The sequence below is a fragment of the Capricornis sumatraensis genome, chromosome 4, assembly GCF_032405125.1.
Source record: "Capricornis sumatraensis isolate serow.1 chromosome 4, serow.2, whole genome shotgun sequence".
Lineage (NCBI taxonomy): Eukaryota > Metazoa > Chordata > Mammalia > Artiodactyla > Bovidae > Capricornis > Capricornis sumatraensis.
This window is the reverse complement of record NC_091072.1, coordinates 157,146,456-157,207,403: the sequence shown is the minus strand read 5'-3', so window position 1 is coordinate 157,207,403 and position 60,948 is coordinate 157,146,456. Positions and strand designations below refer to the sequence as shown.

At 54.5% G+C, this 60,948-nt stretch overlaps 5 protein-coding genes and 1 pseudogene across 10 annotated transcripts; 4 read left to right on the top strand and 2 right to left on the bottom strand.

The window, feature by feature from the left end:
- The first annotated feature begins 2,637 nt into the window (after window positions 1-2,637).
- Window positions 2,638-10,872, top strand: LOC138079055 (cytochrome P450 2D14). The gene is made up of 10 exons (XM_068971870.1): window positions 2,638-2,799; window positions 6,591-6,948; window positions 7,607-7,778; window positions 8,280-8,432; window positions 8,531-8,691; window positions 9,090-9,266; window positions 9,427-9,568; window positions 9,786-9,973; window positions 10,405-10,546; window positions 10,645-10,872. The coding sequence occupies exons 2-10, from the start codon at window positions 6,760-6,762 to the stop codon at window positions 10,821-10,823; spliced, it is 1,503 nt and encodes a 500-aa protein (XP_068827971.1). The 5' UTR covers window positions 2,638-2,799; window positions 6,591-6,759; the 3' UTR covers window positions 10,824-10,872.
- A 1,410-nt stretch (window positions 10,873-12,282) lies between these two features.
- LOC138078812 (uncharacterized) lies at window positions 12,283-20,171 on the bottom strand. Its single transcript, XM_068971551.1, has 8 exons — window positions 20,070-20,171; window positions 19,692-19,833; window positions 19,098-19,150; window positions 13,918-13,983; window positions 13,735-13,773; window positions 13,121-13,297; window positions 12,751-12,791; window positions 12,283-12,406 (listed from the first exon to the last, which is right to left on the bottom strand). The coding sequence occupies exons 1-8, from the start codon at window positions 20,169-20,171 to the stop codon at window positions 12,283-12,285; spliced, it is 744 nt and encodes a 247-aa protein (XP_068827652.1).
- Window positions 20,172-20,455: 284 nt separating this feature from the next.
- On the top strand, window positions 20,456-24,863 carry LOC138078811 (cytochrome P450 2D14-like). The gene is made up of 10 exons (XM_068971550.1): window positions 20,456-20,700; window positions 21,424-21,595; window positions 22,139-22,291; window positions 22,396-22,556; window positions 22,966-23,142; window positions 23,303-23,444; window positions 23,662-23,848; window positions 23,901-23,965; window positions 24,146-24,421; window positions 24,523-24,863. The coding sequence occupies exons 1-10, from the start codon at window positions 20,512-20,514 to the stop codon at window positions 24,699-24,701; spliced, it is 1,701 nt and encodes a 566-aa protein (XP_068827651.1). The 5' UTR covers window positions 20,456-20,511; the 3' UTR covers window positions 24,702-24,863.
- A 1,367-nt stretch (window positions 24,864-26,230) lies between these two features.
- On the bottom strand, window positions 26,231-33,381 carry LOC138078810 (uncharacterized; annotated as a pseudogene).
- Window positions 33,309-37,588, top strand: LOC138078404 (cytochrome P450 2D14-like). 3 transcript variants are annotated; one of them, XM_068971144.1, is made up of 9 exons: window positions 33,309-33,568; window positions 34,295-34,466; window positions 35,011-35,163; window positions 35,268-35,428; window positions 35,829-36,005; window positions 36,166-36,307; window positions 36,525-36,712; window positions 37,115-37,256; window positions 37,355-37,588. In XM_068971144.1, the coding sequence occupies exons 1-9, from the start codon at window positions 33,380-33,382 to the stop codon at window positions 37,531-37,533; spliced, it is 1,503 nt and encodes a 500-aa protein (XP_068827245.1). In that variant the 5' UTR covers window positions 33,309-33,379; the 3' UTR covers window positions 37,534-37,588. The 3 variants fall into 3 exon arrangements, with proteins under 3 accessions (XP_068827245.1, XP_068827244.1, XP_068827246.1); XM_068971143.1 differs by having other exon boundaries at window positions 36,471-36,712; XM_068971145.1 differs by lacking the exon at window positions 35,011-35,163.
- An 8,735-nt stretch (window positions 37,589-46,323) lies between these two features.
- On the top strand, window positions 46,324-50,674 carry LOC138079286 (cytochrome P450 2D14-like). 4 transcript variants are annotated; one of them, XR_011144837.1, is made up of 9 exons: window positions 46,324-46,605; window positions 47,335-47,506; window positions 48,052-48,204; window positions 48,309-48,469; window positions 48,868-49,044; window positions 49,205-49,346; window positions 49,564-49,751; window positions 50,180-50,335; window positions 50,433-50,559. XR_011144837.1 is itself a non-coding variant. In XM_068972164.1 (9 exons), the coding sequence occupies exons 1-9, from the start codon at window positions 46,417-46,419 to the stop codon at window positions 50,609-50,611; spliced, it is 1,503 nt and encodes a 500-aa protein (XP_068828265.1). In that variant the 5' UTR covers window positions 46,324-46,416; the 3' UTR covers window positions 50,612-50,674. The 4 variants fall into 4 exon arrangements, 3 of the variants coding, with proteins under 3 accessions (XP_068828265.1, XP_068828264.1, XP_068828266.1); XM_068972164.1 differs by having other exon boundaries at window positions 50,194-50,335; window positions 50,433-50,674; XM_068972163.1 differs by having other exon boundaries at window positions 49,510-49,751; window positions 50,194-50,335; window positions 50,433-50,674.
- The last annotated feature ends 10,274 nt before the right edge of the window (window positions 50,675-60,948 follow it).

The following is a 60,948-nucleotide window of genomic DNA, read 5'->3' as shown; positions in this document are numbered from 1 at the left end:
TGGTGTGCTTATCAGTTTGAGGCTGCAGAAATGGCAGATTAATTTTGTTATAATGCAGTGTGGTCCATTTCTCATTTTGCTCTACCAGGATGGAGGTGTGGGTGGGTGTGCTGTGTGAGCCACGGAACCTGCATAGGAATAATGTTTTTTTATTTCCTTGGCATCCTGTCTGGTCTTGGCATTAACACAGTTCAGATGAGATTGAGAGATTGCAGGTATTAGGCTTAAACCGCAAACGTTGAACGTATCTTCAGGAAAATACTTTCCTGACAGCAAATGGTTGGTTCTTCATTTTGCCTTTTTTAAATTCTTTTGACTGGGCTGATGATACTTTGAGTAAAACACTGGTGATGGTTCCTCAAACTGGCTCCTGAAGTGACCATTCACTGGGGAGTGGCCCTGTTCCACGCCTCACTCCCAACTCTAGCTTTCCGGCTTCTGCAAGAAGCTTCAGCTGTTTGTGGGCATTTCAGCTCCTGCCACACTTTTGAGTTCTCCATATTTTTTGGACAGACTTTATTTCTAGAGCAGTTTTAGGTTCATTGCAGTGTTGAGCAGAAGGTATGGAGATTTCCCATGCATCCTCTACCCCCACACACATGCACAGCCTCCCCCAGTATCAACATTCCCCACCAGAGAAGTGCCTTTTCTTTGGTGAACTTGCATCAACACATTATTGTCATCCACAGCCCATAGTTTATGTTGGGGTTCACTCTTGGTGGTGTGCACTCTTGAGTTTGGACAAACATACAGTGACATGGGTTTGCTGTTGTTTAATCATTAAGTCCTGTCCAACTCAGTGACAACATGGACTGTAGCCCACCAGGCTCCTCTGTCCATGGGATTTCCCAGGCATGAATACTGGAGTGGGCTGCCATCTCCTTCTCCAGGATATCTTTCGACCCCGGGGTTCAAACCCACATCTGCATTGGCAAGCAGCTTGTTTGCCTCTGAGCCACCAGGGAAACCCATGATGACATGTCCACACCAATAGTATCATACAGAGCAGCTTCACTGCTGTGAAGATTCTCTGTGCTCCCTCTCTCCTCTTACCCCTGGCAACCACGGATCTTTTACTGTGTCCATAGTTTTTGTCTTTTCCAGAATGTCATATAGTTGGAGTTACACAGTATGTAGCCTTTTTACATTGGTTTCTTATTTGGTAATCGGCATTTAAGGTTCCTCCATGTCTTTCCATGGCATGATAGCTCACTTCTTTTTGTTGTTCGGTTGCTCAGGGTCCGACTCTTTGTGATGCCATGGACTGTAGCACCCCAGGCGTCCCTGTCCTTCACAGTCTCCCGGAGTTTGCTTAAACTCATGTCCATTGAGTCAGTGATGCCATCATCTCATCCTCTCTCATCCCCTTCTGCTCTCATTCTTTCCCGGCATCAGAGTCTTTTCCAGTGAGTCAGCTCTTCACATCAAGTGGCCAAAGTATTGGAGCTTCAACTTCAGCATCAGTCCTTCCAGTGAATATTCAGGGTTGATTTCCTTTAGGACTGACTGGTCCCTTGCTGTCCAAGAGACACTGTTCTCCAGCAGCACAGTTTAAAAGCATCAGTTTTTCGGCACTCAGCCCTCCTTATGGTCCAACTCTCACATCCAAACATGACTACTTGGAAAACCATAGCTTTGATTATATGGACCTTTGTTGGCAAAGTGATGTCTCTGCTTGAATACACTGTCTAGGTTTGTCATAGCTTTTCTTCCAAGAAGCAAGCATCTTTTACTTTTGTGGCTGCGGTCACATCCACAGTGATTTTGGAGCCCCAAAAAATAAAGTGTCGCTGTGTCCATTTTTTTCCCCCATCTATTTACCATGAAGTGATGGGACCAAATGTCATGAGCTTAGTGTTCTGGATGTTGAGTTTTAAGCTTTTTCACTCTCTTTCACAATTAAGAGGCTCAGTTTCTCTTCTCTTGAATATTCTGTTGCCCGGATGCACCCCAGTTTATCCATTCACCTATTGGAAGACAGTTGTTCCACTCTTTAACAATTATGAATAAAATTGCTATAAACACAAGTGTGCAAGGTTTTCTTTTTTTTTTTTTTTAATAAGCAACTGCCAAACTGTCTTCCAAAGTGGCTGCCCCAGTGCATCCCATCCACCCGCAGGGAATGAGAGTTCACCCTTGTCGGAGTTGGGTGGTCAGCGTGCTGGATTTTGACCATTCTGTGATAGGTGTGCAGTGTTGGTGTATTTTTTAAGAGTTAAGTTTTTAAATCGCGGTTCAAAACACAAGGTTCAGGTGACCGCCTTAACCTATACGTAGCCTGAGGCAAGTTCACACTGTGCAGGCAAGCTCCAGAACTTTCCTGTCTTGCCCAGCCCAGTTCCCAGAAAACCACGCGAGGAATCGGCCTGCACCCCGCGACTCCCGGCCCCGCCCCACGTTGTCCTTGAAGGCGCGGTCACAGCCTGGATCCCAGCGGGCGGTACCGGCGTCAGGTGAGACCGCTGGGCCCGCGGGGCCCCCATACCGGCCAGAGCCGGCTCCCACTCCTCCCGCGCCCCAGGCAGCAGCGGGAACTGAGGGGGTGTCTGCCGCGGGGGCGGGGCAGGGAGCGAGCGAAATGCCACCAACTTTCCCCGCGCCCTCGCTGGGCACTGCAGCTGCCCACCTGCTTTCCAGGGAGCTTGCGCCGTGTCGCCCTGGGAGTCCAGGGCCGTGTCTCCGTGCCTGGGCGCTGCTCGCCCGCCATCTTGCTGACGTCTCCCCGGACACAGGACTCAGGCCCGGTCTCGGGGGTCCGGAGGCGCCGTCCCTGCCAGGGCCAACACCTGCGACCCTGAGGTGTGCGGGGGTGGGGGGGGAGGGGGGAAGGGGAGAGAAGGGGGAGGGGTGCCCATCCCTCCAACACCAGCCGCTTCACCAGAGCAGAAGCCAGCAAGGGCCGCCTGAGCGTGTTTCTAAAATAGTAAGGCTGCAGGAACTTAAATGCTGGCCCTCGGGCCTCATAGAAGTGTATTTCCGCTGTAGAGCAGTGGTCCAGAGCCTGAGTTTTGAGATCGACCCTAATGGTGCTCTGTGACTTTGACCCACTGCTGTGACCTCTGAGATTCCAGTGCCTTGGGAACCATAAAGCCTCCGGTCTTAAATGGGGTGGGGAGCATGGGGTGTGAACAGCAGCGCCTGGCGTGTGAGTGCAGGATAATCCAAGGCTATGATTGCACAAGGATTGAAACAGGGCGTTGGCCTCATGATTGAGGTGTTCCCCAAGGCCACCCTGTCCTGGACTAGAGCCCTCATCCCCGGTGTTTGGAGGGCACTGCCTGAATAACGAGTGTATCTGTCACTGCCTTTCATACGTCCATTAGAGTGACTGTTTGCAGAGGGCATGACACAAAACAAAGGGTAGATGGGGGCAGTTTAACGGGGCCACTGTGACAAAGCTGTGACGACCATCCTGCCAGCCCCACCAGTACCACCGGACTCTCTGGCCGTCCAGAGTGGAAGATTGCTGCCGACTGGGACAGAAACGTTCAACTGAGGCCGATGGAGACCACCGGCTTGCTCTGAGAAGTCCCCAGGGCTCCCCCCGGGGTCTTCCCCTCTTGGTCTTTTCAGTGGCCTCAAAGCTGGTCTTCCTGCCTCCTGGAGGCCCAAGAACCCGAGTTTCCCACGATCCAGTCCTCTGCCAGACTAAAAGCCCCACCTGGAGCTGCCACCGTCCTGCTGGTTTGCAGTGGTGCCTTAACCCTGCAATCAGGTTACCTCGGTTTGCAGTCCCAAGCCACCCGAAGTCCTCCAGGGGGTTTTCCCAGAAAGTCTACTCCAACTTGGGGAAACCCCACAGCCCTCAAAGCCATCCCTGCAACTGCTGGCCTGGGGTGTCACCTCCCGGCTCCCTCCTCCTCTTGAGCACTTTGAAGCAGGGGCCCACCCTTGCCATCCCTCCCCCAGCCCAGCAACCGGCACAGGGTGTGTCCCGATAGAGCCCAGCAGAATCCAAGCCTTGGCCAAGGCAAGACACAGGAAAGGCTGGATAAGTTGAGCAAGGCCAGTTGGGCCCCAGCCAGCCCCACCCGCTGGCCCCAGGCCTGGCAGGAGAGTGGGGATGTGGGAATTTGGAAGGGGAGGAGCCGCTTGCACAAGCCAAGCAGGGATTGCAAATGTTGACGACCCCCACCTGGAGACCACAAGCACTCTATCCCATCAAAGGCAACCTGGGAAGAACTGGTCCTCTCACTGTTGGGGGGTGGGGTGCAAGGGAGGGAACAGGGTAAGAGGGGGTACAGGAGGGCAGAGTGCCTCCTCCAGGCTCTCAGCCTCCAGGACCCTGAACTACTCCAGCTGTGTTCAGAAAGAAAGGTTGCCTCACATACTCCGGGGATGGCTGGGGATAGCTGGGGCGCAGGGGGCTTGACCAGGCCTGCCCTGGAAATGCCCCCTGCCCCACCCTCTGAGTTCCCATGCCTTTACATTTGAATGGGTTTGGGCCTCTGAGTTCCCATCAGCTTCACTGGTTCAAAAACTCAACCTCAAATCTTACCCCTTGAGTTGTTGGAGGGTTCTGAGGCTAGCAGAACCCTGGCATAAAGTGACCAACCCCTTGCCTGGAGGAGGCAAGAGGCTGACCAAGAGGGAGTGCCTGGTGGCCGTCATTCCAGTCTGGAGGTGACACACACTCGTGCAGGGTGGTACCAAGGTTTGCATTTGCACCTTTGCTGGAGGACTGGAATAAACCAGAGTCAGGATCAGAGGGTAAGGGCTGCAGCCAGACTGGACTGGACCCACAGAGATGGGGAGGCCCAGGAATCCATTCCTTGAGGTCCTTGGCAGGCCTGTGAGAGGGTCAAGAAACTACATCCCCATCTGGTTTCCATCCCCTCGTCTTCCGAAGTTTTAACACCTGATGTTCAAAGACAAAAGCAAAGAGGAACTGAAGAGCCTCTTGATGAAAGTGAAAGAGGAGGGTGAAAATGCTGGCTGAGAACTCAACATGCAAAAAGCTAAGATCATGGCATCCAGTCCCGTTACTTCATGGCAAATAGATGGGGAAACAATGGAAACATTGAGAGACTTTATTTTCTTGGGCTCTAAAATCACTGCAGATGATGATTTTGCAGCCATGAAATTAAAAGATGCTTGCTCCTTGGAAGAAAAGCTATGACCAAACTAGACAGCATATTAAAAAGCAGAGACGTTCCTTTGCTGACAAAGGTCCATAGTCAAAGCTGTGGTTTTTCCAGTGGTCATGTATGGATGGGAGAGCTGGACTGTGAAGAAGGCTGACAGCCAAAGAATCGATGCTTTTGAACTGTGCTGTTGGAGAAGACTCTTGAGAGTCCCTTGGACTGCCAGGAGATCCAACCAGTCCATTCTGAAGGAGATCAACCCTGACTGTTCATTGGAAGGACTGATGCTGAAGCTGAAGCTCCAAAACTTTGGCCACCTGATGGGAAGAACTGACTCACTTGAAAAGACCCTGATGCTGGGAAAGACTGAAGGCAAAGGGAGAATGGGACGACAGAGGATGAGATGGTTGGATGGCATCACTGACTCGATGGACATGAGTTTAGGCAAACTCCAGGAGTTGGTGATGGACAGGGAAGCCTGGTGCGTGGCAGTCCATGGGGTCGCAAGAGTCGGACACGACTGAGAGACTGAACTGAAGGACAAATTGATGAGGAGGAAGCAGTCCCACTTCTCTAAGGACAGTCGCAGCCTATGCTAAGCCACCCTAGTACCCTGAGCTTACTGGCAGCCCAGTCAACAAGGTAAAGTGCCCACCTTCCAATTTTCCAACTCAGGAAATGGACACCTACGTGAGGAGATTCAGGAATCACCTTCAGGCCACAGGAGCTGGAAAGTCCAAGGGCCAATTTGTAACAAACTTAGGAAAGGGCCTCTGGGCCAACAAACTGGCTGGTCACGGTGACTAAGGAACTCTGAAAACAACCCAGCTGCCTCCCTACCCCCAGACTCAACTTCCCTCAGCCACAACAGGTGGAAACTGAGGCAGCAGCCAGCCAGGTGAAGGCGCCGGCACCCCCGAGAGCAGCCTCCAGGTGCAGGGAGGTCGGCTGAGTCCAGGCAGCCGCTGAGAACTAGAGCCCTTGCTGCTGGGTCTCTGGGAGTGGAAGGTGGTAACACAGGCACTCGTGGATGTGGCTGTGTGGGTGTGTAGATATGCATGTGAGCATGGGCTAGTCAGGATGTGAATGTGTGTAATGTGGTTCATGAGTGTGTGATTCTGTGTGTGTGTGTTGCGTGTACCAGTGGGAAGTGAGGAGACACCAAGAACTTTATCGGTGGTCCCTCCGGTCATTAGGTCCTCCCGCCAGCACGGGGCAAGGACCAGAACATACTTGGGAGGCGAAGGCCACTAGGAGGAGGACAGGGACACGTTCTGGGAACGGGGCTGTGGCCGCATTAGAGGCTGACAGGCAACGGGTGGTGGCAGAACCCATTCCCAAGACCCTGGATTCTTCCTCGACTCTGCCGAGCTGGGGAGTCAGGCCGGGGGAGGGCGACTTCTTGTGCTCTCCAGCCACCTCCGGAAGCACGTGGAGAGCACGTGTGAGGGACAGTGGGCGCCCGTGCGCCTCACTCTCCTTGACCCCTCTCCTACCCTTTGGCAGCACAATCTCCCCTACAGCACACCACAGGGCAGAGGGCAAAGGCCGGTCCGCCGCTCCCTTTATAAAGAGGCCCCGGACTGGTGGAGCCCCGGAAGTGAAGTGAGAGTGCCGCGCTGGGCTGGTCCTGGGTGCCTGTGTGGTGAGGAACGCAGAGCCCACAGAGGCAGCCATGGGGCTGCTGTCTGGGGACACGCTGGGGCCCCTGGCCGTGGCCGTGCTCATCTTCTTGCTCTTGCTGGACCTGATGCACCGGCGCTCACGCTGGGCCCCACGCTACCCACCAGGCCCCACGCCGCTGCCGGTGCTGGGCAACCTGCTGCAGGTGGACTTCGAGGACCCGCGTCCCAGCTTCAACCAGGTGAGGACGGAGGGGTGGGGAGTGCGCAGCGGCGGTCCTAGGGCCCCCACCTAGCAGCGGACAGTGGGTGCTGGGTGAATCCACAGGCTGGAAGAGGACTGGGCCAAGAAGAGGAGGGGGATTCGAGAGGCCTCCTGAGGGAGGGCGTTTGTTCAAGGCCCGAGAACTGTTTGGATTTTCCAAACAGAGGTCAGAGAGGACAAAGGCCAGGGGGTGGGGGGTTTTACGGCATGGCAACAGGCTGGGGATTCAACCAGCCAGCTCTTCAATTATGTGAGCCTGAGTCCCTGAGGGTCACGTTGGGAGGAAAGGTCTTGAGAATGGGGGAGATGTCTGGTCATGAGCCCTCTTAAACAGGCGAGTTGAGGTTGAGAGAGGCGCAGTGATCTGGTTCAAATCTTTTGCCTCCATGAGACCTAGGGCTTTTGTGACACCTGCACAGTCACAGCTGGGTCTGTGAGTAGGATGGTCTGATCCAACTTGAGAGCCTCAAAACTACTGGATGTAACCCCCCGGGCTCACAAGACTAGATAAAGTCCTTGCAGTTGCTCGCTGCTGGAGGGGGGCCCAGAGGTGCCCAGAGGCTAACGCCAGGAGGCTGGGCCCACATTCTGGCGGGGCCTGGGCTTGCCAAACACCCTCGACCTTTGGCCTGCAGCTGCGGCGCCGCTTCGGGAACGTGTTCAGCCTGCAGCAGGTCTGGACGCCGGTAGTCGTGCTCAACGGGCTGGCCGCTGTGCGCGAGGCGCTGGTGCACCGCAACCAGGACACTTCCGACCGTCCACCTCCGGCTGTCTACGAGCACCTGGGTTACGGGCCGCGCGCCGAAGGCAAGTGGCGAGGGCAGGCCGCGTCCCTGTAGGTGGAGGCAGGGTCGCGGACCTTGGGTGCAGGAAAGAGCCAATTAATTTGAGGGGGCGGCAGGTTGAGAAAGGAGACTGTGCCAAGCGTTGGGGAAGGAGAAATTGGATGAGGCAGAGAGCAGGGGCCTTACTAAGACAGGGCGGCAGGAAGGGGACGTCGGGGTGGGCAGGAAAGAGGACAAACTCGGGGTGGGTATTGCAGGGGCAGGCCAGGACCTTCCCCACGTGGAAACGTGGTCTCGGTTGGTAAAATAAAAAGTGGAGCCAAGACGTGCCCCTAGAAGGGGAGACTCGGGGAGCAATGCGGGCCGACGGCAAATGGGAACCGTCCCCAGATGGAAGGGGGTGTCAAATTTGGTGGGACTGGGGAGGGCGAGGCCAGTGTGGCGGAGCAGGGCCAAGGCTTTCCACAAAGAGGCGGGGCGGGGCCCGACCCGAGCCACGCCCACATTCCCTCCCCGCCCCCAGGAGTGATCCTGGCCCGTTATGGGAACGCGTGGCGGGAGCAGCGGCGATTCTGCCTGTCCACCCTGCGCAACTTCGGCCTGGGGAAGAAGTCGCTGGAGCAGTGGGTGACCGAGGAGGCCTCGTGCCTCTGTGCCGCCTTCGCCGACCAGGCCGGTGAGTGAGTGCTGGGGCTGAGGGACTTGGAAAAAGTTTGGAGAGGTCTGGGAGAGAAGAGATGGAGGCGTGCCCTACCTTGCACCGTCCCCTTCCAGGACGCCCCTTTAGCCCCAAGGAGCTCCTGAATAAAGCAGTGAGCAACGTGATCGCCTCCCTGACCTTCGGGTTCCGCTTCGAGTACAACGATCCTCGCATCGTCAAGCTGTTGGACTTGATTGACGATGGGCTGAAAGAAGAGTTTAACTTAGTGCGCCAGGTGAGGGAAGAGAGCTCCATAGAGGCGGCCTCGGTCCTCCAACGGGTCCCCCCCAACCACCCGGAGGAGGACTTGTGTAGAGGGCCAGCGCAGGAAAGGGCTTTCCCGGAAAGGCACCCGCAAGGAAAAGGCCTGGAACTGGGGAGGGGCTGGGCAGGAATCAGCGGGGTAGGAGTTAGCGTGCTTAAAGGTGGGAATTCTTTCATTGGGAGGGACCGGTACCCATAGGATGTACATTTTAGGTTTATCTTTTGGGCTCAGGGCCAGGATAGAGGGGCAGGGACTGAACTTAGGGAGGAACAAGGTCGATGGTGGGGACACTGGACGAGGCTGGGACCTGACTGCTGAGCGCCTGAGCACAAGGAGGTCCCACGGCCCCACGGCTGTGACCCGCACAGGTGGTGGAAGCTGTGCCTGTGCTCATGCGCATCCCAGGGCTGGCCGCCAACGTCTTCCCAGGGCAGAAGGCCTTCATGGCCCTGATTGATGAGCTGATCGCCGAGCAGAAGATGACCTGGGACCCAACCCAGCCACCCCGACACCTGACCGACACCTTCGTGGATGAGGTGAAGGAGGTAAGGTGATCGGAACAGGGATGTGTGTTGAGGGCCCTGGAGGCAAACTCGGGCCTCTTTATCACCCAGGGATCAGACACCTGGGCTGACCTGAGCAGGGTGGGAGGCCATGTGGGGACTTCACCTCTGTCCCTGAGCTTACCTTCCCGGTGTGACCCAGGCCAAGGGGAACCCGGAGAGCAGCTTCAATGATGAGAACCTGCGCCTGGTGGTGGCCGACCTGTTCTCCGCTGGGATGGTCACCACCTCGACCACGCTGGCCTGGGCCCTCCTCCTCATGATCCTGCACCCAGACGTGCAGCGTGAGTCCAGCCCGGGGTGGGTGCTGGGAGGACGAGGACAGGACGAGGCCTCTGAGCTCAATTGGTTTGGCCACCAACACCAGCTCTGTGCAGAGCCTGAGCCCCAGCTCTGATGTCACAGTGCCTCCTCTGAGTGGACGCAGTGCTACCCGGGCGTCAGGAGGAGGCAGGAGCCCAGCCCTTGGGTCTGACAACCACGAGGACACTTGTTTTCCAGGACGGGTCCAGCAGGAAATCGATGAGGTGATAGGGAAGGTGAGGCGACCAGAGATGGGGGATCAGGCCCTCATGCCCTTCACCGTGGCCGTGGTCCATGAGGTGCAACGCTTTGCGGACATCGTCCCCCTGGGATTGCCCCACATGACATCCCGTGACATCGAGGTGCAGGGCTTCCACGTCCCAAAGGTAGGCCTGCGGCTCCCCCAACCCCGCCTCCGCACCACCTGCCACCTGGTAGCTGCAGTGAGTGTTGCCAAATGTGGCCAGGACTGGAATCCAAGACACCCTGTCCTCATGGCCAAGGTATTTAATGTCCCAGCCTGGGTGGCTGTGGACGAGAGCAGAGCAGGGCTGGCTCTGTCCACTCAAGAGCCCCAGATCGGGCAGGAAAGACAAATTGGAACGTGTCACAGCATTGGAGGAGGCCGGGCGCTAAGGGGAAGTAAGGGCACCTTGCCATGGGCAGAGGGATGGTGCTGAGAAGCGTCTTGGGCTGAGTTACTTGAAGAGTCCGGGTGTGTGCCAGGCAGTGTGTGTGCTCATGCATGTGTGGTGGCAGGGGTCTGGGCACCCCCCCGGCCAATCGAGACCCACCCATGCCAGACATTTGCCACCAGGGGACGACACTCATCACCAACCTGTCGTCAGTGCTGAAGGACGAGACCCTCTGGGAGAAGCCCTTCCGCTTCCACCCGGAGCACTTCCTGGATGCCCAGGGCCGCTTCGTCAAGCAGGAGGCCTTCATACCCTTCTCCGCAGGTATCTTGGGGCTGGTGGGCTGCCCAGTTTGCTACCCCATTCTGAGGGGTCTTGGAGGGGGAGACCCTGGCTTACAGAGCCCCTGTGCCCACCCACAGGCCGCCGCGCATGCCTCGGGGAGCCCCTGGCCCGCATGGAGCTCTTCCTCTTCTTCACCAGCCTCCTGCAGCACTTCAGCTTCTCGGTGCCTGCTGGGCAGCCCCGCCCCAGCGACCACGGTGTCTTTGCCTTCCTGGTGACCCCAGCCCCATACCAGCTCTGTGCGGTGCCCCGCTAGAGGCAGGCACCCTGCCCCAACCCACTCCTCAGCCATAGCCCTGATGCTCAATAAACCACTGTCTGGTGGCTCCATCCTGACTTGAATCTCACCTGGGGCCCCTGACCAGCCCCTGGCAGTCACGTGGCCCCAGCAGTTCCCCAAAACCAGCCCCGCCCCCCGGCCTGATTCATTCTTACCTGGCATTTGACCCTGTTTAACAGATGGTTGTACTGAGGCTCAGAGTGCCTGGGGTGTACTGTGAGATGGGTGTACTGAGGCTTATACCCAGACACCCTGGGAGACCCAACCTTGGGTACTGGATGTAGTGACGAAGCCTATATAATCAGGTCCTGGCTTCTGCTGGAGGGGCTCACATAGGCTGGGGAGAGATTTCAGGCCCCCATGAGATAAGGGGGCCCATCAGCTCACACACGAGGCCTAGCCACAGCCATCTGGCTCCACAGGTCGCAGCCAGCACGTGAAGTCTGCAGAAGGTGAGGGGGGGCACTGGGAAGCGATATGCCGGGTGAGCCCCCAGCGCTCAGTGCTCTTGAGGCCGGAGCTCTTCCCAGGAGGGAGCCACCTCCCTGGGCCTCTTTATAGGATGGGCCCCTTTCCCTGCCCCTTAAGGACACTCATCCCCCAGCCCCTGCCCAGTAGGACTTGCCACTCACGGCCGCGCTAGAGCTCGGCTCCAACCCGGGGCTCCATCCTCTGAGGGGCCAGGTGAGGCCGGGCTCTCAGGAGCCTAGGCAGGGGCCAGAAATGAGCCCGTGTGGACTGCGGCCGTGCCCTGGGGCAGGGTCAACCTCGGATCCTGGGACAGTGGGATGGCAGAGCAGAAGGAAGCCCTCAGAGCTCAGAGGAGGACAGCCTGGCTCTCGTCCTTGCTGTGCTACGACACCATGTGACCTTGGGCTTCTGTTTCCCCTTCAGCCAGTAGGAGGTTTGCCTCTGATGCCTGCCGGGCCCTGTTTTTCTGCGCCGACTCTGAGGCTGTGACCTTCTCAGCCTGGAGCCCCGGCCAAGGGCAGGGACCCCCATTCTCCAGCTCCAGCCCCCAGTCTGGTCTGCACTGAGCTCACACAGACACCACCCAAGGGCTCTAACGACTGTCTGCTCACCAGAGTCTTGGGCAGACTCCTTGGCACATTGAGGTTAAGAGCTGGGAGACACCAGTCAGGCAGGCCAGAAGCACCAGCCCCTGATCAAGCCAGCTGTGCCTTCATGACAGTCAGCTCTCGACATTCAGGGAGCCTTGTCTGTCCCTTGGCACAGACTCAGAACACCAGCCAGGGCCCCCTTGAGTCTCCAGCATACCCACATCGAGGGCTTAGTGGCAGGAGGAAGTGTTCCTGCAGCTTGTTGGGACAGGGGCCATGGACGAAGCCACACTGGGTTTGCAGAAACTTGAGGACCCTGAAAGGAGGAAACTGGGCCTGCAGAAGCAACAACTGTGGATTTATTGGACGCAGGGTCAGTCGTGGCTCTGAGTCTTGGGGATGTCAGAGGCGGGGCACCATCCCAGCCAGAGCTTCCTCAAGAGCTGGGGGACCCAGCCCCCGGGACTTTCCTCCATGATGTCCTCCCCGGAAACCTCTAAAAAGCACAATCAGACACGCCCTGTGGGTACCTTGCTGGAAGGAACTTTGCCCAGGGCTAGGGTACCCTCTGCTGCCAGGAGAACACATCAGCATTGCTAAAAGGGCAGTACCTTCCACCAGCCCAAGGGAGTGACCTCAAGTCCTGCCAAACCAAGAAGGAAGAAGGACACAAGTGGCCTTTTCGGGAAAGACAGGGCATCAGACTACCTGGGCTTCATCCCCGCCCCCTCCCTGGGCCAGGACGGTCAGGGAGGAACTCAGCTATCTGTGACCTCTGCAGGGTCCCTGGGGTGAGGGAGCAGGGCAGTCCTGCTCACAGGGTGGGGTCTGCTGTCTTTCCTGAAACATACACGGCCGTCTCCTTTTGGGCCTTGTTATTCTCCTAGGAAGGGAGAAGGGGAAGGGGGTGGGATGAGGCAGGTTCTATATTGTGTAGCCGGGGAAACAGGTCTCACTTCACGAACAGTCGGGTAAGACCAGGGTTCAGATCCACTCGTTGCTCAGACCATGTCTGCACCTCTCAGCTGCACACAGAGCTGTTGCTCCACCGGATTGGAAGTTTGACTCAGTGGTCTTGGGGTGCCCTGGCCTCCTCTAACCGTTGCCACGGTGGCATGAGCCTGGCCTTTCCACTCCACCCTGCAGAGCCCAGGGGCTTCCCAGGAGGACCCACATGGGGACCGTGTTCCAATTGAGCACCAGGGTCCTTACCTGCCATCCTGCAGTCCCTGCCACCTCTTCCTTCTCAGTCACCCCCTTCGCACCAGGAATGAGGCTGGCTGGTTCCTCCCCCAGGGCCCCCACCTGCCTCTCCTCCCTAGACAAGACAGCAGTCTCCTCCTTGGGGGCAGCATCTTCCGGTCCTCGCATTGCCTTGGGGGTCATGGCCTGCAAGGTGGGGCAAGAGGGCGCTATATGGGCAGAAAGGCCCTCTGATGCCCTCCGCATCCCCTCCTGCTGTGCACACTTGGAATCAGCATCCCCTACTTCTGTGCACAATTGGAGTGCGCAACCCCAGCTTCTGTGCACACTTGCAGTGTGCACACCCTGCTTCTGTGCACACTTGGAGCGCGCAACCCGCCTGCTGTGCACATTTGGAGTGCGCACCCCCACCTGCTGTGCACACTTGGAGTGTGTAGCTCTTTGTTTTTCCAGGGAAGCCCCTCCCTTCTCAGCTCGAGGTGTGGTCGGGTTGTTAGTGTCCTAAAGGAGCCCCCCTACTATCCCTGGGGCCCTGATCATGCGCTGGACGAGTTCCTGTCTCAGCGAGCACTGGCAGGGGACAGCCCCCAGCCCCCGGCCCTTCCTCGCCAGGCCTCACTTACCTCAGAGTCATGCTTCTTCCCACTCCTGACTCTGCGTCTCTACAGAGGGAAACGGACCGTCACATACAGCTGAGAGTGCCCGGGGTCCTTCCCTGCCTGCCTATCCTCTCTGTGTGTGCCCACCAGGAGGCCCAGGACAGCCGCCCCACTCCTGGGGAGAAGGAGTCTCCAGCCCTGACCCACCTGAGTGATCACGGGGTAGCACTTATCCATCGGCCCCCACACTGGCCTTAAGGTCTCCCCGATGGGCTGTATGACAGGGAGAAAGAGAGAAGGCTGAGGTGACGTGTCAAGGGCTCAGTCACGCATTGGTCCACGTCAGTGCATGCTGCAGACTCTGAAGACTGCAAGGGGTTTCAGGAAGCCTCACACTAACAAATGATTGATGTCTTTAAACATAAAACGCTGCATTCACAAAACAAGGACGGGTGCTAAAATAACAATGTTCCAACAATAACCTCTAACTCCTTCTTAAATTTCATTTTGGCTGAATCGGGCCTGTTGTGGTGCATGGACTCTTCATTTCGGCGCTTGGGCTTTTTTTTTCTCTCTCTAGCTCAGTGCACAGGCTCTTCTCTAACTGCTGGCCATGGCCTTCGTTGCCCCATGACATGTGCGATCTTAGTTCCCCGCTAGGGATTGCATGGGCATCCCCTGAGTCGGAAGGTGGATTCTTAGCCACTGGACCACCAGCAAGTCCCTCCAACTTCTAATTCTTCAAAAACAGAAATATGATCATGGGAATTAAAAATCCAATCACAATATAGAGGATAAAATTGAAAAAGAGTTTCTCCCAGAATAGAGAGATCAGGCACTGCAAAGGCTAAATCACAGATCTTTCTGAAAGAAGGAACAGAATCAACAAACTGGGGTGGCAGGGAAAATCCCAAATAAATTCCATTCATGTGTTATTGAGAATTTTCCCAAAGATGCAGGACCTGAGTTTGCAGAGAGAAGGAATCGCCAAGTCTCCAGGAGAATGGATGAAGGAGACCCACCCCAGATGAGGTCATCAGTAAATATTGAAACACCTAGGATGAAAAGAACCTAAAAACTACCAGATATGAAGAAAGAAGTCTATTAAGTTTCATCAGACTTTTCAACACCAACCTTTGAAGGAAGAAGAAAATGAGTATCTTCAAAATCTGCGAGAAAATTGTTTCTAGTCTAAAATTCTGTACATAGTCACACTGACTTACATACGCAGTAAGACCTTTTCAGACAGGTAATATCTAGGACTACCCCTCAGGAGTATCTCAGCATTACCCCTCAGCACACCTGCAGGTTGTGCTGACCGCAAAATAAAAGATAACATGGGCTCCACATGTGAACAGAGTGATGTACTCACCAGAATGACGGTGAAGGGAGGTCCCAGGACAGCTGAGCCTCCGACCTCAAGGACGTCTGTCAGGCGGGAAAAGGGTGGAGGGCTCCAAGAAATACGTCCCCAGCGAAATAATCATATTGATAAACCACCTAACTTGTCTTAAGTGTATAGCAAGGAGATTGTTTTTAATAGACAGTTTAGATGTATTAATTATAGGTTCAGAGAAAACTACAGTTTAAAAAAGAGGAGAAACGCAAAATTGTACAGAAAGAAAGACTGATGATAGTATACTACCTGACTCAGGAATACTGTTTGCATATTTTTAACATGTAAACCCTCAATATTGAGCTAAACAAAATGATGCCCCAAGCCTACTAGAATGACTTCAAAAAGGAAAATGCTGGAAATTTTAGGAAACAAACAGATCCTCTCGTTCTTTGCTGGAGAGAATGCAAAGTGGATACCAGCACTTTGGAAAGTTTCACAGTTTGCTAGGAAACTAAGTACACATTAGCACAAGACCCAGGCACCCCCTGCGCGGTGCTTACCTGAGTGAAAGGAAAACCTATGTTCACACAAAACTTGTACATGACATTACAGTGGTTTTATCTGAAACTGCCAAAAACAGGAAACAATCCAAATGCTTCTCATCCAGTCGGCGGCCACACCGCAGGGCATCCATACTCCGGCCAGCTACTGGGCAATGAGAAGGAACAAACTACCGTGGACCACGCGCAGGCGTCCTGTGCTCAGTGAGAGGCTCAGAGCCACACCCGGGGGCGGCCCTGTGGCCCAGCGGCTAGGACTCTGTGCCTGCACTGCAGGGGCCGGCGTTTCATCCCTGGTTGGGGAACCGAGCTCCCCAGGCCTGCTGCCTGGCCAGATAAATAAGACTAGGTGCTGGGATGTTTCCAGTTATATGACCCTCTTGCAAAGGCAAAACTATGGAGCCAGAAAACCATTGACTGGGTGCCAGGGGCTGGGAGAGGGGGAAGGGTATTAGTGAGTATGGGGGAATTAGTATTAGTGAGTATGGGGGATTTTTCTGAACTGATTGGAGCTGTTCTGGATCTTGGCTATAGTGGCAATTTCACAGTTGTATACATCTGTCAAAACTCACAGAACGCTACATTAAAAAGAATGGATTTCGTTATATTTAAATAGTTCCTTAATTTTAAAAAAATGAATTAAAAAGAGCCAACTTTGTGGGAGAGGAATTTAAAAGCCAAAATGATATAAAAGTCAGCAAAAAAAAAAAAAGCGAAAATAATACTTAAAAACTTTTAACAACTAAAGATGTCTTTACTCAAAACACTAAAAATGCCGAAAACTCGGATATAATCATGAGGAAGACTAGAGAGAGGTGAGGCGTCTGCTGGAGGTGGCACTAGGTGTTCAGTTGCTACAAGAGCTAAATCCTCACCTTTGGTTGTAATAATTCATTAGATAATGTTTAAATCTCATCAATCAAGATAAAGCAGGATAAGCTTTCTATTTAGAACACAGGAGGCAAAATCAACGGCTTCAGCCAGAAAGGTTTCCACCCCGGGCTGTGAGAATTGTGGGTGAAGAGGACCAGGACAAACAGCAGACTTTTTCCAAGTCTTAAAACTTCGATGCATCAAACTATGTACACACATATCTTTGATGTCAATAAAGTTTTTAAATGCAAGTTTGGTTACTGAAAATAAAAACATTAAGGAAACAACCTAGGACTCTGTCTCTCAAAGTGAAAGCTGCTCAATCGTGTCCAACTCTTTGCAAACCTACGGACTATTCAGTCCATGGAATTCTCCAGGTCAGAATACTGGAGTGGGTTGCCCTTCCCTTTTCCAGAGGACCTTTCTGACCCGGAATTGAACCAGGGTCTTCTGCACTGCAGGCGAATTCTCTACTCACTGAGCTATTAGGGAAGCCCTAAGGTACCTCCCCACCTGGGCCTTAGGGGCTCTCCAACCTCTGACAATCACTCCCTAACTCTGTAGCCCACACGTCTCTGTGCTGCTGGGTCACAGAGAAGCTTGGCCCCGTGAAACTCCTCTCTTCCCAGTAGCGCCAGAGGGAGAGCAGGGGGCCTCCAGAGACCAGGCATGTGACTCTAACGTGTCACCTTGGGCAGCCTGGGTCCAGTCACTGTCCCTCTGGGAGCCTAAGTTTCCTCCTCTACAAAGCAGGAGCTGCTGGTGGAGGCGAGGAGAATGGATACACATGCATGTATGGCTGAGTTTTTTCACTGGTCACCTAAAATTACCACAAAGTGTTAATTGGCTATCAGTTCAGTTCAGTCGCTCAATCGTGTCCGACTCTTTGCGACCCCATGAATCGCAGCACGCCAGGCCTCCCTGTCCATCACCATCTCCCGGAGGTCACTCAGACTCACATCCATCGAGTCCGTGATGCCATCCAGCCATCTCATCCTCTGTCATCCCCTTCTCCTCCAGCCCCCAATCCCTCCCAGCATCAGTCTTTTCCAATAAGTCAACTCTTTCCATGAGGTGGCCAAAGTACTGGAGTTTCAGCCTTAGGATCATTCCTTCCAAAGAAATCCCAGGGCTGATCTTCAGAATGGACTGGTTGGATCTCCTTGCAGTCCAAGGGACTCTCAAGAGTCTTCTCCAACACCACAGTTCAAAGGCATTCTTCGGCGCTCAGCCTTCTTCACAGTCCAACTCTCACATCCATACATGACCACAGGAAAAACCATAGCCTTGACTAGACAGACCTTAGTCGGCAAAGTAATGTCTCTGCTTTTGAATATACTGTCTAGGTTGGTCATAACATTTCTTCCAGGAGTAAGCGTCTTTTAACTTCATGGCTGCAGTCACCATCTGCAGTGATTTTGGAGCCCAGAAAAATAAAGTCTGACACTGTTTCCACTCTTCCCTATCTATTTCCCATGAGGTGATGGGACCAGATGCCATGATCTTCGTTTTCTGAATGTTGAGCTTTAGGCCAACTTTTTCACTCTCCATTTCACTTTCATCAAGAGGCTTTTTAGTTCCTCTTCACTTTCTGCCATAAGGGTGGTGTCATCTGCATATCTGAGGTTATTGATATTTCTCCCGGACATCTTGATTCCAGCTTGTATTTCTTCCAGTCCAGCGTTTCTCATGATGTCCTCTACATAGAAGTTAAATAAGCAGGGTGACAATATACAGCCTTGACATACTCCTTTTCCTATTTGGAACCAGTCTGTTGTTCCATGTCCAGTTCTAACTGTTGCTTCCTGACCTGCGTACAGTTTCTCAAGAGGCAGGTCAGGTGGTCTGGTATTCCCATCTCTTTCAGAATTTTCCACAGTTTATTGTGATCCACACAATCAAAGGCTTAGGCATAATCAATAAAGCAGAAATAGATGTTTTTCTGAAACTCTCTTGCTTTTTCCATGATCTAGCAGATGTTGGCAATTTGATCTCTGGTTATAATTGGCTATAACCCAGTACAAAATAAAGTTTCCCTTCACCATTCACCTGAAACTGCCACCTTTCCTGGCTATACTCCAACACACACACAAAAATGCTGCTGGGGGGCTGCCAGGTTTCACCAGATGGACAACCCCTCATCTGGCTAGTGACTCTCAGTGGACATCCAGCTTCCATGTGTGTTTTCCTGATAAAGGGCTGGGAGTAGGGGCTTCAGGCACAGGTCCTTGGACCTGCAATGTCCAAGAGGATATGTGACCCCAGGCAGGTGTCCTGCTCACCACCACCCCCTTCTCGTACGAATGTGGAACCATATTCCAAGGCTACTCACACAGTAGGGGTCATCTGTTCCTGTCAGTTCGTCTAGGTTCCTGCCCCGGACCCTGAGATGAGCTTACGGCCATAGATCCCTGAGGTGACTGTACAGCCAGCCCGAGGGGGTCGGGAATGGGGGTGGTAGAGCGGGGCTTTGACACTTTCCTGAGAACACAGGGAATTTCTCCAGAGTCCTCACACACACACACACACAGTTGGTTAATCGTTTCCGATCAAGCCGAGTGAGCGGTCTTGTGCTACGTGAGACAGTCCCCATAGCCCCTGACAGAGGTCCCCACCTGTGATGACTCCACAGCGATCTCATGGGCAGGGGCTGTTTCCCCAAAGACCCCTGAAAAGAGCAGGACACCACGCCGGCAGGTAGATGAAGAAAGGCTAGTTAAAACACTTAAAAGAGTAACATAACTATTTTTAAATGTGGATGTTTACAATATGTTAGAAATGGTAGATTTTTAAAGTATTTTGATGTGTGATGAAAGACATTAGACATTAACTTACAAATGTGTGAGGGGACAGTTATTCAAAAGATATAAGTAAATATTTGAAGATCACTTTTGTAGAATATGACTTGGTTATGTGTTTTGAGGGGGGAGTTTGGGAGTTTTTTGGGAGGATGCCTGGATTTTAGTGGCTCAGACAGTAAAGCGTCTGATTACAAGGCGGGAGACATGGGTTCTATCCTAGGTCAGGAAGATCTTCGGGAGAAGTAAATGGCAACCCACTCCAGTACTCTTCCCTGGAAAATCCCATGGAAGAAGCCTGGCAGGCTACAGACCATGGTGTCTCAGAGAGTCGGATATGACTGAGCCAGTTCACTTTCACTAACGGATTTTGGAAAACAACCCTGGTGCCTCCCTACCCCCAGACTCAACTTCCCTCAGCCACAACAGGTGGAAACTGAGGCAGCAGCCAGCCAGGTGAAGGCGCCGGCACTCCCGAGAGCAGCCTCCAGGTGCAGGGAGGTCGGCTGAGTCCAGGCAGCCGCTGAGAACTAGAGCCCTTGCTGCTGGGTCTCTGGGAGTGGAAGGTGGTAACACAGGCACTCGTGGATGTGGCTGTGTGGGTGTGTAGATATGCATGTGAGATTGGGCTAGTCAGGATGTGAATGTGTAAATGTGATTCATGAGTGTGTGATTCTGTGTGTGTGTGTTGCGTGTACCAGTGGAAGTGAGGAGACACCAAGAACTTTATCGGTGGTCCCTCCGGTCATTAGGTCCTCCCGCCAGCACGGGGCAAGGACCAGAACATACTTGGGAGGCGAAGGCCACTAGGAGGAGGACAGGGACACGTTCTGGGAATGGGGCTGTGGCCGCATTAGAGGCTGACAGGCGACAGGTGGTGGCAGAACCCATTCCCAAGACCCTGGATTCTTCCTCGACTCTGCCGAGCTGGGGAGTCAGGCCGGGGGAGGGCGACTTCTTGTGCTCTCCAGCCACCTCCGGAAGCACGTGGAGAGCACGCGTGAGGGACAGTGGGCGCCCGTGCGCCTGACTCTCCTTGACCCCTCTCCTACCCTCTGGCAGCACAATCTCCCCTACAGCACACCTCAGGGCAGAGGGCAAAGGCCGGGCCTCTGCTCCCTTTATAAAGAGGCCCCGGACTGGTGGAGCCCCGGAGGTGGAGTGAGAGTGCCACGCTGGGCTGGTCCTGGGTGCCGGTGTGGTGAGGAACGCAGAGCCCACGGAGGCAGCCATGGGGCTGCTGTCTGGGGACACGCTGGGGCCCCTGGCCGTGGCCGTGCTCATCTTCTTGCTCTTGCTGGACCTGATGCACCGGCGCTCACGCTGGGCCCCACGCTACCCACCAGGCCCCACGCCGCTGCCAGTGCTGGGCAACCTGCTGCAGGTGGACTTCGAGGACCCACGTCTCAGCTTCAACCAGGTGAGGACGGAGGGGTGGGGAGTGCGCAGCGGTGGTCCTAGGGCCCCACCTAGCAGCGGACAGTGAGTGCTGGGTGAATCCACAGGCTGGAAGAGGACTGGGCCAAGAAGAGGAAGCGGATTCGAGAGGCCTCCTGAGGGAGGGCGTTTGTTCAGGGCCCGAGAACTGTTTGGATTTTCCAAACAGAGGTCAGAGAGGACAAAGGCCAGGGGGTGGGGGTTTACAGGATGGCGACAGGCTGAGGATTCAGCCAGCCAGCTCTTAAATTATGTGAGCCTGAGTCCCTGAGGGTCACGTTGGGAGGAAAGGTCTTGAGAATGGGGGAGATGTCTGGTCATGAGCCCTATTTAAATCAGGCGAGTTGAGGTTGAGAGAGGCACAGTGATCTGGTTCAGATCTTTTGCCTCCATGAGACCTTGGGCCTCCCTGCTCCCCTCTATGAACCTGGGTTTCTTCACCTGTAAATAGGATGCTAACTTGGCCTGCTGGCCATTTTGTGATGCTTGCACAGTCATAGCTGGGTCTGTGAGTAGGATGGTCTCATGCAACTTGAGAGCCTCAAAACTAGTGAATGTAACCCCCGGGGCTCACAAGACTAGATAAAGTCCTTGCAGTTGCTTGCTGCTGGAGACGGGCCCAGTGGTACCAGATAGAGCCAGGAGGCTGGGCCCACAGCCAGGCGGGGCCTGGGCTTGCCAAACACCCTCGACCTTTGGCCTGCAGCTGCGGCGCCGCTTCGGGAACGTGTTCAGCCTGCAGCAGGTATGGACACCGGTAGTCGTGCTCAACGGACTGGCCGCTGTGCGCGAGGCGCTGGTGTACCGCAGCCAGGACACTTCCGACCGTCCACCTCAGGCACTCTACGAGCACGTGGGTTTCGGGCCGCGTGCCGAAGGCAAGCAGAGAGGACAGGCCACGTTCCTGCAGGCGGATGCAGGGTCGCGGACGCTCGGTGCAGGAAAGAGCCAACGAATCTGAGGGGGCGGCAGGTGGTGAAAGGAGACTGTGCCAAGCGTTGGAGAAATTGGATGAGGCAGACAGCAGGGGCCTTACTAAGACAGGGCGGCTCAGGGCCACGGCGAGAGTGTAGGGGACATTGGTGTGGGCAGGAAAGAGGACAAAGTCGGGGTCGGCAGGGCAGGGGTAGGCCAGGACCTTCCCCACGTGACAAACGTGGTCTCGGATGGTAAAATAAAAAGTAGAGCCAAGATGGGCCCTTAGAAGAGGAGCCTCGGGGAGCAGTGTGGGCCGACAGCGAATGGGACCAGTCCTCAGATGGAAGAGGGTGTCAAAGTGGGCCGGATTTGGGAGGGGAGGGCGAGGCCATTGAGGGCGGGCAGGGCGGGGAGCTTCCCGCACGGGGGCGGGGCTGTGAGCCGATCCCCGGGAGGGGCGGGGCCAGACCCGAGCGGCTCCCAAGTGTCCGCCGCGCCCCCAGGAGTGATCCTGGCCCGTTATGGGAACGCCTGGCGCGAACAGCGGCGCTTCTCCCTGTCCACTCTGCGCAACTTCGGCCTGGGGAAGAAGTCACTGGAGCAGTGGGTGACCGAGGAGGCCTCGTGCCTCTGTGCCGCCTTCGCCGACCAGGCCGGTGAGTGAGTGCTGGGGCTGAGGGACACGGAGGTCTGGGAGGTTTGGAGAGGTCTGGGACAGAAGAGATGGAGGCGTGCCCTACCTTGCACCGTCCCCTTCCAGGACGCCCCTTTAGCCCCAAGGAGCTCCTGAATAAAGCAGTGAGCAACGTGATCGCCTCCCTGACCTTCGGGTTCCGCTTCGAGTACAACGATCCTCGCATCGTCAAGTTGCTGGACATGATGGAGGACCTGTTGAAAGAAGAGTCTGGCTTAGTGCGCCAGGTGCGGGAAAGGAGCTCTGTAGAGGCGGCCTCGGTCCTCCAGCAAGTCCCTCCCCACGGAGGAGGACTTGTGTAGAGGGCCAGTGCAAGAAAGGGCTTTCCGGGATAGGCACCTGCAAGGAAAAGGTCTGGAAGTGGGAGGTGGCAGACAGCCCAGGTGGGAGAGGCCTGGCGGGCTCAGCGCGCTTAGGGGTGGGAGTAGGCTTTCACTGGAAGGGACCGGTATCCATGATATGTACTTTTTATGTTTATCTTTTGGGCCTCGGGCCAGGATAGAGGGGCAGGGTCTGAACTTAGGGAGGAACAAGGTCGATGGTGGGGACACTGGAGGAGGCTGGGACCTGACTGCTGAGCGCCTGAGCACCAGGAGGGCCCAGGTTCCAAGGGCCCTAGGCCTGTGACCCGCACAGGTGGCGGAAGCTGTGCCGGTGATCCTGCGCATTCCAGGGCTGGCCGCCAAGCTCGTCCGGGGGCAGAAGGTTTTCATGACCCTGATTGATGAGCTGATCACTGAGCAGAAGATGACCCGGGACCCAACCCAGCCACCCCGACACCTGACCGACGCCTTCCTGGATGAGGTGAAGGAGGTAAGGTGATCGGAACAGGGATGTGTGTTGAGGGCCCAGGAGGCAAACTCGGGGCTCTGTATCACCCAGGGATCAGACACCTGGGCTGACTGGAGCAGGGTGGGAGGCCATGTGGGGACTTCACCTCTGTCCCTGAGCTTACCTTCCCGGTGTGACCCAGGCCAAGGGGAACCCCGAGAGCAGCTTCAATGATGAGAACCTGCGCATGGTGGTGGCCGACCTGTTCGTCGCTGGGATGGTCACCACCTCGACCACACTGGCCTGGGCCCTCCTCCTCATGATCCTGCACCCAGACGTGCAGCGTGAGTCTAGCCTGGGGTGGGTGCTGGGAGGACGAGGACAGCCCAAGGCCTCTGAGCTCAGTTGATTTGGCCACCAGCACCAGCTCTGTGCAGGGCCTGAGCCCCAGCTCCGATGTCACAGCCACTCCTCCAAGTGGACGCAGTGCTACCCGGGCATCAGGAGGAGGCAGGAGCCCAGGCCTTGGGTCTGACCACCACGAGGACACTTGTTTTCCAGGACGGGTCCAGCAGGAAATCGATGAGGTGATAGGGAAGGTGAGGCGACCAGAGATGGGGGATCAGGCCCTCATGCCCTTCACCGTGGCCGTGGTCCATGAGGTGCAACGCTTTGCAGACATTGCTCCCCTGGGAGTGCCCCACATGACATCCCGTGACATCGAGGTGCAGGGCTTCCACGTCCAAAGGTAGGCATGCGGCTCCCCCAACCCCGCCTCCGCACCACCTGTCACCTGGTAGCCACAATGAGTGTTGCCAGGTGTGGCCAGGATTGGAATCCAAGCCACCCTGTCCTCATGGCCAAGGTACTTAATGTCCCAGCCTGGGTGGGCGTGGACGAGAGCAGAGCAGGCCTGGCTCTGTCCACTCAAGAGCCCCAGGTCGGGCAGAGAAGACAAACTAGAACGTATCAGAGCATTGGAGGGGCCGGGCACTGAGGGGAAGTAAGGGCACCCTGCCATGGGCAGAGGGACAGTGCTGAGAAGCGTCTTGGGCTGAAAGTTACTTGAAGAGTTCGGGTGTGTGCCACACAATGTGTGTGCCCATTGTGTTTGGTGGGAGGGGTCTGGGCACCCCCCCGGCCAATCGAGACCCAGCCATGCCAGACATTTGCCACCAGGGGACGACACTCATCACCAACCTGTCGTCAGTGCTGAAGGATGAGACCGTCTGGGAGAAGCCCTTCCGCTTCCACCCGGAGCACTTCCTGGATGCCCAGGGCCGCTTCGTCAAGCAGGAGGCCTTCATACCCTTCTCCGCAGGTACCTGGGGGGTGGGGTGGGGTGCCTGGTTTGCTTCCCCATCCTGAGGGGGTCTTAGAGGGGGAGACCCAGGGTCACAGAGCCCCCGTGCCCACCAACAGGCCGCCGCGCATGCCTTGGGGAGCCCCTGGCCCGCATGGAGCTCTTCCTCTTCTTCACCAGCCTCCTGCAGCACTTCAGCTTCTCGGTGCCTGCCGGGCAGCCCCGCCCCAGCGACCATGGTGTCTTTGCCTTCCTGGTGACCCCAGCCCCCTACCAGCTCTGTGCGGTGCCCCGCTAGAGGCAGGCACCCTGCCCCAACCTGCTCCTCAGCCATAGCCCTGATGCTCAATATAACCGGTTTCTCCTGGCTGCATCTTGACTTGAGTCCCACCTGGGGCCCCTGCCCAGCCCCTGGCAGTCATGTGGCCTCAGCAGTCTCTCCAAAACCAGCCCTAACCCCCGACCTGATTCATCCTTACCTGGCATTTGACCCCGTTTAACACATGAAGTGTACTAAGAATCAGAGTGTCCTGGGGTGTACTGTGAGATGGGTGTACTGAGGCTAGAAGGTTGAGCTGGGTATACTGTGAGATGGGTGTACTGAGGCTTATAACCAGACACTCTGGGAGACCCAACCTTGGTTACTGGATGTAGTGACAAGGCCTATATAATCAGGTCCTGGCTTCTGCTGGAGAGGCTCACATAGGCTGGGGAGAGATTTCAGGCCCCCATGGGATAAGGGGGCCCATCAGCTCAGACACCCACATTTCAGGCCTAGCCACAGCCACCTTGCTCCACAGGCCGCAGGTCAGCCAGCTCCTCAAGTCTGCTGGCCCAGAAGGTGGTGGGATGGCGGCCTGGGAAGCGATATGCCGGGTGAGCCCCCAGCGCTCAGTGCTCTTGAGGCCGGAGCTCTTCCCAGGAGGGAGCCACCTCCCTGGGCCTCTTTATAGGATGGGCCCCCTTTCCCTGCCCCTTAAGGACACTCATCCCCCAGCCCCTGCCCAGTAGGACTTGCCACTCACGGCCGCGCTAGAGCTCGGCTCCAGCCCGGGGCTCCATCCTCTAGGGGCCAGGTGAGGCCGGGCTCTCAGGAGCCTAGGCAGGGGCCAGAAATGAGCCCGTGTGGACTGCGGCCGTGCCCTGGGGCAGGGTCAACCTCGGATCCTGGGACAGTGGGATGGCAGAGCAGAAGGAAGCCCTCAGAGCTCAGAGGAGGACAGCCTGGCTCTCGTCCTTGCTGTGCTACGACACCATGTGACCTTGGGCTTCTGTTTCCCCTTCAGCCAGTAGGACGTTTGCCTCTGATGCCTGCCGGGCCCTGTTTTTCTGCGCCGACTCTGAGGCTGTGACCTTCTCAGCCTGGAGCCCCGGCCAAGGGCAGGGACCCCCATTCTCCAGCTCCAGCCCCCAGTCTGGTCTGCACTGAGCTCACACAGACACCACCCAAGGGCTCTAACGACTGTCTGCTCACCAGAGTCTTGGGCAGACTCCTTGGCACATTGAGGTTAAGAGCTGGGAGACACCAGTCAGGCAGGCCAGAAGCACCAGCCCCTGATCAAGCCAGCTGTGCCTTCATGACAGTCAGCTCTCGACATTCAGGGAGCCTTGTCTGTCCCTTGGCACTGACTCAGAACACCAGCCAGGGCCTACTTGAGTCTCCAGCATACCCACGTTGAGGGTTTAGTGGCAGGAGGAGGTGTTCCTGCAGCTTGTTGGAACAGTGGCCATGGACGAAGCCACACTGGGTTTGCAGAAACTTGAGGACCCTGAAAGGAGGAAACCGGGCCTGCAGAAGCAACAACTGTGGATTTATTGGACGCAGGGTCACTCGTGGCTCCGAGTCTTGGGGATGTCAGAGGTGGGGCACCATCCCAGCCAGAGCTTCCTCAAGAGCTGGGGGGCCCAGCCCCCAGGCCTTTCCTCCATGATGTCCTCCTCAGAAGCCTCTGAAAAGCACAATAAGACACGCCCTGTGGGTACCTTGCTGGAAGGAACCTTGCCCAGGGCTAGGGTACCCTCTGCTGCCAGGAGAACACATCAGCATTGCTAAAAGGGCAATGCCTTCCACCAGCCCAAGGGAGTGACCTCAAGTCCTGCCAAACCAAGAAGGAAGAAGGACGCAGGGGGCTCAGTCAGGAAAGACTGGGCATCAGACTACCTGGGCTTCACCCCTGCCCCTTCCCTGGGCCAGGAGGGTCAGGGAGGAACTCAGCTTTCTGTGACCTCTGCAGGGCCCCTGGGGTGAGGGAGCAGGGCAGTCCTGCTCACAGGGTGGGGTCTGCTGTCTTTCCTGAAACGTACACAGCCGTCTCCTTTTGGGCCTTGTTATTCTCCTAGGAAGGGAGAAGGGGCAGGGGGTGGGATGAGGCAGGTTCTATATTGTGTAGCCGGGGAAACAGGTCTCACTTCACGAACAGTCGGGTAAGGCCAGGGTTCAGATCCACTTGTTGCTCAGACCATGTCTGCACCTCTCAGCTGCACACAGAGCTGTTGCTCCACCGGATTGGAAGTTTGACTCAGCGGTCTTGGGGTGCCCTGGCCTCCCCCAACTGTTGCCACGGTGGCATGAGCCTGGCCTTTCCACTCCACCCTGCAGAGCCCAGGGGCTTCCCAGGAGGATCACATGGGTCGGTGTTCCAATTGAGCACCAGGCTTCTTTACCTTCCATCCTGGGGTCCCTGCCACCTCCTCTTCCTTCTCAGTCACCCTCTTTGCATCAGGAATGAGGCTGGCTGGTTCCTCCCTCGGGCCCCCACCTGCCGCTCCTCCCTAGACAAGACAGCAGTCTCCTCCTTGGGGGCAGCATCTTCCGGTCCTCGCATTGCCTTGGGGGTCATGGCCTGCAAGGAGGGGCAAGAGGGGGCTATATGGGCAGAAAGGCCCTCTGTTGCCCTACGCCTCCCCTCCTGCCCTGCACACTTGGAGTGAGCATCCCCTCCTGCTGTGCACACTTGGAATGCGCAACCCCGTTGTTGTGCACACTTGGAGGGCGCATCCTGGCCTGCTGTGCACACTTGGAGTGTGTATCCCCTGCTTCTGTGCACACTTGGAGTGTGCATCTCTCTGTTTTTCCAGGGAAGCCCCTCCCTCCTCAGCTCGAGGTGTGGTCAGGTTGTTAGTGTCCTAAAGGAGCCCCCTTACTATCCCTGGGGCCCTGACCATGCGCTGGACGAGTTCCTGTCTCAGCGAGCACTGGCAGGGGACAGCCCCCAGCCCCCGGCCCTTCCTCGCCAGGCCTCACTTACCTCAGAGTCATGCTTCTTCCCACTCCTGACTCCGCGTCTCTACAGAGGGAAACGGGCTGTCACATACAGTTGAGAGTGCCCAGGGTCCTTCCCTGCCTGCCCATCCTCTGTGTGTGTGCCCACCAAGGAGGCCCAGGACAGTCACCCCACTCCAGGGGAGGAGGAGTCCCCAGCCCTGACCCACCTGAGTGATCACGGGGTAGCACTTATCCATCGGCCCCCACACTGGCCTTAAGGTCTCCCCGATGGGCTGTATGACAGGGAGAAAGAGAGAAGGCTGAGGTGACGTGTCAAGGGCTCAGTCATGCATTGGTCCAGGTCAGTGCATGCTGCAGACTTGAAGACTGCGAGGGGTTTCAGGAAGCTTCACACTAACAAATGATTGATGTCTTTAAACATAAAACGCTGCATTCACAAAACAAGGACGGGTGCTAAAATAACAATGTTCCAACAATAACCTCTAACTCCTTCTTAAATTTCATTTTGGCTGAATCGGGCCTGTTGTGGTGCATGGACTCTTCATTTCGGCGCTTGGGCTTTCTTTTTTTTTTTTTCTCTCCAGCTCAGTGCACAGGCTCTTCTCTAATTCCTGGCCATGGCCTTCGTTGCCCCATGACATGTGCGATCTTAGTTCCCCGCTAGGGATCGCACGGGCATCCCCTGAGTCGGAAGGTGGATTCTTAACCACTGGACCACCAGCAAGTCCCTCCAACTTCTAATTCTTCAAAAACAGAAATATGATCATGGGAATTAAAAATCCAATCACAATATAGAGGATAAAATTGAAAAAGAATTTCTCCCACAATAGGGAGATCAGGTGCTGCAACGGCTAAAGCATAGATCTTTCTGAAAGAAGGAACAGAATCAACATACTGAGGTGGCAGGGAAAATCCCAAATAAATTACATTGATGTATTACTGAATATCTTCCCAAAGATGCAGGACCTGAGTTTGCAGAGAGAAGGAATCACCAAGTCTCCAGGAAAATGGATGAAGGAGACCCACCCCAGATGATGTCATTAAAAATACTGAAACACCTAGGATGAAAAGAAGAACCTAAAAACTACCAGATATGAAAAAAGAAGTCTATTAAGTTTCATCAGATTTTCAACACCAACCTTTGAAGGAAGAAGAAAATGAGAATCTTCAAAATCTGCGAGAAAATTATTTCTAGTCTAAAATTCTGTACATAGTCACACTGACTTACATACGCAGTAATACCTTTTCAGACAGGTAATATCTAGGACTACCCCTCAGGAGTATCTCAGCATTACCCCTCAGCACACCTGCAGGTTGTGCTGACCACAAAATAAAAGATAACATGGGCTCCACATGTGAACGAAGTGACGTACTCACCAGAATGATGGTGAAGGGAGGTCCCAGGACAGCTGAGCCTCCGACCTCAAGGACGTCTGTCCAGGAGGGAAAAGGGTGGAGGGCTCCAAGAAATACGTCTCCAGCGAAATAATCATATTGATAAACCACCTAACTTGTCTTAAGTGTATAGCAAGGAGATTGTTTTTAATAGACAGTTTAGATGTATTAATTATAGGTTCAGAGAAAACTACAGTTTAAAAAAGAGGAGAAACGCAAAATTATACAGAAAGAAAGACTGATGATAGTATACTACCTGACTCAGGAATACTGTTTGCATAGTTTTAACATGTAAACCCTCAGTATTGAGCTAAACAAAATGATGCCCTAAGCCACTAGAATGACTTCAAAAAGGAAAATGCTGGAAATGTTAGGAAACACACAGATCCTCTCATTGTTTGCTGGAGAGAATGCAAAGTGGGTACCAGCACTTTGGAAAGTTTCGCAGTTTGCTGGGAAACTAAGTACACATTAGCACAAGATCCAGGCACCCCCTGCGCGGTGCTTACCTGAGTGAAAGAAAACCTATGTTCGCACAAAACTTGTACCTAAACATTACAGTGGTTTTATCTGAAACTGCCAAAAACTGGAAACAGTCCAAATGCTTCTCGTCCAGTCGGCGGCCACACCGCAGGGCATCCACACTGGGGACAGCTATTCGGCAATGAGAAGGAACAAACTACCGCGGACCATCCACAGGCATCCTGTGCTCAGTGAGAGGCTCAGAGCCACACCTGGGGGCGGCCCTGTGGCCCAGCGGCTAGGACTCTGTGCCTGCACTGCAGGGGCCCGCGTTTCATCCCTGGTCGGGGAACCGAGATCCCCAGGCCTGCTGCGTGGCCAGATAAATAAGACTAGGTGCTGGGATGTTTCCAGTTACATGACCATCTTGCAAAGGCAAAACTATGGAGCCAGAAAACCAATCACTGAGTGCCAGGGGCTGGGAGAGGGGGAATTAGTATTAGTGAGTATGGGGGATTTTTCTGAACTGATTGGAGCTGTTCTGGATCTTGGCTATAGTGGCAATTTCGTAGTTGCATACATCTGTCAAAACTCACAGAACGGTGCACTAAAAAGAATGGATTTCACTCTATTTAAATAGTTCCTTAATTTAAAAAAAATGAATTAAAAAGAGCCCACTTTGTGGGAGAGGAATTTAAAAGCCAAAATGTCATAAAAGTCAGCAAAAGAAGCAAAAATGATTCTTAACTTTTAACAACTAAAGATGTCATTACTCACAACACTTAGAATGCCGAAACCTAGGATATAAACATGAGGAAGACTGGAGCGAGGTGAGACGTCTGCTGGAGGTGGCGGTAAGTTCCAGGTGTTACAAGGGCTAAATCCTCACCTTTTGTTGTAATAACTCATTAGATAATGTTTAGATCTGAACAATCAAGACAAAGCAAGATAAGCTTTTTATTTAGAACAGTGGAGGCAAAATCAAGGGCTTCAGCTAGACAGTTGGAAGCGAGAAAGATTTCTACCCTGGGCTGCAGGAATCGTGGGTGAAGAGGACTGGGACAAACAGCAGACTCTTTCCAGGTCTTAAACCTTTGACTCATCAAGCTATTGTCTTTGATGACAATAGTTTCTTTAAATGAAAGTTGGTTAATTAAAAAAAAAAAAACACTAATGAAGCAACATAGGACTCTGTCTCCAAAAGTGAAATTTGCTCAGTTGTGTCCAACTCTGCAAACCTATACAGTCCATGGAATTCTCCAGGCCAGAATACTGGAATGGGTAGCCTCTCTTCCTGGAGAAGTCCCTTCTCCAGGGGATCTTCCCAACCCAGGGATCCAACAGAGTCTCCGCATTGCGGGTGGATTCCTTACCAGCTGAGCCACGAGGGAAGCCCAAGAATCCTGGAGTGGGTAGCCTATCCCTTCTCCAGTGGATCTTCCTGACCCAGGATTCGAACCAGGGTCTTCTGCACTGCAGGTGAATTCTCTACTCACTGAGCTATTAGGGAAGCCCTAAGGCACCTACCCACCTGGGCCTTCTTAGGGGCTCTCCAACCTCTGACAGTCACTCCCTAACTACGTAGCCCACACGTCTCTGTGCTGCTGGGTCACAGAGCAGCTTGGCCCCATGAAACTCCTCCCTTCCCAGTAGCGCCAGAGGGAGAGCAGGGGGCCTCCAGAGACCAGGCATGTGACTCTAACGTGTCACCTTGGGCAGCCTGGGTCCAGTCACTGTCCCTCTGGGAGCCTAAGTTTCCTCCTCTACAAAGTGGGAGCTGCTGGTGGAGGCGGGGAGAATGGATACACGTGCATGTATGGCTGAGTCCCTTCACTGGCCACCTGAAACTGTCACAACGTGGTAATTGGCTATACCCCAGGACAAAATAAAGTTTCCCTTCACCGTTCACCTGAAACTGTCACATGTTTCCTGGCTATACTCCAACACACACAAAGAAATGCTGCTGGGGGGCTGCGAGGTTTCACCAGATTGTCAACCCCTCATCTGGCTAGTGACCCTCAGTGGACATCCAGCTTCCATGTGTGTTTTCCTGACAGAGGGCTGGGAGTAGGGGCTTCAGTCACAGGTCCCTGGACCTGCAATGTCCAAGAGGATATGTGACCCCAGGCAGGTGTCCTGCTCACCACCACCCCCTTCTCGTACGAATGTGGAACCATATTCCAAGGCTACTCACACAGTAGGGGTCATCTGTTCCTGTCGGTTCGTCTAGGTTCCTGCCCCGGACCCTGAGATGAGCTTGCGGCCATAGATCCCTGAGGTGACTGTACAGCCAGCCCTAGGGGTCGGGAATGGGGGTGGTAGAGCGGGGCTTTGACACTTTCCTGAGAACACAGGGGATTTCTCCAGAGTCCTCACACACACACACACACTTGGTCACCCATTTCTGATCAAGCAGCATGACCACTCTTGTGCTACGTGAGACAGTCCCCGTAGCCCCTGACAGAGGTCACCACCTGTGAAGACTCCACAGCGATCTCATGGGCAGGGGCTGTTTCCACAAAGACCCCTGAAAAGAGTAGTCCACCACGCTGGCAGGTAGATGAAGAAAGACTAGTTAAAATATTTAAAAGAGTAACGTAATTATATTTAAATATCAGTGTTTACAATATGGCAGAAATGGTAGATTTTTAAAGTATTTTGATGTGTGATAAAGACATTAGACATTAACTTACAATGTGTGAGGGGACAGCTATTCAAAAGTTATAAGTAACTATTTGAAGATCACTTCTGTAGGATATAACTTGGTTATACGTGTTTTGAGGGGGGAGGTTTGGGAGTTTTTTGGGAGGATGCCTGGATTTTAGTGGCTCAGACAGGAAAGGGTCTGCTTACAATGGGGGAGACCTGGGTTCAATCCTGGGTCGGGAAGATTTTCGGGAGAAGTAAATGGGAACCCACTCCAGTACTCTTCCCTGGAAAATCCCATGGAAGAAGCCTGGCAGGCTACAGACCATGGTGTCTCAGAGAGTCGGACATGACTGAGCGAGTTCACTTTCACTAATGGATTTTGGAAAACAACCCTGCTGCCTCCCTACCCCCAGACTCAACTTCCCTCAGCCACAACAGGTGGAAACTGAGGCAGCAGCCAGCCAGGTGAAGGCCGCGAAACTCCCAAGAGCAGCCTCCAGGTGCAGGGAGGTCGGCTGAGTCCAGGCAGCCGCTGAGAACTAGAGCCCTTGCTGCTGGGTCTCTGGGAGTGGAAGGTGGTAACACAGGCACTCGTGGATGTGGCTGTGTGGGTGTGTAGATATGCATGTGAGCATGGGCTAGTCAGGATGTGAATGTGTGTAATGTGGTTCATGAGTGTGTGATTCTGTGTGTGTGTGTGTTGCGTGTACCAGTGGGAAGTGAGGGGACACCAAGAACTTTATCGGTGGTCCCTCCGGTCATTAGGTCCTCCCGCCAGCACGGGGCAAGGACCAGAACATACTTGGGAGGCGAAGGCCACTAGGAGGAGGACAGGGACACGTTCTGGGAACGGGGCTGTGGCCGCATTAGAGGCTGACAGGCGACAGGTGGTGGCAGAACCCATTCCCAAGACCCTGGACTCTTCCTCGACTCTGCCGAGCTGGGGAGTCAGGCCGGGGGAGGGCGACTTCTTGTGCTCTCCAGCCACCTCCGGAAGCACGTGGAGAGCACGCGTGAGGGACAGTGGGCGCCCGTGCGCCTGACTCTCCTTGACCCCTCTCCTACCCTCTGGCAGCACAATCTCCCCTACAGCACACCTCAGGGCAGAGGGCAAAGGCCGGGCCTCTGCTCCCTTTATAAAGTGGCCCCGGACTGGTGGAGCCCCAGAGGTGGAGTGAGAGTGCCACGCTGGGCTGGTCCTGGGTGCCGGTGTGGTGAGGAACGCAGCGCCCACGGAGGCAGCCATGGGGCTGCTGTCTGGGGACACGCTGGGGCCCCTGGCCATGGCCGTGCTCATCTTCTTGCTCTTGCTGGACCTGATGCACCGGCGCTCACGCTGGGCCCCACGCTACCCACCAGGCCCCACGCCGCTGCCGGTGCTGGGCAACCTGCTACAGGTGGACTTCGAGGACCCGCGTCCCAGCTTCAACCAGGTGAGGACGGAGGGGTGGGGAGTGCGCAGCGGCGGTCCTAGGGCCCCACCTAGCAGCGGACTGTGGGCGCTGGGTGAATCCACAGGCCGGAAGAGGACTGGGCCAAGAGGAGATGGATTCGAGAGCCCTCCTGAGGGAGGGCGTTTGTTCAGGGCCCGAGAACTGTTTGGATTTTCCAAACAGAGGTCAGAGAGGACAAAGGCCAGGGGGTGGGGGTTTACAGGATGGCGACGGGCTGAGGATTCAGCCAGCCAGCTCTTAAATTAAGTGAGCCTGAGTCCCTGAGGGTCACGTTGGGAGGAAAGGCCTTGAGAATGGGGGAGATGTCTGGTCATGGGCCCTATTTAAATCAGGCGAGTTGAGGTTGAGAGAGGCACAGTGATCTGGTTCAAATCTTTTGCCTCCATGAGACCTTGGGCCTCCCTGCTCCCCTCTGTGAACCTGGGTTTCTTCACCTGTAAAATAGGATGCTAACTTGGCCTGCTGGCCATTTTGTGACGCTTGCACAGTCATAGCTGGGTCTGTGAGTAGCATGGTCTCATCCAACTTGAGAGCCTCAAAACGAGTGGATGTAACCCCCCCGGGCTCACGAGACTAGATAAAGTCCTTGCAGTTGCTCGCTGCTGGAGGGGGGCCCAGAGGTGCTCAGAGGCTAGAGCCACGAGTCTGGGCCCACAGCCAGGCGGGGCCTGGGCTTGCCAAACACCCTCGACCTTTGGCCTGCAGCTGCGGCGCCGCTTCGGGAACGTGTTCAGCCTGCAGCAGGTCTGGACGCCGGTAGTCGTGCTCAGCGGGCTGGCCGCTGTGCGCGAGGCGTTGGTGCACCGCAACCAGGACACTTCCGACCGTCCACCTCCGGCCGTCTACGAGCACCTGGGTTACGGGCCGCGCGCCGAAGGCAAGTGGAGAGGGCAGGCCACGTCCCTGCAGGTGGAGGCAGAGCTGGGGACATTCGGTACAGGAAAGAGCCAACCATTAGAAAGGGCGGCAGGTTGAGAACGGAGACTGTGCCAAGCGTTGGGGAAGGAGAAATTGGATGAGGCTGAGGGCGGGGGATTTTCTAAGAGAGGGCGGCCCAGGGTCACTGAGAACGCGAAGGAGACGTCAGTGTGGGCAGGAAAGAGGACAATGCCGGGGTTGGTAGTGCAGGGGCAGGCCAGGACCTTCGCCAGGTGGAACGAGGTCTCCGTGAGCAAAATAAAAAGTGGAGCCAAGACGGGCGCCAAGTAGGGGTAACTCGGGGAGCAATGTGGCCGACAGAGAATGGGACCTGTCCCCGGATGGAAAGGGGTGTCAAAGTGGGCGGGATTTGGAAGGGGAGGGCCAGGCCAGTGTGGGCGGGCAACCCCGAGAACTTCTCCCAGGGGGTGGGGTTGTGAGCAGATCCCCGGGAGGGGCGGGGCCAGGCCAGAGCCACGCCCACATGCCCGCCCCGCCCCCAGGAGTGATCCTGGCGCGATATGGGAACGCCTGGCGAGAGCAGCGGCGTTTCTCTCTGTCCACCCTGCGCAACTTCGGCCTGGGGAAGAAGTCACTGGAGCAGTGGGTGACCGAGGAGGCCTCGTGCCTCTGTGCCGCCTTCGCCGACCAGGCCGGTGAGTGAGTGCTGGGGCTGAGGGACACGGAGGTCTGGGAGGTTTGGAGAGGTCTGGGAAAGAAGAGATGGAGGCGTGCCCTACCTTGCACCGTCCCCTTCCAGGACGCCCCTTTAGCCCCAAGGAGCTCCTGAATAAAGCAGTGAGCAACGTGATCGCCTCCCTGACCTTCGGGTTCCGCTTCGAGTACAACGATCCTCGCATCGTCAAGCTGTTGGACATGATGGAGGACCTGTTGAAAGAAGAGTCTGGCTTAGTGCGCCAGGTGCGGGAAAGGAGCTCTGTAGAGGCGGCCTCCGTCCTCCAGCAAGTCCCTCCCCCCGGAGGAGGACTTGTGTAGAGGGCCAGTGCAAGAAAGGGCTCTCCGGGATAGGCACCTGCAAGGAAAAGGTCTGGAAGTGGGAGATGGCAGACAGCCCAGGTGGGAGAGGCCTGGCGGGCTCAGCGCGCTTAGGGGTGGGAGTAGGCTTTCACTGGAAGGGACCGGTATGCACGATATGTACATTTTAGGTTTATCTTTTGGGCTCAGGGCCAGGAGAGAGGGGCAGGTCTGAACTTAGGGAGGAACAAGGTCGATGATGGAGACACTGGAGGAAGCTAGGACTTGACTGGTGAGAGCCTGAGCACCAGGATGTCCCACGGCCCCACGGCTGTGACCCGCACAGGTGGTGGAAGCTGTGCCGGTGCTCATGCGCATCCCAGGGCTGGCCGCCAAGGTCTTCCCGGGGCAGAAGGCCTTCATGGCCCTGATTGATGAGCTGATCGCCGAGCAGAAGATGACCCGGGACCCAACCCAGCCACCCCGACACCTGACCGACGCCTTCCTGGATGAGGTGAAGGAGGTAAGGTGATCGGAACGGGGATGTGTGTTGAGGGCCCAGGAGGCAAACTCGGGGCTCTGTATCACCCAGGGATCAGACACCTGGGCTGACCGGAGCCGGGTGGGAGGCCATGTGGGGACTTCACCTCTGTCCCTGAGCTTACCTTCCCGGTGTGACCCAGGCCAAGGGGAACCCCGAGAGCAGCTTCAATGATGAGAACCTGCGCCTGGTGGTGGCCGACTTGTTCTCCGCTGGGATGGTCACCACCTCGACCACACTGGCCTGGGCCCTCCTCCTCATGATCCTGCACCCAGACGTGCAGCGTGAGTCTAGCCCGGGGTGGGTGCTGGGAGGACGAGGACAGGACGAGGCCTCTGAGCTCAGTTGGTTTGGCCACCAACACCAGCTCTGTGCAGGGCCTGAGCCCCAGCTCCAATGTCACAATGCCTCCTCCGAGTGGACACAGTGCTACCCAGGCATCATGAGGAGGCAGGAGCCCAGGCCTTGGGTCTGACCACCACGAGGACACTTGTTTTCCAGGACGGGTCCAGCAGGAAATCGATGAGGTGATAGGGAAGGTGAGGCGACCAGAGATGGGGGATCAGGCCCTCATGCCCTTCACCGTGGCCGTGGTCCATGAGGTGCAACGCTTTGCGGACATCATCCCCCTGGGAGTGCCCCACATGACATCCCGTGACATCGAGGTGCAGGGCTTCCACGTCCCAAAGGTAGGCATGCGGCTCCTGTTAGCTGCAGTGAGTGTTGCCAGGTGTGGCCAGGACTGGAATCCAAGCCACCCCGTCCTCATGGCCACAGGTACTGAATGTCCCAGCCTGGGTGGGCGTGGACAAGAGCAGAGCAGGCCTGGCTCTGTCCACTCAGAGCCCCGTGCGGGCAGGGAAGGCAAACTAGAACTTATCAGAGCATTGGAGGGGCCGGGCACTGAGGGGAAGTAAGGGCACCCTGCCACGGGCACAGGGACGGTGCTGAGACGCGTCTTGGGCTGAAGGTTACTTGAGGCTGGGTGCGTGCCAGGCAGTGTGTGTGCCCATCTGTGTTTGGTGGCAGGGGTCTGGGCACCGCCAACCCTACCAATCGAGACCTCATAAACGCCAGACATTTGCCACCAGGGGACGACACTCATCACCAACCTGTCGTCAGTGCTGAAGGACGAGACCCTCTGGGAGAAGCCCTTCCGCTTCCACCCGGAGCACTTCCTGGATGCCCAGGGCCGCTTCGTCAAGCAGGAGGCCTTCATACCCTTCTCTGCAGGTATCATGGGGCTGGTGGGCTGCCCAGTTTGCTTCCCCATTCTGAGGGGTCTTGGAGGGGGAGACCCAGGCTCACAGAGCCCCTGTGCCCACCCACAGGCCGCCGCGCATGCCTCGGGGAGCCCCTGGCCCGCATGGAGCTCTTCCTCTTCTTCACCAGCCTCCTGCAGCACTTCAGCTTCTCGGTGCCTGCTGGGCAGCCCCGCCCCAGCAACCATGGTGTCTTTGCCTTCCTGGTGACCCCAGCCCCCTACCAGCTCTGTGCGGTGCCCCGCTAGAGGCAGGCACCCTGCCCTAACCCGCTCCACAGCCGTAGTCCTGATGCTCAATAAACCACTGTCTGGTGGCTCCATCCTGACTTGAGTCTCACCTGGGGCCCCTGACCAATCCCTTGCAGTCACGTGGCCCCAGCAGTCTCCCCAAAACCAGCCCTGACACTGGCCTGATTCATCCTTACCTGGCATTTGACCCCGTTTAACACATGAGTGTACTGAGGCTCAGAGTGTCCTGGGGTGTACTGTGAGAGGGGTCTACTGAGGCTTACACCCAGACACCCTTGGAGACCCAACCTTGGGTACTCTGCAAAGTGACGAAGCCTATATAATCAGGTCCTGGCTTCTGCTGGAGGGGCTCACGTTGGCTGGGGAGAGATTTCAGGTCCCCATGGGATAAGGGGGGCCCATCAGCTCAGACACCCACATTTCAGGCCTAGCCACAGCCACCTTGCTCCACAGGACGCAGGTCAGCCAGCCCCTCAAGTCTACTGGCCCAGAAGATGGCGGGATGGGGGCCTGGGAAGTGATATGCCAGGTGAGCGCCCAGTGCTCAGTGCTCTTGAGGCCGGAGCTCTTCCCAGGAGGGAGCCACCTCCCTGGGCCTCTTTATAGGATGGGCCCCCTTTCCCTGCCCCTTAAGGACACTCATCCCCCAGCCCCTGCCCAGTAGGACTTGCCACTCACGGCCGCGCTAGAGCTCGGCTCCAACCCGGGGCTCCATCCTCTGAGGGGCCAGGTGAGGCCGGGCTCTCAGTAGCCTAGGCAGGGGCTGGAAATGAGCCCGTGTGGACTGCGGCCGTGCTCTGGGGCAGGGTCAACCTCGGATCCTGGGACAGTGGGATGGCAGAGCAGAAGGAAGCCCTCAGAGCTCAGAGGAGGACAGCCTGGCTCTCGTCCTTGCTGTGCTACGACACCATGTGACCTTGGGCTTCTGTTTCCCCTTCAGCCAGTAGGAGGTTTGCCTCTGATGCCTGCCGGGCCCTGTTTTTCTGCGCCGACTCTGAGGTTGTGACCTTCTCAGCCTGGAGCCCCGGCCAAGGGCAGGGACCCCCATTCTCCAGCTCCAGCCCCCAGTCTGGTCTGCACTGAGCTCACACAGACACCACCTTGGGCTCTAACGACTGTCTGCTCACCAGAGTCTTGGGCAGACTCCTTGGCACATTGAGGTTAAGAGCTGGGAGACACCAGTCAGGCAGGCTGGAAGCACCAGCCCCTGATCAAGCCAGCTGTGCCTTCATGACAGTCAGCTCTCGACATTCAGGGAGCCTTGTCTCTCCCTTGGCACAGACTCAGAACACCAGCCAGGGCCCCCTTGAGTCTCCAGCATAGCCACGTCGAGGGCTTAGTGGCAGGAGGAGGTGTTCCTGCAGCTTGTTGGGACAGGGGCCATGGACGAAGCCACACTGGGTTTGCAGAAACTTGAGGACCCTGAAAGGAGGAAACCGGGCCTGCAGAAGCAACAACTGTGGATTTATTGGACGCAGGGTCACTCGTGGCTCTGAGTCTTGGGGATGTCAGAGGCGGGGCACCATCCCAGCCAGAGCTTCCTCAAGAGCTGGGGGACCCAGCCCCCGGGACTTTCCTCCATGATGTCCTCCTCGGAAGCCTCTAAAAAGCACAATCAGACACGCCCTGTGGGTACCTTGCTGGAAGGAACCTTGCCCAGGGCTAGGGTACCCTCTGCTGCCAGGAGAACACATCAGCATTGCTAAAAGGGCAATGCCTTCCACCAGCCCAAGGGAGTGACCTCAAGTCCTGCCAAACCAAGAAGGAAGAAGGACACAAGGGGCCTTTTCGGGAAAGACGGGGCATCAGACTACCTGGGCTTCATCCCTGCCCCCTCCCTGGGCCAGGAGGGTCAGGGAGGAACTCAGCTATCTGTGACCTCTGCAGGGTCCCTGGGGTGGGGGAGCAGGGCAGTCCTGCTCACATGGGGGGGTCTACTGTCTTACCTGGAACGTACACGGCCGTCTCCTTTTGGGCCTTCTTATTCTCCTAGGAAGGGAGAAGGGGCAGGGGGTAGGATGAGGCAGGTTCTACATTCTGTAGCCAGGGAAACAGGCCTCACTTCAGGAACAGTCAGGTAAGGCCAGGGTTCAGATCCACTCGTTGCTCAGACCATGTCTGCACCTCTCAGCTGCACACAGAGCTGTTGCTCCACCGCATTGGAAGTTTGACTCAGTGGTCTTGGGGTGCCCTGGCCTCCCCTAACCGTTGCCACGATGGCATGAGCCTGGCCTTTCCACTCCACCCTGTAGAGCCCAGGGGCTTCCCAGGAGGACCCACATGGGGACTGTGTTCCAATTGAGCACCAGGGTCCTTACCTGCCATCCTGCAGTCCCTGCCACCTCTTCCTTCTCAGTCACCCCCTTCGCACCAGGAATGAGGCTGGCTGGTTCCTCCCCCAGGGCCCCCATCTGCCTCTCCTCCCTAGACAAGACAGCAGTCTCCTCCTTGGGGGCAGCATTGTTCGGTTCTCCCATTGCTTTGGGGGTCATGGCCTGCAAGGTGGGGCAAGAGGGCACTATATGGGCAGAAAGGCTCTCTGATGCCCTATGCCTCCCCTCCTGCTGTGCACACTTGGAGTCAGCATCCCCTGGTCTGTGCACACTTGGAGTGCGAACCCCAGCTTCTGTGCACACTTACAGTGTGCACACCCTGTTTCTGTGCACACTTGGAGCACGCAACCCGCCTGTTGTACACACTTGGAGTCACACACCCGCCTGCTGTGCACACTTGGAGTGCCCACCCCCGCCTGCGGTGCACACTTGGAGTGCGACCCCCACCTGCTGTGCACACTTGGAGTGTGTAGCTCTTTGTTTCTCCAGGGAAGCCCCTCCCTTCTCAGCTCGAGGTGTGGTCGGGTTGTTAGTGTCCTAAAGGAGCCCCCTTACTATCCCTGGGGCACTGATCATGCGCTGGACGAGTTCCTGTCTCAGCGAGCACTGACAGTGGACAGACCCCAGTCCCCGGCCCTTCCTGGCCAGGCCTCACTTACCTCAGAGTCATGCTTCTTCCCACTCCTAACTCCACGTCTCTACAGAGGGAAACGGGCCGTATCATACAGCTGAGGGTGCCCGAGTTCCTTCCCTGCCTGCCTATCCTATGTGTGTGTGCCCAACAAGGAGGCCCAGGACAGCCGCCCCACTCCTGGGGAGAAGGAGTCCCTAGCCCTGACCCACCTGAGTGGTCACGCGGTAGCACTTATCCATTGGCCCCCACACTGGCCTTAAGGTCTCCCCGATGGGCTGTATGACAGGGAGAAAGAGAGAAGGCTGAGGTGATGTGTCAAGGGCTCAGTCACGCATTGGTCCACGTCAGTGCATGCTGCAGACACCGAAGACTTCGAGGGGTTTCAGGAAGCGTCACACTAACAAATGATTGATGTCTTTAAACATAAAACGCTGCATTCACAAAACAAGGATGGGTACTAAAATAACAATGTTCCAACAATAACCTCTAACTCCTTCTTAAATTTCATTTTGGCTGAATCGGGCCTGTTGTGGTGCATGGACTCTTCATTTCGGCGTTTGGGCTTTCTTTTTTTCTCTCCAGCTCAGTGCACAGGCTCTTCTCTAATTCCTGGCCATGGCCTTCGTTGCCCCATGGTATGTGCGATCTTAGGTCCCCGCTAGGGATCGCACTGGCATCCCCTGAGTCGGAAGGTGGATTCTTAACCACTGGACCACCAGCAAGTCCCTCCACCTTCTAATTCTTCAAAAACAGAAATATGATCATGGGAATTAAAAATCCAATCACAATATAGAGGATAAAATTGAAAAAGAATTTCTCCCACAATAGGGAGATCAGGCGCTACAACAGCTAAAGCATAGATCTTTCTGAAAGAAGGAACAGAATCAACAAACTGAGGTGGCTGGGAAAATCCCAAATAAATTCCATTCATGTATTACTGAGAATCTTCCCAAAGATGCAGGACCTGAGTTTACAGAGAGAAGGAATCGCCAAGTCTCCAGGAAAATGGATGAAGGAGACCCACCCCAGATGCTGTCATCAGTAAATATTGAAATACCTAAGATGAAAACAAGAACGTAAAAACTTCCAGATATGAAGAAAGAAGCCTATTAAGTTTCATCAGACTTTTCAACACCAACCTTTGAAGGAAGAAGAAAATGAGAATCTTCAAAATCTGCGAGAAAATTATTTCTAGTCTAAAATTCTGTACATAGTCACACTGACTTACATACGCAGTAATACCTTTTCAGACAGGTAATATCTAGGACTACCCCTCAGGAGTATCTCAGGATTACCCCTCAGCACACCTGCAGGTTGTGCTGACCACAAAATAAAAGATAACATGGGCTCCACATGTGAACGGAGTGACGTACTCACCAGAATGACGGTGAAGGGAGGTCCCAGGACAGCTGAGCCTCCGACCTCAAGGACGTCTGTCCAGGAGGGAAAAGGGTGGAGGGCTCCAAGAAACACGTCCCCAGCGAAATAATCATATTGATACACCACCTAACTTGTCTTAAGTGTATAGCAAGGAGATTGTTTTTAATAGACAGTTTAGATGTATTAATTATAGGTTCAGAGAAAACTACAGTTTAAAAAAGAGGAGAAACGCAAAACTGTACAGAAAGACTGATGATAGTATACTCCCTGACTCAGGAATATCAGGAATACTGTTTGCATAGTTTTAACATGTAAACCCTCAATATTGAGCTAAACAAAATGACGCCCCAAGCCTACTAGAATGACTTCAAAAAGGAAAATGCTGGAAATTTTAGGAAACAAACAGATCCTCTCGTTCTTTGCTGGAGAGAATGCAAAGTGGATACCAGCACTTTGGAAAGTTTCACAGTTTGCTAGGAAACTAAGTACACATTAGCACAAGATCCAGGCACCCCCTGCGCGGTGCTTACCTGAGTGAAAGGAAAACCTATGTTCGCACAAAACTTGTACCTGAACATTACAGTGGATTTATCTGAAACTGCCAAAAACTGGAAACAATCCAAATGCTACTCGTCCAGTCGGCGGCCACACCGCGGGGCATCCATACTCGGGACAGCTACTGGGCAATGAGAAGGAACAAACTTCCGCAGACCACGCGCAGGCGTCCTGTGCTCAGTGAGAGGCTCAGAGCCACACCCGGGGGCGGCCCTGTGACCCAGCGGCTAGGACTCTGTGCCTGCACTGCAGGGGCCCACGTTTCATCCCTGGTCAGGGAACCGAGATCCCCAGGCCTGCTGCGTGGGCAGATAAATAAGACTAGGTGCTGGGATGTTTCCAGTTGTATGCCCATCTTGCAAAGGCAAAACTATGGAGCCAGAAAACCAATCACTGGGTGGCAGGGGCTGGGAGAGGGGGAAGGGTATTAATGAGTATGGGGGAATTAGTATTAGTGAGTATGTGGGATTTTTCTGAACTGATTGGAGCTGTTCTGGATCTTGACTATAGTGGCAATTTCATAGATATATACATCTGTCAAAATTCACAGAACGGTGCACTAAAAAGAATGGATTTCATTTGATTTAAATAGTTTCCTAATTTTAAAAAATGAATAAAATGAACCCACTTTGTGGGAGAGGAATTTAAAAGCCAAAATGATATAACAGTTAGCAAAAACAAACAAAGCTAAAATGATACTTAAAAATTTTTAACAACTAAAGATGTCATTACTCAAAACATTTAGAATGCCGAAACCTAGGAGATAATCATGCGGAAGACTGGAGCGAGGTGAGACGTCTGCTGGAGGTGGCACTAGGTGTTCAGTTGTTATGAGAGTTAAATCCTCACCTTTTGTTGTAATAACTCATTAGATAATGTTTAGATCTGAACAATCAAGACAAAGCAAGATAAGCTTTTTATTTAGAACAGTGGAGGCAAAATCAAGGGCTTCAGCTAGACAGTTGGAAGCGAGAAAGATTTCCACCCTGGGCTGCAGGATCGTGGGTGAAGAGGACTGGGACAAACAGCAGACTCTTTCCAATTCTTAAACCTTTGACTCATCAAACTATTGTCTTTGATGACAATAGTTTCTTTAAATGAAAGTTTGGTTAATTAAAAAAAAAAAAAACACTAATGAAGCAACATAGGACTCTGTCTCCAAAAGTGAAATTTGCTCAGTTGTGTCCAACTCTGCAAACCTATACAGTCCATGGAATTCTCCAGGCCAGAATACTGGAATGGGTAGCCTCTCTTCCTGGAGAAGTCCCTTCTCCAGGGGATCTTCCCAACCCAGGGATCCAACAGAGTCTCCGCATTGCGGGTGGATTCCTTACCAGCTGAGCCACGAGGGAAGCCCAAGAATCCTGGAGTGGGTAGCCTATCCCTTCTCTAGGGGATCTTCCCAACCCAGGGATTGAACCCAGGTCTCTGGCATTGCAGGCGGATTCTTTACTAACTGAGCCACGAGGGAAGCCCAAGAATCCTGGAGTGGGTAGCCTATCCCTTCTCCAGTGGATCTTCCTGACCCAGGATTCGAACCAGGGTCTTCTGCACTGCAGGTGAATTCTCTACTCACTGAGCTATTAGGGAAGCCCTAAGGCACCTGCCCACCTGGGCCTTCTTAGGGGCTCTCCAACCTCTGACAGTCACTCCCTAACTACGTAGCCCACACGTCTCCGTGCTACTGGGTCACAGAGCAGCTTGGCCCCATGAAACTCCTCTCTTCCCAGTAGCGCCAGAGGGAGAGCAGGGGGCCTCCAGAGACCAGGCATGTGACTCTAACGTGTCACCTTGGGCAGCCTGGGTCCAGTCACTGTCCCTCTGGGAGCCTAAGTTTCCTCCTCTACAAAGTGGGAGCTGCTGGTGGAGGTGGGGAGAATGGATACACGTGCATGTATGGCTGAGTCCCTTCACTGGCCACCTGAAACTGTCACAATGTGGTAATTGGCTATACCCCAGGACAAAATAAAGTTTCCCTTCACCGTTCACCTGAAACTGTCACATGTTTCCTGGCTATACTCCAACACACACAAAAAAATGCTGCCGGGAGCTGCAAGGTTTCACCAGATGGACAACCCCTATTTGGCTAGTGACTCTCAGTGGACATCCAGCTTCCATGTGTGTTTTCCTGACAGAGGGCTGGGAGTAGGGGCTTCAGTCACAGGTCCCTGGACCTGCAATGTCCAAGAGGATATGTGACCCCAGGCAGGTGTCCTGCTTAGCACCACCTCCTTCACGTACAAATGTGGAACCATATTCCAAGGCTACTCACACAGTAGGGGTCATCAGTTCCTATTGGTTTGTCTAGGTTCCTGCCCCGGACCCTGAGATGAGCTTACGGCCACAGATCCCTGAGGTGACCATACAGCCAGCCCAAGGGGGGGCGGGAATGGGGGTGGTAGAGCGGGGCTTTGTTTGACACTTTCCTGAGAACACAGGGAATTTCTCCAGAGTCCTCACACACACACACATACACAGTTGGTCAATCATTACCGATCAAGCCGCATGAGCGCTCTTGTGCTACGTGAGACAGTCCCCGTGGCCCCTGACAGAGGTCGCCACCTGTGACGACTCCACAGCAATCTCATGGGCAGGGGCTGTTTCCACAAAGACCCCTGAAAAGAGTAGTACACCACGCCGGCAGGTAGATGAAGAAAGACTAGTTAAAACATTTAAAAGAGTAACATAACTATTTTTAAATGTTGACGTTTACAATATGGCAGAAATGGTAGATTTTTAAAGTATTTTGATGTGTGATGAAAGACATTAGACATTAACTTACAAATGTGTGAGGGGACAGTTATTCAAAGATATAAGTAAATATTTGAAGATCACTTTTGTAGGATATAACTTGGTTATATGTGTTTTGAGGGGGGAGTTTGGAGTTTTTTGGGAGGATGCCTGGATTTTAGTGGCTCAGACAGTAAAACGTCTGCTTACAAGGCGGGAGACCTGGGTTCTATCCTAGGTCGGGAAGATCTTCGGGAGAAGTAAATGGGAACCCACTCCAGTACTCTACCCTGGAAAATCCCATGGAAGAAGCCTGGCAGGCTACAGACCATGGTGTCTCAGAGTCGGATGTGACTGAGCGAGTTCACTTTGACTAACGGATTTTGGAAAACAACCCTGCTGCCTCCCTACCCCCAGACTCAACTTCCCTCAGCCACAACAGGTGGAAACTGAGGCAGCAGCCAGCCAGGTGAAGGCGCCGGCACCCCCGAGAGCAGCCTCCAGGTGCAGGGAGGTCGGCTGAGTCCAGGCAGCCGCTGAGAACTAGAGCCCTTGCTGCTGGGTCTCTGGGAGTGGAAGGTGGTAACACAGGCACTCGTGGATGTGGCTGTGTGGGTGTGTAGATATGCATGTGAGCATGGGCTAGTCAGGATGTGAATGTGTGTAATGTGGTTCATGAGTGTGTGATTCTGTGTGTGTGTGTGTTGCGTGTACCAGTGGGAAGTGAGGGGACACCAAGAACTTTATCGGTGGTCCCTCCGGTCATTAGGTCCTCCCGCCAGCACGGGGCAAGGACCAGAACATACTTGGGAGGCGAAGGCCACTAGGAGGAGGACAGGGACACGTTCTGGGAACGGGGCTGTGGCCGCATTAGAGGCTGACAGGCGGCAGGTGGTGGCAGAACCCATTCCCAACACCCTGGATTCTTCCTCGACTCTGCCGAGCTGAAGAGTCAGGCCGGGGGAGGGCGACTTCTTGTGCTCTCCAGCCACCTCCGGAAGCACGTGGAGAGCACGCGTGAGGGACAGTGGGCGCCCATGCGCCTGACTCTCCTTGACCCCTCTCCTACCCTCTGGCAGCACAATCTCCCCTACAGCACACCTCAGGGCAGAGGGCAAAGGCCGGGCCTCTGCTCCCTTTATAGAGAGGCCCCGGACTGGTGGAGCCCTGGGGGTGGAGTGAGAGTGCCACGCTGGGCTGGTCCTGGGTGCCTGTGTGGTGAGGAACGCAGCGCCCACGGAGGCAGCCATGGGGCTGCTGTCTGGGGACACGCTGGGGCCCCTGGCCATGGCCGTGCTCATCTTCTTGCTCTTGCTGGACCTGATGCACCGGCGCTCACGCTGGGCCCCACGCTACCCACCAGGCCCCACGCCGCTGCCGGTGCTGGGCAACCTGCTACAGGTGGACTTCGAGGACCCGCGTCCCAGCTTCAACCAGGTGAGGACGGAGGGGTGGGGAGTGCGCAGCAGCGGTCCTAGGGCCCCACCTAGCAGCGGACAGTGGCCGCTGGGTGAATCCACAGGCCGGAAGAGAACTGGGCCAAGAAGAGGAGGCGGATTTGAGAGGCCTCCTGAGGGAGGGCGTTTGTTCAGGGCCTGAGAACAGTTTGGATTTTCCAAACAGAGGTCAGAGAGGACAAAGGCCAGGGGGTGGGGGTTTACAGGATGGTGACAGGCTGAGGATTCAGCCAGCCAGCTCTTAAATTAAGTGAGCCTGAGTCCCTGAGGGTCACGTTGGGAGGAAAGGTCTTGAGAATGGGGGAGCTGTCTGGTCATGAGCCATATTTAAATCAGGCGAGTTGAGGTTGAGAGAGGCCCAGTGATCTGGTTCAAATCTTTTGCCTCCATGAGACCTTGGGCCTCCCTGCTCCCCTCTGTGAACCTGGGTTTCTTCACCTGTAAAATAGGATGCTAACTTGGCCTGCTGGCCATTTTGTGACGCTTGCACAGTCATAGCTGGGTCTGTGAGTAGGATGGTCTCATGCAACTTGAGAGCCTCAAAACTAGTGGATGTAACCCCCCCGGGTTCACGAGACTAGATAAAGTCCTTGCAGTTGCTCGCTGCTGGAGGGGGGCCCAGAGGTGCCCAGAGGCTAGAGCCAGAAGGCTGGGCCCACAGCCAGGCGGGGCCTGGGCTTGCCAAACACCCTCGACCTTTGGCCTGCAGCTGCGGCGCCGCTTCGGGAACGTGTTCAGCCTGCAGCAGGTCTGGACGCCGGTAGTCGTGCTCAACGGGCTGGCCGCTGTGCGCGAGGCGTTGGTGCACCGCAACCAGGACACTTCCGACCGTCCACCTCCGGCTGTCTACGAACACGTGGGTTACGGGCCGCGCGCCGAAGGCAAGTGGAGAGGGCAGGCCACGTCCCTGCAGGTGGGGGCAGAGTTGGGGACATTCGGTGCAGGGAAGAGCCAACCAATTAGAAGGGGCGGCAGGTTGAGAACGGAGACTGTGCCAAGCGTTGGGGAAGGAGAAATTGGATGAGGCTGAGGGCGGGGGACTTTCTAAGAGAGGGCGGCCCAGGGTCACTGAGAACGCGAAGGAGGCGTCAGTGTGGGCAGGAAAGAGGACAATGCCGGGGTTGGTAGTGCAGGGGCAGGCCAGGACCTTCGCCAGGTGGAACGAGGTCTCCGTGAGCAAAATAAAAAGTGGAGCCAAGACGGGCGCCAAGCAGGGGTAACTCGGGGAGCAATGTGGCCGACAGAGAATGGAACCTGTCCCCGGATGGAAAGGGGTGTCAAAGTGGGCGGGATTTGGAAGGGGAGGGCCAGGCCAGTGTGGGCGGGCAACCCCGAGAACTTCTCCCAGGGGGTGGGGTTGTGAGCAGATCCCCGGGAGGGGCGGGGCCAGGCCAGAGCCACGCCCACATGCCCGCCCCGCCCCCAGGAGTGATCCTGGCGCGATATGGGAACGCCTGGCGAGAGCAGCGGCGTTTCTCCCTGTCCACTCTGCGCAACTTCGGCCTGGGGAAGAAGTCACTGGAGCAGTGGGTGACCGAGGAGGCCTCGTGCCTCTGTGCCGCCTTCGCCGACCAGGCCGGTGAGTGAGTGCTGGGGCTGAGGGACACGGAGGTCTGGGAGGTTTGGAGAGGTCTGGGAAAGAAGAGATGGAGGCGTGCCCTACCTTGCACCGTCCCCTTCCAGGACGCCCCTTTAGCCCCAAGGAGCTCCTGAACAAAGCAGTGAGCAACGTGATCGCCTCCCTGACCTTCGGGTTCCGCTTCGAGTACAACGATCCTCGCATCGTCAAGCTGTTGGACATGATGGAGGATGGGTTGAAAGAAGAGTCTGGCTTAGTGCGCCAGGTGCGGGAAAGGAGCTCTGTAGAGGCGGCCTCGGTCCTCCAGCAAGTCCCTACCCCCGGAGGAGGACTTGTGTAGAGGGCCAGTGCAAGAAAGGGCTCTCCGGGATAGGCACCTGCAAAGAAAAGGTCTGGAAGTGGGAGATGGCAGACAGCCCAGGTGGGAGAGGCCTGGCGGCTCAGCGCGCTTAGGGGTGGGAGTACGCTTTCACTGGAAGGGACCGGTATGCACGATATGTACATTTTAGGTTTATCTTTTGGGCTCAGGGCCAGGAGAGAGGGGCAGGTCTGAACTTAGGGAGGAACAAGGTCGATGATGGAGACACTGGAGGAAGCTAGGACTTGACTGGTGAGAGCCTGAGCACCAGGAGGTCCCAGGACCCACTGCTGTGACCCGCACAGGTGGTGGAAGCTGTGCCAGTGCTCATGCGCATCCCAGGGCTGGCCGCCAAGGTCTTCCCGGGGCAGAAGGCCTTCATGGCCCTGATTGATGAGCTGATCGCCGAGCAGAAGATGACCCGGGACCCAACCCAGCCACCCCGACACCTGACCGACGCCTTCCTGGATGAGGTGAAGGAGGTAAGGTGATCGGAACGGGGATGTGTGTTGAGGGCCCAGGAGGCAAACTCAGGGCTCTGTATCACCCAGGGATCAGACACCTGGGCTGACCGGAGCCGGGTGGGAGGCCATGTGGGGACTTCACCTCTGTCCCTGAGCTTACCTTCCCGGTGTGACCCAGGCCAAGGGGAACCCCGAGAGCAGTTTCAATGATGAGAACCTGCGCCTGGTGGTGGCCGACCTGTTCTCCGCTGGGATGGTCACCACCTCGACCACACTGGCCTGGGCCCTCCTCCTCATGATCCTGCACCCAGACGTGCAGCGTGAGTCTAGCCCGGGGTGGGTGCTGGGAGGATGAGGACAGGACGAGGCCTCTGAGCTCAGTTGGTTTGGCCACCAGCACCAGCTCTGTGCAGAGCCAGAGCCCCAGCTCCAATGTCACAGTGCCTCCTCCGAGTGGACGCAGTGCTACCCGGGCGTCAGGAGGAGGCAGGAGCCCAGGATTTGGGTCTGACCACCATGAGGACACTTGTTTTCCAGGACGGGTCCAGCAGGAAATCGATGAGGTGATAGGGAAGGTGAGGCGACCAGAGATGGGGGATCAGGCCCTCATGCCCTTCACCGTGGCCGTGGTCCATGAGGTGCAACGCTTTGCGGACATCATCCCCCTGGGAGTGCCCCACATGACATCCCGTGACATCGAGGTGCAGGGCTTCCACGTCCCAAAGGTAGGCCTGCGGCTCTCCCAACCCCGCCTCCGCACCACCTGCCACCTGGTAGCTGCAGTGAGTGTTGCCAAATGTGGCCAGGACTGGAATCCAAGCCACCCCGTCCTCATGGCCACAGGTACTGAATGTCCCAGCCTGGGTGGGCGTGGACAGGAAAGCAGAGCAGGCCTGGCTCTGTCCACTCAGAGCCCCGTGCGGGCAGGGAAGGCAAACTGGAACTTATCAGAGCATTGGAGGGGCCGGGCACTGAGGGGAAGTAAGGGCACCCTGCCACGGGCACAGGGACGGTGCTGAGAAGCGTCTTGGGCTGAGGGTTACTTGAAGAGTCTGGGTGCGTGCCAGGCAGTGTGTGTGCCCATCTGTGTTTGGTGGCAGGGGTCTGGGCACCCCTCCCCCCCTGCAACCAATCAAAACCTCACCCATGCCAGACATTTGCCACCAGGGGACGACACTCATCACCAACCTGTCGTCAGTGCTGAAGGACGAGACCCTCTGGGAGAAGCCCTTCCGCTTCCACCCGGAGCACTTCCTGGATGCCCAGGGCCGCTTCGTCAAGCAGGAGGCCTCCATACCCTTCTCCGCAGGTACCTAGGGGGTGAGGGGATGCCTGGTTTGCTTCCCATTCTGAGGGGTCTTGGAGGGGGAGACCCAGGCTCACAGAGCCCCCGTGCTCACCCACAGGCCGCCGCGCATGCCTCGGGGAGCCCTTGGCCCGCATGGAGCTCTTCCTCTTCTTCACCAGCCTCCTGCAGCACTTCAGCTTCTCGGTGCCTGCCGGGCAGCCCCGCCCCAGCGACCACGGTGTCTTTGCCTTCCTGGTGACCCCAGCCCCATACCAGCTCTGTGCGGTGCCCCGCTAGAGGCAGGCAGCCTGCCCCAACCCACTCGTCAGCCATAGCCCTGATGCTCAATAAACCACTGTCTGGTGGCTCCATCCTGACTTGAGTCCCCCTTGGTCCCCTAACCAGCCCCTGGCACTCATGTAGCCTCAGCAGTCACCCCAAAACCAGCCCCACCTCCCGGCCTGATTCATCCTTACCTGGCATTTGACACCGTTTAACAGATGGGTGTATTGAGGCTCAGAGTGTCCTGGGGCGCACTGTGAGATGGGTGTACTGAGGCTTATTCCCAGTCACCCTGGAGAGCTAAAATTGGTTACAGGGCATAGTGACAAAGCTTATGTAAATAGGTCCTGGCTTCTGCTGGGAGGAGCTCTCATAGGCTGGGGAGAGATTTCAGGCCCCCATGGGATAAGGGGGCCCATCAGCTCAGACACCCACATTTCAGGCCTAGCCACAGCCACCTGGCTCCACAGGCCGCAGGTCAGCCAGCCCTCAAGTCTGCTGGCCCAGAAGGTGGTGGGATGGCGGCCTGGGAAGCGATATGCCGGGTGAGCCCCCAGCGCTCAGTGCTCTTGAGGACGGAGCTCTTCCCAGGAGGGAGCCACCTCCCTGGGCCTCTTTATAGGATGGGCCCCCTTTCCCTGCACCTTAAGGACACTCATCCCCCAGCCCCTGCCCAGTAGGACTTGCCACTCACGGCCGCGCTAGAGCTCGGCTCCAACCCGGGGCTCCATCCTCTGAGGGGCCAGGTGAGGCCGGGCTCTCAGGAGCCTAGGCAGGGGCCGGAAATGAGCCCGTGTGGACTGCGGCCGTGCCCTGGGGCAGGGTCAACCTCGGATCCTGGGACAGTGGGATGGCAGAGCAGAAGGAAGCCCTCGGAGCTCAGAGGAGGACAGTCTGGCTCTCGTCCTTGCTGTGCTACAACACCATGTGACCTTGGGCTTCTGTTTCCCCTTCAGCCAGTAGGAGGTTTGCCTCTGATGCCTGCCGGGCCCTGTGTTCCTCTGCCGACTCTGAGGCTGTGACCTTCTCAGCCTGGAGCCCCGGCCAAGGGCAGGGACCCCCATTCTCCAGCTCCAGCCCCCAGTCTGGTCTGCACTGAGCTCACACAGACACCACCCAAGGGCTCTAACGACTGTCTGCTCACCAGAGTTTTGGGCAGACTCCTTGGCACATTGAGGTTAAGAGCTGGGAGACACCAGTCAGGCAGGCTGGAAGCACCAGCCCCTGATCAAGCCAGCTGTGCCTTCATGACAGTCAGTTTTTGACATTCAGGGAAACTTGTCTGGTCCTTGGCACAGACTCAGAACACCAGCCAGGGCCCCCTTGAGTCTCCAGCATACCCACTGTCGTGGGCTTAGTGGCAGTGTTGTAGCCATGCGTTCCGGGAAACAAACTCACTCAGAAGGACAATGCAGATAGCGGAGTGCAGTTTATTACACCGGCGGGGCCAGGCAGAGTCTCCTCTTAGCCAAGGACTCGACCAGTTTTTGTGAAAACCTTATATACCCTAAGTGCACTCGCTCAAACCCACCTCCCCAAATTCCTTGAAACTAATCTGGACAAGGTAAAAGAGAGATTGATCAAAGTTAGCCCATGATTCATGTGCCACAAGACTAGATAAACAGTGGACATTTATCAATAGGACTGCGGCTATATCCCGATAAAGAGAATGGAATTTATGACTTTGTTCTATTACAGAGATAATTAGCATATTCTTTTAGGCAACGGAGAGTCCAAGTACAAGTCCTGAGGCTCTTTTATCCAGGGGGATCTGGTTTTCCATTGGTATGCCATTTCTATAGGCCTGGCACACAGTTCAGAGTCCTGTGGTGGGGGGGAACCATGCGTGTAGCCTAATGTTCGCAGCCTGGCCTGAAGCGGAGTCCAGCTCTGTCTGTTTCCTCCTTCATTCCCCCCTCTTGATGCTCTTAACTCATATTATGAGCATCATTCATAGGGATATATTGCACCCTGGCTCTCCGACCGCCAATTTGGGAGAATGACATCAACCTTTGGGTTACAAAGTTCATAATACATTGTAAAATTCAGGGTCCATAAAGCAGAACTATCAAGGCAACTATAACAGTGGCTAATATAGTTTTCCACCAATCGCCCTTTACCCAAGATAGGACCGAAGTCCAGAAAGGAATGTTTTCATTTGACATTGCTTGTACCTGGTTTTTCATGTCATCTAAAGCAGGCGATACATTGCCAGATAAGTCAGGAATGTATACACAACATTCAACCTTAAATATAGCACAGGTCCCTCCTTGAGCAGCTGTGAGTATGTCCAAAGCCATTCTATCGTGAATTACCACTTTTCTCATTTGGATTTGCTTTCATTTAAGGCTTGGATGGCTATTGTTCTATCTAGGAGGGCCTGTTTTGTAAAATTAGTCAAGGCCTCTACCTTAATCATAATATCTGTTGTCCTGATAGAGGGTACGAATAAGGTACCATTGAAACACGGATCTTGTCCACCTAGCATGTAAATCAGGTGGGTTTACCGGGGCTTGTTGTAGGTTAGTCTTTTGTTACACTGGCATTCGTATCAAATGTAACCCCATGACCCGAGTCTATTGACTGACTGTAGGTCTTACACCAAGAGAGCAAGGAGAGGTTATGATTGACAAGAGAGAGGAAAGTCTCTTTTTGTCATCCCAGAAAAGAGCAGAGTGGTTTAAAATCTCCTTGGCAGAGCGGTGACACCCACCAAGGAAGTCCCTCCATCACTGACAGAGGCAGAGCCCCACATACCAGCAGCTGGAAGTGTTGTGGAAGTCTGTGCAGGAATGTGCCCATGAGATGAAAACATTGTCCTGAGTTGAAACGGAAGTTAAATTCAAAATCACGTTGATGAGGCCAAGCAGCAATTCAGTTGATTGTGCGGCTTCATCCTGAAGGGGCTCGTCCAGGATCTTCTTTCCCTTCTTCTTAAGGATGGTCTTAGTCTCTCGAGGGTCAGCGGGGTCCCTCTGTGCAGTCCACTCAGCGTTTTTTGGGTCTGTGTGGTATGTTCTTTTCACCCTCGTATGATGGATCCAAGGGGCAATACCTGCCACTTTAACAGCAGTAGGGGTAGTTAGAATAACATAAGGGCCCTTTCACCAAGGGGCTAGCAAATCATGTTTCCAATCTTTGACCCATACTTGGTCACCAAGCGTAAACTCATGAATCTGTTCCTCAAGGGGGAACAGCACCCTTTCTTGTACAAACTTAATTACCCGATTTATTACCTTACCCAGTTCCATCTGCTGTGAAATCCTATCCCCCCTTACCTGAGGCAAACTTGTTGACACCTGTATTATTATGGGAGGGGGCCTCCCATACACAATTTCGTATTGAGAATAGCCTTGGGACTGTGGGGTCATCTGAGTCTGAGCAGAGCCGTCGGAAGCAAGTCCACTCAGGGGCAGTCAGTCTCTATGATCCACTTGGAGAGTCTCTTTAATGTCCAGTTGGTTCACTCCACCATCTCTGGGCCTATATGCAGCGTGCAGTTTCCATTTGATGTGTAAAGTTTTGTTTACTTGTTGTACTAAGTCAGCTACTTTAAGCCGGACCATTGTCTGAACCAATGCTGGTAGGAAGTCCAAATCTGGGAACTATTTCCCTACGCAGGCTCCGGGCTACTTCTGATGCTCCTTCAGTCCAGGTAGGAAAAGCTTCTACGCATCCTGAGAACGTACACACCTTGACCAGCAGGTAACAGTAGTGTCGCTGAGGTTTCATTTCAGTGAAGTCCACTCCCAGGTGTTCAAAGGGCAGCGTGCCTTTCAGCTGAATACCCGGAGGTTTTTGTCTGAATACCCGAGAGGCAGCGTTAACCTGTGAGCAGGCAGCCTGGCCTAGGTGTGTCGCTTGGTGTGTTTGGCTTACCAGACTGTGTGCCAGCTCCTTTGGTACCAATAATTTGCCACTTGGCAAATCCCACCATCCCTTTTCAGTCTTGATGGCCCCTTCTGCTTTGGCTAACCTGACAGCTGTTGTCCTTGTTTTATCAGGCTGGTGCCATCAGTATATAGGACCCAGCTAGGGCCTGGACCCTTGCGTCCTTCCTTAAAACAAACCCCAGCTACCTTACCTCCTCCTTGCAGATCTGTGCCTCCTTCTTCAACACCCGGTAACCTGCCTCCATCAGCAGCTGGAGAGTGCTTTCGTCCCTTCCCAGCACTTTTCCTTGGTCTCGGCGGCCAGCAGCAGGTCATCCCCATAGTGTAGGAGCCAACATCCATACTCTTCCGGATGAAATGAGTCCAGGCCAGAAGCCAAGGCTTCCCCAAAGATGGCTGGGGAATTCTTAAAACCCTTGTGGGGGAGTCCAGGTGAGCTGTTGTTTGGTGCCCCCAACTGGATCTTCCCATTCAAAGGCAAAGATGGGCTGTGACGCTGGGGTGAGGCATACGCAGAAGAAGCCATCCTTGAGATCCAGGCGGGTATAAACTTGAGTCCTCAGCGGGAGGAGGCTCAGTAAGGTACAGGGGTTTGGAACAGTGGGGTGTAAAGTCACAGTAGCCTGGTTGACTAGCCTGAGAGCCTGTATAGGCCTATAGTCCTGTCCTCCTTCCTTTCTGACTGGCAGGATTGGCGTATTCCAAAGCAACTGGCACTCTACTAGAAGCCCGCTTGTTTCAGTCTATTGATGTGGGGCAGTATGCCGGCCCAGGCCTCTATCAGTAGCGGGTACTGGTGCTTTCTAACGAGGATAGTGCCTGGTTTGTGTTCTTTATCACTGGGGCTTGATGTTTAGCCAGACTAGGGGGCAGGGGGGCTTGTCTTTCACCCAGACCTCAGGGAATAATTGAGTTAGCTCTATCTCTTGCTCTTCCGGCCCACCCAGTTCTTCCTTTGGAGGCTCATGCAACCTCCACTTATCTTGGGGGGCTCTTGAGAAAGACAGCAAATAAGTCATAGTGTCCATCCAGAAGTTGGGCCTCTCCTCAGGGGAGAAAGTCACTTGTGCTCCTAGTTTGGAGAGCAAGTCTCTTCCCAACAGGGGTACTGGGCACTCAGGAATGTAGAGGAATTCATGAATCACTTGGTGCCCCCCCCATCTGACATTTTCTGGGCTGGCAAAACGATTTAATCCTCTCTTCTCCCGATACCCCAGTTACAGCGGTAGTCTTTTTGAACAGTGGTGCCACAGGTTTTACTACTGACAGTTCTGCTCCTGTATCCACCATGAAGTCAATGTTTTGGTCCCCCGCTTTTAAGGTTACCATGGGCTCTCGGGGACCTGATATCTCTGAGCCCTGGCAGCCCTATTTAATTTCCAAGTCAGCAAGCCCCACAACTGGGGGAGCTTCCTCTTCCTTCCCTACGTTAGGGCATTCATTCTTCCAGTGGCCAAAAGCTCGGCACTGGGCACACTGGTTTTGGGCCCGGGGTCTCTTTTGGGACCAGCTGAAGGATTGTCCTGTCCCTGGGGCAAAGGAGGTTTTCCGGAGGGCCCGAGATAGACTCTCCCAGAGCAGCAGCTAGCATTGCAAATCTCTTATCTGTTCTCTTTCGTTCCCTCCGGAGCTCTGGCAGAGCACAGTCTCTGCTTCATTCCAACGTCTCCCTCTGCTTCTTGTCAGAACTCACCGGGAGAGAAGGGTATAGCTTGGGCGGTTCAGCTGAAGCTGGATCCTGGAGGTGTTGGCCAGAGGCTTCTGTCACCAAGATCAGAGCCTGCCGAGGTGGCAGCTCTGTGCCCTCGGGGAGAGCTGGCGGAGGAGCAACGGCTGCTGCAGGACTTTGCCGGGGTCCAGCCCCCGCAAGATCCAGGGGAACCCGAAGGAGAAATGGCATTGGCAAATGAATGAATGAATGAGAGAGGAATAGAGGAGAGAAAGAGGCTGATATTCCTTGGTTTACATAGAAAGCCAATAAAACCCCGAGAGAAGGAGTTTGCCCTGTTCACGGAGGCCACAGGTGCCTTCCTGGTCTCCCGAGGGAATGAAGAACGTCTTCCCCTTCAGGTCTTAGAAACCCGGGCAGATAAGTGAATGCAGGGAGCCTCTATGCTCCAAGGGATCAGCCTGAAAAAGAGAGTAAGAGACAGAAAGAAAGAAAAAAAGAGAGAGAGAGACGCGGGGTGACCAAGCTTCTTCGAGCGAGGCCCATTACTTTATTTTCAAAAGGGACTTTTATACCCAAACTTGCACATAGAGGGAAATGAAAGATGCAAGGTCATACAGAGTCAGCCAAAACATCCCAGCAGTTTTGTCCTTATTGAAACCAGGATTTTTTCTGCAAACCTTTCCCACCAATGATGTTGTGTACAGTATCTTCTGGCCTTGGAGGCCTGTGAACATTTTATGACCCTCTTTTGATAAAGGCTGCTCAACCAGAAAACTTATTTTCCCTCAAAGTGTTTTTTCTTTATATGTCTAATCTATGTCAGCCTCAGAAAATGCCAAACAGAGTTACATTTCTCACAGAGCAAAGGCGCAGTAAGAACCAATTAGCTCAAAGTTCTGATGTGGTTAAATTCAAGGCTGCACTTGTTGCCGGGAGCCGCCACGGGAGATCCCACCCGTGACAGGGTCATGTGGAAGAGAACTGTTAAGCAAGGCTTCAGGACTCGAGGGGCGCCCTAGGCTTTCTCGAGCATCTGCCCCAGAACCAGAATCTGTCTGTTTTACTATTTCATGACTTTCACCAACTCCTCTGACATTAACAGGGGGCTATCCCTGACCACCTTTCTCTGGAGAAAATCAACTTAGGGCTATAGCTAATAAGTCTCCTGGACATGAGAGGAATATTTCTAATCAAACCCCTTCTGTTAGCATTCTAGCTTGCTTGGCATGTATATCCAGACTCTTGCAGCTACGCATATGATTATTTACAGCCTCCCAACTGTGAGAGGCACGGAAAGCCTAAAACATAGAGCCTTTCAAAGAGTTAAAAGTTATTAGAGTAGTGCTGACGTAGGATTTCATTGTAGGATCAATGGTTGTTGCTAAGTTTTCATATCTCTTATCCACTGTGCACCTGGGAATGCATTAGTTAACATAGTGAGAATGTAAGGAAAACAAGTATAGCCTTGAAATTAACCACATCAGAACTTTGAGCTAATTGGTTCTTTCTTGTAACTCACTGCACCTTTGCTCTGTAAAAAATGTAACTCTGTTTAGCATTTTCTGAGGCTGACATAGATTAGAAATATAAAGAAAAAACACTTTGAGGGAAAATAAGTTTTCTGGTTGAGCAGCCTTTATCAAAAGAGGGTCATAAAATGTTCACAGGCCTCCAAGGCCAAAAGATACTGTACACAACATCATTGGTGGGAAAGGTTTGCAGAAAAAAATCCAGGGCAAAACTGCTGGGATGTTTTGGCTGACTCTGTATGACCTTGCATCTTTCATTTCCCTCTATGTATAAGGCAAGTATAAAAGTACCTTTTAAAAATAAAGCTATTGGGCCTCGTTCACTGAAGCAGCTTGGTCTCCCCGTGTCAATCATTCTCTCTCTCCCTCTCACTCTCTTTTTCAGGCTGATCCCTTGGAGCATAGAGGCTCCCTGCATTCACTTATCTGCCCGGGTTTCTAAGATCTGAACGGGAAGATGTTCTGCGTCTTCACTCCCTTGGGAGACCGGGAGGGCACCTGTGGCCTCCGTGAACAGGACAAACTCCTTGTCTCAGAGTTTTATTTGTTCCTATGTAAACCAAGGAATATCAGCCTCTTTCTCTCCTCTATTTTCTTATCTTCAACATTCTTTCCTTATCTCTCTCTAAATCAATCGCCAACACTGTTTCTCCTTCAGGTTTCCCTGGATCCTTCGGGCGCTGGAGCCCGGCATTTGTTTTTCTTACATTCCAATTATGTTAACTAATGCACTCCCAGGTGCACCGTGGATAAGAGATATGGGAACTTAGCAACAAGCATTGGCCCTATAATGAAATCCTACACCAGCACTACTCTAATAACTTTTAACTCTTTGAAAGGCTCTATGTTTTAGGCTTCCCATGCCTCTCACAGGTGGGAGGCTGTGAACAATCATATGCGTAGCTGCGAGAGTCTGGATAAACCTGACAAGCAAGCTAGAATGCTAACAGAGGGGGTTTGATTAGAAATATTCGTCTCATGTCCAGGAGACTTATTAGCTATAGCCCTAAGTTGATTTTCTCCAGAGAAAGGTGGTCGGGGATAGCCCCTGTTAATGTCAGGAGAGTTCGTGAAAGGCACAAAATAGTAAGACAGACAGATCCTGGGTTTGGGGTAGATGCTCGAGCTGGTCTAGGGCGCCCCTCGAGTCCTGAAGCCTTGCTTAACAGTTCTCTTCCACATGACTTTGTCATGGGTGGGATGGCCCGTGCTGGCTCCTGGTAGGACTTCACCTGGCCCTGGATTGGGCATTAAGGCGGCCTCCAGTCCTGGTGGAGCACTGGGAGGCAGGCATGACATTATCCAGCTTGTGGGAGGGGTCAGTTCGTCCCCGTCCACATCCCGTAGAATTTCCTTTTCTATCATCAGTCAATCTTTGTGCCATTGATATTTTTCCCTTTCCCTCCTGGATACAGAACCTTGTCCAAGCAGGAGGGTCTTGAGCTAACCCTAGCCATGAGTCACTATATGGATACTGATCCAGGTGTCCCGGCTCTCCTGTGACTACTGTATAGACTGCTTCCACTATTTTTAAGTTCATGGTGTTCTCTGGTGGCCGTCCTACTCCCATAGGGGGCCATTCCACCTCACAGAGTATGTGAAGGCGGTTAGGCGTCATCTTCATCCCATAGTCTCCTCCAATCCCTTCTTTAAATTTTTAATCATGCATTCCAATACAGTTGCCTTAGATTCACTTACCCCCATCTTGCTTACCTTCTGGGGCTTCTTCTACTTTTCCTTTTCGTTCTGTCTACGAAGTTCTCAGTACCATATGTACTTCTGGTATTTCCACTCAATGACACTTAAATTGCCATTCTGCCTCCTTCCTAATTGGGGTGAGAAGAGCCTCACCTGCCAGGTCCCAGAGGGAGAAGGGGATTGGTGTGTCTTCACCTGCCGGTCAGCATAGATGAACCAGAACACCACGTGGTCCAAGACTGTTTCTCCCTTAAAGTTCATTCTCCCTTGGTGGGCTTGATCAGGTGCAGATGAAAACACAGATGGGTTAAATATCCCATGTCCCAACCATCTCCGGAAAAGCCAATTCATATTCACTTATGTATACCTCTATCTAGCCTAACAATTCCGAGGGGGTCAAGAATTTCACAGCAGATGGGACACCTCCTGGAGGAGGGCAGAATACAGGCATACAAGGACCAGTTTCCTATCCTAAAAATCTCCTGGCGATCGCTGGTAATAATTTTCCCTAAGACGGCATGGACACACCTCCTAAATGACCTTCACAAATTCACTTCCTAAGCCCTAGCAGGCTCATCGACCTGTGTACCAAGCAATCGCCGCCTGCCTATTCCAGTCTCCTGTGGGTCCGTGCCCCTTCTAGTGCCTCCCAGGGGGATGATCAGGCCCCCTCTTCCACCCTGCCGGGTGGGTTCCTCCTCACCTCAGCGCTCAGTTCCCCTGCTGCTGTCCACTACCTGCTAACGTGATAAGTCCGGGCGTTGAGAAGCAGAATCCTTCCAGAAGGGTGAGGCACCTTCCCCCTTCTAGAGGATTCGAGCTGCAAGGCCTCGGAGTAGTCCCAAATGGGACTTGTCTCCTCAAAGTGAGGAGTTTCCTGGCCCATGCACCAAACATTGTAGCCACGTGTTCCGGGAAACAAACTCACTCAGAAGGACAATGCAGATAGCGGAGTGCAGTTTATTACACTGGCGGGCCAAGGCAGAGTCTCCTCTTAGCCAAGAACTCGACCAGTTTTTGTGAAAACCTTATATACCCTAAGTGTACTTGCTCAAACCCACCTCCCCAAGTTCCTTGAAACTAGTCTGGACAAGGTAAAAGAGAGATATGATCAAAGTTAGCCCATGATTCATGTGCCACAAGACTAGATAAACAGTGGACATTTATCAATAGGACTGTGGTCATATCCTGATAAACAGAATGGAATTTATGACTTTGTTCTGTTACAGAGATAATTAGCATATTCTTTTAGGCAACAGAGAGTCCAAGTACAAGTCCTGAGGCTCTTTTATCCCAGGGGTCTGGTTTTCCATTGGTATGCCATTACTATAGACCAGGGTACAAAGTTCAGAGTCCATTGGGAGGGGAACCATGCGTGTAGCCTAATGTTTGCAGCCTGGCTTAAGATGGAGTCCAGCTCTGTTTCCTCCTTCAGCAGGACGTGGTGTTCCTGCAGCTTGCTGGGACAGGGGCCGTGGACGAAGCCACACTGAGTTTGCAGAAACTTGAGGACCCTGAAAGGAGGAAACCGGGCCTGCAGAAGCAACAACTGTGGATTTA

Excerpts from the sequence above, each read along its gene's own strand:
- LOC138079286 (XM_068972163.1), top strand. The coding sequence starts at position 46,417 with ATGGGGCTGCTGTCTGGGGACACGCTGGGGCCCCTGGCCATGGCCGTG. Across the intron at positions 48,205-48,308 it reads CGCCTTCGCCGACCAGGCCG|GACGCCCCTTTAGCCCCAAG; the intron begins GTGAGTGAGTGC and ends GTCCCCTTCCAG. Across the intron at positions 49,347-49,509 it reads CCTGCACCCAGACGTGCAGC|GAGGCAGGAGCCCAGGATTT; the intron begins GTGAGTCTAGCC and ends GGGCGTCAGGAG.
- LOC138079055 (XM_068971870.1), top strand. The coding sequence starts at position 6,760 with ATGGGGCTGCTGTCTGGGGACACGCTGGGGCCCCTGGCCGTGGCCGTG. Across the intron at positions 6,949-7,606 it reads CGCGTCCCAGCTTCAACCAG|CTGCGGCGCCGCTTCGGGAA; the intron begins GTGAGGACGGAG and ends TTTGGCCTGCAG. Across the intron at positions 7,779-8,279 it reads TTACGGGCCGCGCGCCGAAG|GAGTGATCCTGGCCCGTTAT; the intron begins GCAAGTGGCGAG and ends CCCCGCCCCCAG.
- LOC138078812 (XM_068971551.1), bottom strand. The coding sequence starts at position 20,171 with ATGGGTTCTGCCACCACCTGTCGCCTGTCAGCCTCTAATGCGGCCACA. Across the intron at positions 19,834-20,069 it reads TAGTGGCCTTCGCCTCCCAA|AGACCCAGCAGCAAGGGCTC; the intron begins GTATGTTCTGGT and ends TTCCACTCCCAG. Across the intron at positions 19,151-19,691 it reads ACCTGTTGTGGCTGAGGGAA|GGGTCTTTGGGGAAACAGCC; the intron begins GTTGAGTCTGGG and ends TGCTCTTTTCAG.
- LOC138078404 (XM_068971143.1), top strand. The coding sequence starts at position 33,380 with ATGGGGCTGCTGTCTGGGGACACGCTGGGGCCCCTGGCCATGGCCGTG. Across the intron at positions 33,569-34,294 it reads CGCGTCCCAGCTTCAACCAG|CTGCGGCGCCGCTTCGGGAA; the intron begins GTGAGGACGGAG and ends TTTGGCCTGCAG. Across the intron at positions 36,006-36,165 it reads TCCTGGATGAGGTGAAGGAG|GCCAAGGGGAACCCCGAGAG; the intron begins GTAAGGTGATCG and ends GGTGTGACCCAG.
- LOC138078811 (XM_068971550.1), top strand. The coding sequence starts at position 20,512 with ATGGGGCTGCTGTCTGGGGACACGCTGGGGCCCCTGGCCGTGGCCGTG. Across the intron at positions 22,292-22,395 it reads CGCCTTCGCCGACCAGGCCG|GACGCCCCTTTAGCCCCAAG; the intron begins GTGAGTGAGTGC and ends GTCCCCTTCCAG. Across the intron at positions 23,445-23,661 it reads CCTGCACCCAGACGTGCAGC|GACGGGTCCAGCAGGAAATC; the intron begins GTGAGTCTAGCC and ends CTTGTTTTCCAG.